General features: G+C 40.4%; 1 protein-coding gene and 1 pseudogene across 2 annotated transcripts; both read left to right on the top strand.

Moving 5' to 3' along the window:
- Window positions 1–16,353: 16,353 nt before the first annotated feature.
- LOC125459846 (prolyl 3-hydroxylase OGFOD1-like) lies at window positions 16,354–34,324 on the top strand (annotated as a pseudogene).
- Window positions 34,325–40,712: 6,388 nt separating this feature from the next.
- On the top strand, window positions 40,713–66,856 carry LOC125459962 (natural cytotoxicity triggering receptor 3 ligand 1-like). Of its 2 annotated transcripts, none has more exons than XM_048546960.2 (5): window positions 40,713–40,884; window positions 41,163–41,465; window positions 50,647–50,943; window positions 54,237–54,350; window positions 64,284–66,856. In XM_048546960.2, the coding sequence occupies exons 1-5, from the start codon at window positions 40,830–40,832 to the stop codon at window positions 64,484–64,486; spliced, it is 972 nt and encodes a 323-aa protein (XP_048402917.1). In that variant the 5' UTR covers window positions 40,713–40,829; the 3' UTR covers window positions 64,487–66,856. The 2 variants fall into 2 exon arrangements, with proteins under 2 accessions (XP_048402917.1, XP_048402916.1); XM_048546959.2 differs by having other exon boundaries at window positions 41,160–41,465.
- Window positions 66,857–72,089: the final 5,233 nt, after the last annotated feature.

The raw sequence follows: 72,089 nt of genomic DNA, 5'->3' as shown, positions 1-72,089 counted from the left end.
TCATGGGCCTCCTGCAGTGCCACAATGATGCCACCCGAAGGTTGCAGGAACAGCAACTCATATTCTGCCTGGGAACCCTGCAGCCTAATGGTATCAATGTGGACTTCACCAGTTTCAAAATCTCCCCTTCCCCTACTGCATCCCTAAACCAGCCCAGTTCGTCCCCTGTCCCCAGTGCACCACACAACCAGCCCAGCTCTTCCCCCCGCCCCCCCGCATCCCAAAACCAGTCCAACCTGTCTCTGCCTCCCTAACCGGTTCTTCCTCTCACCCATCCCTTCCTCCCACCCCAAGCCGCACCCCCATCTACCTACTAACCTCATCCCACCTCCTTGACCTGTCCGTCTTCCCTGGACTGACCTATCCCCTCCCTACCTCTCCACCTATCTTCTTTACTCTCCATCTTTGGTCCACCTCCCCGCTCTCTCCCTATTTATTCCAGTTCCCTCTCCCCATCCCCCTCTCTGATGAAGGGTCTAGGCCCGAAACGTCAGCTTTTGTGCTCCTGAGATGCTGCTTGGCCTGCTGTGTTCATCCAGCCTCACATTTTATTATCAGGGGTCAAGTGACTTTGTTTTAATGTTTAAAGTACTTAATACAGTATTGATAGTGGTTTATTGGTGACGTGCTGGTTTGAGATGACACGTTAGCCGTATTTTTTTGTGACCGTATTTGCAACTGAGCTAACAACGTTAGGCATCTTTTGAGTTTTGGATATTAATAGGAATATCTGAATTTTGCATGTGCGCAGTAACATGATGAAGTGCTCAAGTTGCTGTTCGTGATTTCATTTCCCTACAGGGTACGCTGTTGAAGTTCCCTGATCGGCAATCAATGAGCTTCTGAACTGACAAATTTGTACTTAATATCGCTGTAAAAACTGTTGACAAGGTTACACTTTGCTGACTAAGATCTGATCTCCCACTCTCAAATTACTGAATAGCTTCAGTGTCAGTGGAAAACTAATTTTTTATATTTGTGGATTGCTAAATTTATTAACTTTTAAAACGTTTTATGTTTAAAGCAAGTTATCTTTGCAGTTTACAGTTACATCTCATGTATATTTTCCAATAATTTATTTTGCTTTCAGCAAAGTTTTGATCAAGGGTAAAAATTTGACTGCATTTTTCTTGCTAATTTCCTGTGGTTGAGAATATTACAGTCTGGTTACCATTCTCAACAATATCACTGCTAGATTTTGGATTTGGCACCAGATTCAGATTAATGTTGAGAAAGTGGAAAGCCATACCTAATAAATTAGTTTATAATTGTATGCAGCTTCCTATGAGGTCAGTAGTGAGTGCTGTTGCTTCACTGATAGCAATGAAATCCACAGCTTGTGTTCGGTGAAGTTTAAAGCTGACTGCATCAGTTGTGATGGAGCATGGAGTTCGACTACTGTCCCAAGCAACATTTATCCCTTAATCACTCCACTAAAAATAAATGAACTGGTCATTTATGCCTGAAGTTTGTTTGAGAGCTTGTGTGGGAAACGTTATCTGTGTCTATCTAATTGGATAGATGACAATTCAAGATGTAACTGGTGAACATTCAGAAATGTGTGGGCTAATCAAGGGCAATCAGCTTGAATTTGTTAAATGAATGTCATGTTTTGCAAACTTCATGGGATTTAGGTTGGCAGAGATAGCTGGATGGAGAAAGGAATGTGTTAAGATCTGTTTCTGGATTTTTCAAGAGACAAATGATATGTTGTCTTACGAAATGGCTTGCCAGAACACATCAAGTATTTAATGAGGAAATGTAATGGAGCCTCAAAATCTAGCAACATGGACAAAAAGGTCAGCGGGTAGACAAGATGCCAGAAGTTAGAGAAAATGGATGTTTCTGGCAGGCCAGTGGCGTCGTCACACCTTAAGGGCTGGAAACAAAGTTTAAGGCATCAAGTCTAGGGTTGGTTTTATATACATGTATGATGGATTTCTGTATTAAATGTAGAAACACTGAGAAGCAAGCTCAGATATGCTATTGTCACTAAGATTGCAGTGTGGATCTGGCATCAGGTGCATGATTGCCTTTGGAGAGAAGTGGTGTGAAGTTTTCCAGAGGTCGCAGCCTCAGCAGGGTTGGGTTAAACAGTTGGGTGCAACTCCTGTGCCGAACCTATGCCATAAAATGCACAAGAAGCCTATTATGCTTTTTGAACATATTTTAAATTTGAGTATGTTTTGATTTAAAGGAAAGTGTAAATGAACTGACTGCCCCAATTTGTGCATTCCAACGCTAATGGCTAGAAAGAAAGCTCATCATATCTAACCTAGAAAATTCCAGTCAAACCAGGTCATAAATGAGAGAATACCATTGAAATAGTGTATAGATATTTCTTCTTCGTAGCCTTTAAGGGGCTAATCGATTAATTTATGTTTTACTTTTACAAGTGCTTAATGTTAATAAAATATTACATTTCTGTTATAGTTTGTTAACAAAACTGCTCCTTGCCAAGGTATTTAGTGGAATCTTTGTTCCAGTGGACACACAGCCATTTGCACATTGCGTGATACCAAATGCTATCCAGAGACACGGATTACTGGAGGGGCTTCAGGATGAGCTTCTACAGGTGAACTTCTGTGAAAAGTCGAACGATCTCTATCAATTCAAACAGGTAATAAAGAGATTGTGTGAAGCAAATGTTTGGTAGGAGAAAGGTAGCAAAATGGGCAGGAAATTTTGATAATCTGCACAACAGTCAAACTGAGCCATGGAGTTAATGGTTCCATTATTTGCTGACTTATTGAATGAAAGGACTTCAAGGTGCTCTGACTGTACAGGAGTAATGAAAGCTAAGAGATTTTCTGTATGGCAGAAGGATCAGATACTATGGTATAATGAAGGACTCAAGTGGAGTGAACGTATTGAACAAATAAAGTAATATGAAGGAAAGAACTGATAAATTTGCATTTACACCATGCCTCGTCACAACCTCTGATGATTTTGAAGCCTTTTACAGCCATTACAACTTTTGAAGTGCTGTCACCGTTCAAGCATGACTGAGGCCCCCAGCAAAGTAGCTGGAAATCCTGAGTTGACGAGAAAGGATATTCTTGGAATGATGTAGATGAGGTTATCCCAGTAGGGTGCAAACCCTGGAGTAATGTTACATGTGCTAATCTTTGTTCAGTAGACATGCTGGAGTAACATAGAGGGAGGTGATTGGATGTTTTTAAAAAAAGCCTTTCCAGAATCATATACAACAAACATATTACCTGTTCAATCTATCCATCTTCCACTGCAGTTGTCATATATAATATCTTAAGGCAGATCGTATACTGTGGGAGTTTTCAAATATTTGCAAGTGTGTAACATAGTTGCAGAAACTGGGCAGAAAAATCCATTGAGATGTCTGAAATGGCTGTCTGTAAACATTGGTGATTTTGTGATTTCCCTACAGAGTTGACAGAGTGAGACTTCGGTTGCGACCATTCACAACTAATTAAGTTTCAGGTGCAGGTACTAAGGGAGAGGTGTAAAAAGTAAATTTTCAGGTGGAAATAATATGATGTTTTAGACATAAATAATATGTTCCATTCCTCTGACAGTCTGATGACCCCTGGAAGAAGGAAGAATATCACATCTCAGCATTAAGGTCAGTCACTGGGAAAACATCGTTTCTAGGACACAAAGTGAACTAGATAATTGGACTGAAATGCAGTGTGTTTTCAGGCAAGATTTTCTCGTGACGGCACTGATTTTAAGTTGAATTGTCCTGCATATTCTTTGTGCATGTTGAGGGAGCTAGTGTGGAAGCGAAGTTGACACCATTGAGAGCAGGCTGTTGCTGCACAACTGCGTGAAATGGAATAATGAATAAGCTAGTTGAAAGAGTTGATGGCAGAAAGTAAACTATACCTTGATAAAAATTTAAGAAGTAAATTAATCTCAGTTATGTTACTGTACAGAAGCCTAGGTATTGTTGCTTTGATTTAGTTTTGGTTTCCGCAAGCGGGTGTTTCTTCAGAGCAAATGCTTGGAATCATTTCCAAATATATGATGATTTCTGCCTTTTCCCAAAAATGTTTTCTCCTTTGGTCTTATGTACCAGGCATTTTCTCTGGCTCAGACTGATCAATATAATCCTTAATTGTCATATTTGTTTATTTAAACCTTATGCCCATACTATGAGTAACTGTTCTTGCCCCATACACTATTTTGACCTCTACAATAAGAGATGATGCCATGTGGAGCTAGAGGAACACAGCAGGCCAGGTAGCATCAGAGGAGCAGAAAAGGGTCGGCACCCTTCTTCAGACGATATGTTCAATTTCTCTGCATGTCCACTGCACGTTCAAATTTTTGGAAGGCTCTTTGCTTCTTCCTCAAAGGAAGGCTGAACAATCACCATCCAGCACCAATAGCCTTCACTCGGCTGAAGTCAGTCTCACTTCAAACTATTTCTCTTTTAACGTGCCTCACTACTCCAAGCCAAAGGTGTTAGCTATTGGTACCTGCATAGATCCCAATTATGGATATCACTTTGGCATATACAGAACATTCCTTGCTCCAGTCCTACTCAGAGCCCCCTCTCACTCGTCTTTCTTAGTACATCAATTACATCAGTGCTGCTTCCTGCTGTCACCTGGAGTTGGAAAACTTAATCAAATTTGCTTCCAATTTTCATCCTCTTCAATTTGTCCATCTGTGACTCTTTCCGTCCCTTCCTTGACTTCTCTAATTCCATTTCTCAGAATAGGGGAGGTGATGGCCTCATGGTATTGTCACTGGAATGTTAATCCAGAGACCCAGGGAATGTTCTGGGGACTCAGGTTTGAATCCCACCATGGCAAATGATGGAATTTGAATTCAACAATAATCTGGAATTTCTATTCTAATGATGACCATGACACCATTGCAGGTTGTTAGGAAAAAAACATCTGGGTCACTAATGTCCTGTAGGGAAGGAAGCTGCCATCCTTACTTGGTCTGGCCAACATGTGACTCCAGACGCACAGCAATGTGTAGTTGACTCTTACCTGCCCTCTGGGAAATTAGGGATGGGTAATAAATGCTAGCCAAACCAGTGAAGCCCAAATCCTATGAATGAATAAATTAAAAAAGGATAGGCTGTTCACTAATATCCACTACAAACCTAACGATTCCCACAATTAACTTGACTACACTTCCGTCTTACATTGCTTTCCCTAAGAACCACATTCCATTCTCCCAGTTTCTCTATCTCTTGTATCTGTACTGCTGAAGCTGCATTCTACAAGGATGCATCTGATGCATCCTCCTTTCTCTGCAACTCAGGATTTCCAGCTACTTTGTTGGGGGCCTCAGTCATTCTTGAACCATTTCCCCCAATTTTTCTGTCATTCCTTGCCCTCCCTCCTCAAACAATGATAACAGTCCCCTTTGTTCTCACTTTCTACCACGCCAGCTTTTCCATTCAAATGGTCACCTTCCTCCAGCAGGTTGCTATCACCAAACACGTCTTACCCTCCCCTTCCTTGCCAGGATTCTACAGGGGCCACAACCTCTCTGACACCTGGTCCAATCTTTCTTCATACCTGACACTCCCTTATACCAGTGATAATGGGAACTGCAGATGCTGGAGAATCCAAGATAATAAAATGTGAGGCTGGATGAACACAGCAGGCCCAGCAGCATCTCAGGAGCACAAAAGGGTCTAGGCCCAAAACGTCAGCTTTTGTGCTCCTGAGATGCTGCTGGGCCTGCTGTGTTCATCCAGCCTCACATTCTATTATCTCTACTCCCTTATACCACCCTGTTGCATTTGCAGAAGATGTAACGTGACTTTTACCACCTTACTGTCCAACGTTCCAAACGTATCATTTCGGTGAAGCAGCATAAAGACTTGTCATTCTTTTAATTTAACTACTCTGTCCTCTGCTCACAATGTGGCCTTCCCTATATTGGGAATACTGAACATAAATTGTGTAACCATTTTGTAGAACACCTTTACTCTGTCTGTAAGAATGAGTGCAACATTGCAGTTACCTGCCATTCCAATGCACAATCTTTCTGGCATGCTAACATATCCGACCTAAGCTAGCTGCAATATTCTAGCGAAGCCCTTCTCAAATTGTAAGGATGAGTCTTAGCTTCTATTGGGTACTTTACAGCCTTTTGTTGTTACTTGAATGGGAATAGCTGATCAGGACAGTCTGAGTGTTTTCTGTCTTGTTGTTCACTAGACCCAGAACGGGGCTGTATTTGATGTTATGCCAGAGGACGATCAGCATGAACCAGTTTGGGCTGAAGGGCCTGTTTCTATGCTATGTTACTCTTACTCTGTGTACTACTTCAGTCATGCAATACAACTCAACTATATTGGCATGGAATACACTGGAGCAAGACCTGATCTCCGATCACAAGAAACGAATGCTGTCAAGTAGGCTGAGCTAATGTTAATTTTTGTTGGAATTTGCACAGGAATGCTCAGATTTCCTGTTAAGACTTACCTGGAAGCATTTTTCATCCACCAGCTGTGGGTGTTGACCCTCATTATTTATGTTTTGCACAAAATGTTCTTTCTCATATGAAACAGGATACAAACAAAAGTTTAAGTCACATTAGCCCTCTGAGACTGACTGCTTTCTCATTGGAGGGAGGTAACTGGTGGTGATTTAACCTGCGGTTTACCATGCTTCAGTTGACAGAAAATTGAGGAGGAGGATTCTTGGCAACCTCAACTTCTGTGGGAACTTGAGCCCGTGCTGATTGTGTTGTGTCACTCTGTTAAACTGCAATTGTAAAGCTTAAGCTGTGCTGAAATTTAAACCCATGCTGTTGCAGATGTGTTGCTCCATCTCGATGATGAATTAGAAGAGTGGAGGATAGTGTTCATCCTGTGTCTTGTTCCTAAATGGGGAGCATGGGACAGTGGAAATTTGGACCTTTGTGGTGCAGATGCTAAGTAGGATTAATAATTATATGCTCCAACTTTAACCCTGACCCAGTAATGCCTACATCCCAGAAATGTTTACCTGACTGCCATCATAATTCTGGCTTTAAGTTTTATGTTGAACTTAACGGCAGTTGTTGAGATTTGCAAGTTTGTGGATGTCCTGGGACTGAATGCTGGGCGTAACCATTGTGTTACCACAATGCACCTGTGAAAATGCAAGTAATATGAATTAATACTCTTGGTAGTATTTGGGGTCTTTTTGGACAGTGAGGTTACATTAGGATAAATGTATCTCATGAGACTTGGGTAAGCTTCTAATGGAATTCAGAATTCGAGGCTCAGATATTCTCATAACCAGAGAGTTGCTGGAAGCAGAATGGATTGAGATGTGCATTGGGAACTTGCAGAATCCCAGACACAGCAGAATCCATGAGAATTATCTCGTAAATTGAGGATTCTGATTGGCATTTTCCTACCCCTAGAAATCTCTGAAAGAGTCAGACCATCAAAGAATTTGGTGGGCTCCAAATCAGTTATAATAATTACCTGCGAAAAGTTTGAGGATTAAAGACCGACTCTAACTCCCAGGTAAGTGTTAAATTTATTCCCTAACTCAATATTCAACCACCTCCCCTCCACCACCCCAATCCTTGCCAACATCACTTCCTTAAATCACCCTGACAAATATCCCTGGCCTGAAAACCCAGAACCTGACCCTCGATAGACTTGAAGCCCCAGAGCTGACATCCTTTGCCACCGGCCTGACTCTCCCACAATCTATTGGCTGGGTTGCATCTTCAGGAGCTCATCTGAATGTCTTGGACCTGATACCCACCCCTGACTGTTAGCCTGATACTCCCTGACCCAATAGCCGCCACCTCCACCCCCCCCCGGTGGTCAGAACACCCCAGGACTTGACATCTGGCATCTACCTATGTTAACTGACCCTCCAACTCTCTTCAGATGTCATCATTTAGTCCCCCACTTCTGGATCAACCACCACCCCACCCCCCCCCGGCTTGATCCATCCTCCTGCCACTGGCCCTCACTGTCCTCTTTCTTCCCCCCCAACCATTGGTCCTGCCACCACAATTACTAACACCAACCTAACCTTAGCATTCCATCACCTGCCTGGCACCTTACCCATTAACCGACTGCCATCTTGACTCCACACTTGCCTTACATTCTCACCCTTTTACAGCAGTTGTCAAAGTGGCTGAACATTAAATGAGGAGTACTAGACACTAATTGTTTGCAAACAGGGCATGGCTTTTACCAAGGCTCACTTTGCTGATAGATTCATTGATTTCTGGTCAGGCTGGAAGCTCCATCCGGGAATTTCCAGCTTGGAAACCATCTAAACATATCTTAATCAGGTCAAATACAACCAGGGGTGCAAATAAATTTTCTGACCCTGGTGGAAAATCTGGGTCAATAATGAGTATTGTTGTAGAAAGAATTAAATTGAGAAAATGCAAAATGTTTGTTTTAGGAAAATGGGAGAAATCACATGGAAGGTGTCTAGAATGCCACTGTCTATGTACAAGGGATTATGTCAGAAACCTCTTTTTTTTGTATCACTAACTGGGGGAAGATTTCAAAGACTAATCCCTCCTCATTTGAAGGTGGGGAGGTTGAAAAGCTAGTTTAGAATTCTAACCAATTACCTGAAATTCAACTTGAATCTCAATTCTGCATTGTGGTTGAAACTTTCCAGCCTCTGATCTAGATATAGATAATGCTTAGATTGATTTGGCTTTATTTCACTTGCAGACTCAAATTTAAGGTTAGAGCAGAATTGGAGGTAGTGGCGGACAGAAGCTTGTGTCTCATGACTGTAATGTGAGATGGACACAAAATTGTATCACAAGTTATAAATAGCAATTAAATAAATTTACCCTACTTTTATGACTTGGAATTTTAGCCTTATAATCACGCAACTCAATTAGTTGTCTTTTACAGATCATTTATCAGCCTCAACAGATTGTCAAATCTCTAACTCCTTCATGGAGCACATTAATTTTCTTGGCGGTTTCTCTGTCTGTCTATCATGTATGAATGTAACAATATTTAAGATAATCTCATGATGACAATTTGTGGTCATACTGTGCATAATAATTTTGAGACTATTTAGTTCTTGTTTACAGGTACATTGATGAGATGTTTCTGCAAAGTATTTTGGTTTTGGTCTGCTCTTGAGTGCCTGTAATGTTGTGAATGTGGGTTTCCCAGTCTTTCTTTGTGAGAAGAATGGGGTAGATGAATGCCAGGGAGTTCATGAGGCAGTCAGTGTGTAGATAGAGGCATGGTCTTTGCATGCAGTAATTGCATACAGCTGACTACATAAATTCTGGGTCCAGAGACAGCCAGAATAAAGTTATACCAGATGTTGCACCAATTAATGTGCCAAACTGGCTATGGTTAATTATCCCCTTGGGTGCTTTTACTTGTTCAAAACATGTTGCAGTTCTCATCTTGGGAAGTGTGCCCTTCTCACTGTTGGCTTCTTATTGCCCCACGTAAACACATTAAACTGGGTTGGGTGTCCAAAACCTGGCTCAGTGGAACTCATGCACCCTGTAAATAAAGGTTTAAGGTCTGGTTGAATCTATGCCCTTATGGATAGAACGAAGTAAACATTGCAGTGTAGAAAATCCTATTCAGCCCATAGTACATGAATAAACTGGCCATCCATTCATTCAAATCCTACTTTCCACCGCATGGTCCATAGCCATACAGGTTACAGTGCTCCTTGTGCTGACCAAATTTCCTTGTAAATGAACTGAGGTTTTCCACCCTAACTACTGCAACTGGGCACCAAATTCCAGACACTTATTATCAAGTTATCACTTATTTACGATTGTGCACGCTCGTCCTTCTAATAGTCACTTTAGATCTGTGTTTCTTTGCTCAGGGAATCAGGTCTTTCTTCTCCATGTTAGCAAAACCCCTCATTACCTTGTACACCTGAATTAATTAGGCCTCAGCTTCCTCTGTTTAACGGAAAATAAGTCTTGCTTATCCAATATGTTCTCATAAATGTAAACCTTGGCAACATTTTTGTAAATTTTCTCTGTGCTGTCAACAGGGCAATTACATTCTTCCTGTAAGAACTGTCCAAGAATCTCCACCCTGTGGAATGACCAATGTCTTAAATAGCTCCAGCATTATAGATTAGATTAGATTCCCTACAGTGTGGAAACAGGCCCTTCGGCCCAAAAAGTCCACATCGCCCTTTGAAGCATCCCACCCAGACCCATCCCCCTATAACCCACACACCCCTGAACACTACGGGCAACTTAGCTTGGCCAATCTACCTAACCTGCACATCTTTGGACTGTGGCAGGAAACCGGAGCACCTGGAGGATACCCGCATAGACACGGGGAGAATGTGCACACTCCATACAGACAGTCGCCTGAGGCTGGAAACCTGGGTCCCTGGCACTGTGAGGCTGCAGTGCCAACCACTGAGCCACCGTGCTGCCCCCCCCCTCCCGTTTCTGCTTTTGTATTCAGTATCAGTATTTTGTATTCCTATCTCTGCTTTTATATTCAGCACCTTGTGCAGTAAAGGAAAGCATTTCTTGTGGTTTCCTCACCACCTTATTTACCTGTCCTGCCACTTCTGGGTATCTGTTGGCATGCACTCTAAGGTCTTTCACTACGTCTGCCCCTGTCAACACTGTCCCATTTATTTCCTTGCTTTGTTTTCCTATCCCCAGCTGAGTAAACTCAGAATTCTTTGGAATGAATTCTATTTGCCATATTTCCAACCATCCAACTAAACTGTTAATATCATCGTGTGATCGACAGTCATCCTCTTCACTGCCTGGCAATTGTCATGTTCTATGAAGTTTTTTTCAATTGTGCCTGTCATCTTTAAATCCATCATTAAAATATGCCACAAACAACACATCTAAACCCCATGAAACACCATTGGAAATCACTTTCCTTTCCCAATACATCTGTTAATTGTTGTTTTCTGCCACTGGAGTCAACTTTGAATCCAATTCACCACATTCCCCAGTATCCTGTGGAGTTGAATTTTTCTGACCAGTCTGCCATTTAGAACCTTGTCAAATACCGTACCAAGATTCACGTTGACAGCATTCGCTGCACTAACCTCATCCTTCCTCTTTGTTATGTCTTGAAAAAGTTAATTAAATTAGTAAGCCCAACATTCACTTTACAAAACCATGCTTAACAAAACCTAAATAATATGTGCTTTCCTGAATAACAGTTAATCCTACCTCATAATGTGTATTCTAATAATTCTCCCTTCATAGAAGTCAGACGAACTGATCTATCATTATCTGCTCATCCCTGAGTAATAATCGGGTGATGTTCATAGACCTCCAGTTCTCTGGTATCTTCCCTATATCTAGCAAGCTTTAGTAAATGAACTTCCAAGCATCTGTTATTGCCTCCCTCTTTCCTCTAACAGCTTAGATTACTTTCCATCCTGGTAATTTGCCTACCGAGCTGGAATTTCTGCATTACCCTTCTCCTTTGTGAAGACAAAAACCCTGTCTACAACTTCTGCATCCACACAAAAGTTGCCACGTGCATTTCAGATAAGTCCAACTTTTTCCTTCACCATCCTCTTCGCTAAAGATGCCAATGGAGCACCTTTGGATTTTCCTTAAGTTTACAGGCTAATTTTTTTTTCTCTTCTTTCTTTGCTTTCCTAATTTCCTTTCTCACTTTCTCCCATTCTTTCTATGTCATGCAAGTTTCCTAAACTATTTCTGTTTTCCAGATTGAAGTAAGCTCTACTTTTCTGCTTTATCTTACTGTGCATGCTTCCAGATATCCATGGATATGGAGATTTGGCGCTGCCACCCTTTTTTTCTTGTGGGGGGACATGTCGACTGTGTGGCTGGAGATTCTCACTTACGAATGTTGCCCACTGATTAACCACCTATTTTCCTTCAAGTAGCTGTAACATATCCGCTTTTTTGAGATCATTTCTCAGCTTTATAAAGTTTGCCCGTCTCCAGTTTAGAAATTTTACACCTCATCTAGTTTGTCCCTTTTTGTGATGACGCAAAATCAACTTATTATGATCACTACCTCCAAAATTGTCATCCACTACAACTTCAATCACCTGTCCAACTTTATTTCCTAAGACTATATCTGGAAATAAAACCTATTCATTGGGATATTTTTCGGTGGCTAGAAAAGTTACTTTGAATATAGTTCGAGACTTGAGCACTCTGTGCCATCACATTGTTTGATTCTCAATTGTTGTTCGGGTCATTGATGTCCCTAGCTATGTTATCATATTGATTTTGCACTCAACAGCTTGCCTAAAACATATTTCTTTAACTCTCTCCCACTATTTGGGAGTTCATAATGCATACCTAACACTGCGGCTGCTCCTATTTTTTGTTTTTGACCTTAACCCTTATGGCCTCGTTTCATGTTTCAATTAGTGTATCGTCCCTCATCATAACTGATTTATTCTTGAATCGATAATGTCCTACCTCCATTTTTTAAGCCCTTTCACTGTCCTAGCTAAATACTCACTTTGCAGGGATGTTGAGCTGCCGTTATTGCCCCCTTTAAGCAAAGAGTTCATTGTTATCAGTGATATATTGCTGCCATATATGCTGTCAGCTCATTGGTTTGATTCAGTATATTCTTGTATTTACATGCTGTCTTAACCTGTTTCCTGTGCATTTCAGAGTACTCGCTAAGCTTCTTCCTCCCATTCCCTGCTCTTGAGTTTGCCCCCCAATGTCCTATGACTATTCTAAATGGTATTAGGGACTTGAGACTACTGTCTTGCTTTTCAAACTCCTACCTAGCTCCCTGAAGTCATCTTTCAGAACTTCATTCCCATTCCCACCCAAATTTATTGGTACCAATTTGTATTACCCTACCGTAGAAGAATGCCCTCCAGCCACTTTACCTACTTACTGCCCAGGTAAAGTATGATACAATGTACTGTACCAGAGTCATGTCAAGTGCCACAGAAATGTCTGTCTGCTCTGCAGGGTATGGAATCCCCATGTCTATTCTGCTCCACTATTCTTCCTCGACATGTACCTTCTTGCCTAGTACAACTTAGCCACATGCGGTGCCACCAATTTGGCTCTGGTTGCATGCTCATGAGTTGCCAAAACCCTCACCAGTATCCATAATGGTATGCTGATTATCAAGCAAAATAGACATGGGGCACTCCTCCATTGTCTGCTGGATTCTTAGACCACCTGGTGGTCACCCATTCCTAAGCTGTTTGACACTTCTAAACTGTGGTGTTATCACTTCCTAAACATGCTATCCATGTTGTCATCTGCCTTCTTTGTGTGCCATAGTGATTTGAACCATTGCTCAAGTTCCAAAATTTGGTGGTGAAGCTTGTGCAGCCTGCAACTGTGTTCATTTGAAACAGATGATGAGCCTGCGACTTTGCAAATATTGCTGGATGTACACTCGACCTGACTGATATGACTTACCATCTCTCAAATTTAAAGCCATTTATTTTGATGAAAGTAGTAGAAAATTTAGAATCCCTCACTGATCGTTTTCTTCTCCCATACTGAATTAAGAACCATTTACAGAGAGTGTAAACAGAGGAATATGAAAGAATACCTCTTCTCTTCACTGAACTCCCACTTAACTCACCAACTCTGAACACCCCAAGTAACAGTAAGTGCAGACAATGCAGCACTGTGGGAATGCCTCCATTTATACTTACTCAAAACAACTAACTCAAGCTTAAATAGAAATCTCAGAAATGGTACAGTGTATGCTTAGTATTCTTCATCTGACTATGACCTTTTTGGGGCTTGAGTAGCAATATCTACCACCATTTGACATTATAAGTGTAATTTGTAGCTTTTGCACTGGTTTGGTTTCAGTGTCACATAGCAAGGTGAAATAAGTATTCCCATTGTTTTATTTCTTATGGAGGAGTGCTTGCTATTTGCAAAACCATTCATTGTTGTCATGAGAATCTATTAGGCAGCATACATTTTTTTCTTAGAGCAATGTGTAGAATTTTTCATTGTTTTAAAATTTGATGCTCGGTGCTATGCTGCATACCTTCCCTAATCAGGTGTCTGAAGTTCTGTTGGGAGTCAAAGTATCGCCTCTCTGTCAGAAGGCTGGTTTCATGGGCAGTCATTGGAGAGGCCAGGTCATTATATCAAATCTCTTTCTAATCGATATCCACATATTGCAAGTAATGGAAGTGCAGATTTGACCATCCTGGTCACAACCAGCATACTTAAATTTTTGGGGAATGGGAGCTAAATGCTGCTGCACAATATATTATTGTTTGAATTCTAAAACTCAGTTTAAATTCGGTGCAAGGCAATTGAGACAAGATGCAAAACCCATGTATCACAGTATTTAAAATTCAGCCATCACCCACATCCTTTGGTGGAAAGAGTTCCAGAATTCTTCTATCTTTCGAATGAAAATTTGTTTCCTGATTTCCCTCCTAAATAGACTCACTTTTATATTTTAAGATTATAACTCCATATTCTTGATTTCCTTCACTGGAGGAAATAGTTTTTCAACACAAACCCACTTAACCTTTCAAGCATTTCAACCAGATCCCCCTTCAGTTTACCATGCTCTGGAGAATACAAGTCATCTTTATGCAACCTGGCCTCAAAATACATTCCTATAAACCCAGTGATCTTCTGGTAAATTACAATACATATCCAATTTTTGAGCTTGAGAAGTAACCTGATTCTGAGCCAGCAAGATGACCCAGATTTGTCGTAGCAGATCTTGTTGGATTTTGCATTTTAATTTAGAATTTGAAGATTCACTGTATAACCTCCCCCGCCCCGCCCCATCCCACACCGTGCCTGTGAACACAAATAGGGTTATAAGCTAAAATTTTGGGTTTGCGAGCTTTGAGGAAGCAGTGACTGCCATGGAGCTCTGACATAGTGAACAGCCGTGAGGAAAGTGCAAATCCGTGCATTTTTTCAAACTGTTTCCATGTTCTCAATTACTCACGGCTCTTGCAGGAGTAAAAATTGTAGGTGTTACAAATGTTTTAATTGCGTGAATTCTCCTCATAACCCCCTCTAATCAATACTTGGTGCTCCTATTGGCCAAACTCCAATGTTACAGGTACTCAGTGATTCACCACTTCTTACAGATCTTCTTCCCCACTGCTGTCTGAGGTATGTCACTACGATTCCTACAGATCTTGCGCCTCACCCCCAAATAACATAACGTTCTCACAGTTTGCACGGAGGTGACACAATAATTTTCTGGCAAGCACCTCAATAATTTATTTTGGCCTTCTTTACTAACTAGCAAATTTGAATCTCTATGCTAGCGATCATTCCACATTTGACCCCTTTAACCACGACCATCTCACGATTACCCTACTTGGGCCTCTTGCCTCTGGCAACTGGGTACAACCTAGTGGAGCGCCCGACTTCTTTTACAAGAAGCCTTTGCATCATTTTATTAATAATGGGCTATGACCTAATTATTCAACAATTAAAACGTTTTTCCTGTGTTCTCGTATTTAGTTATTGCGAAAAGTTCTGGAACTTCTCAGGAATAGACTGAGTTGTGATGCAGAAAGAACACCAATCACAAGTTCTACTCATATAGTATGTTAGAATCATAGAATCCTTACAGTGTAGAAGTAGACCATTCAGCCCATCGTGTCAACCCGACTCATTCGAAGAGCATCCCTCCCAAATCTACCCACCTACCCTTTCTCTGCAACCCTGCATTTCCCACGGCTAATTCACCTAATCTACACATCCCTGGATACTGTGAGTGATTTAGCATAGCTAATCCACCTAATCTGCTTATCTTTGGACTGTGAAAGGAAACTGGAGCACCCAGGGTGAATGTACTAACTCCAAACAGTCACCCAAGGGTGGAATTGCACCTGGGCCCCTGGTGCTGTGAGACAGCAATAATAGCTATTGAGCCACCATGCTGCTCCTATGTTTTACTTAGCTAAATGGCCAAGATGCTTGTCTCGAACATTACAATACATAGTTGAGACACATAACCACATATTCAAAAGTATTAGGTTTTAAGAAATGTCAGAAATCCAGAGGGACAGGCAAAAAGTTGAAGATTTCCAATGTTTGGGGTAAATTCTTTAGTGTAGTTGAGGAATTTAATGCCATTATGGAACAAAGCAGGATGCTGACGCATTGGGCTGACCTCATGATTGCACTGACACCAGTAAAATAAACATGTTTGCTTCTTTTTATTATTTTTCAGGAAGGAAATTCTGAAAGACTGGATCAACCCAATTTACGTTGATGTTTCAACTCTGGCCGATATCCAGGAGGAATTAGAGATACTTGCGAAGAATTTTTCTTAAGGTGTAAGTTTAGTCTGGGATTGATTTGGTAGAAAGGCGCGAACCCTTGTAAAAATGTTTGTGCAGCCCGTTCAGGAAAATGGACATGTTTTAGTGATATTTGCAATAAGGTGAATTGTATTCTTAGTTCCGATGTTGGTTTACGATGTCCAATTTTATTCGTAAGTGATTTTTTTTAAAAAAGACAATGTTTGTCATATATTGTTGACATACATTAATTTTAAAAGAATATACTCTTGTGGGGAAAATGAGGCTGTTAGTTTTTGACCAAAAGTTGACACTGGAATTGAAGAAATATAGACACTGAAAGTTGGTCTGGCATTTGGAAACTGGGTCCAGTCAAGAAGGCAGCAATAAACATAAAACCGAAAGGAGAAAAGTCCTGACCCAGGATTGTAGGATGGAAAGCATTCTTCTATTCGGACCAAGCAGGAAGATCCACTGAAGTAGAATTGGGGTCATTTGTTGGTATTATTATTTGAAGCTGCATTGTATGATTTAAAGTAAGCAAACTTTCTTTTAACTTTACTGTACTGCACAGGACAGCTAAGGTGCTTGAAGAAATTTTTGCCTCAGATTAATTTGGTCCGTCTTCAGATAAATTGAAGGAATACGCGTAAAGTGGATTCTATTGTTACAATTTTTAGTCCTGCACTATAGAACTAGTTATCGGACAGTATGTGCCAATTCCTTGAAAAATGCTGTGCTCAAATCACTAAGATCGGATAAAAGCCATTTTGCAGTATCAAATTAATAAAAAGTTCAAAGAAAAGCTGCCATTCTTTAAATTGCTGCTTTGGACTCTCAATTGTTGAATGCGCTGGTTATGATCTTTCCTGTTTTTCTTCTTCTGTAAATCCGTTTATTTAGAAAGAACTTGCATTTATGTGCACCTTTCATCCTCAAAGAATGACCCAAAATATCTCCAGGTGGTCAACTATATTCAGTTGTTTCTAGAAATATAAGATGTGCACAGTTGTCTCAGTTTTATGGCCAATAAGCAGCTCTGTCCTGGTGGTGCCGCAGCCTCCATCACAGGAAGGTAATGAGGTAGGTTCTGAATCCTTAACTGGAGTGTGGTTTGAACCCCATGTTGTTGGCACCATTGGAATCCACTCTGGGTGTCCAGCCACCTGACTCAACCGGCTGTCGAAGAATGTTAGTTGCTGTATCAAAACATATCTTTACATGCATGTTGAATCCTTGACCAATGGATAATGGTTCTTTGAGACTCCAATTACTTTGCATCACATGCCTGACCAGGAATGCCATCACTGTCTTACTGCTTGCAATTGGTATATGTTGCAAGGATTAACAAGTTGATATTCAACCATTGGCTCCATTATGAACTCATTTTCAGTGGCCATTGAGTCCTGGAGTGAATCTTGAGCCAGAAACTTCTGGCTCAGAGGCAGGGACTCTATCTCTGCACCCTAACACCAACTTGATGTGCAATTCCATGGAGTAAATGATTTATTTTCTTCTAGCAATGTATAATACAAAGGGACTGCCTTGACTGTATTGGCACCCTGTAACAGCTACATTTTCCTCCTGTTATGTAGAAAGAAAAGCATTGGTGGAGCAGATGCTAGAGGAAAGTTTTGTAATCTTCCATTTTACTGACAAATCCTGCAGGTCTAAACCTGGATTGGGAGACAACAGCACTTCCTCCTTTAGAAAACAAAGCATTATTGTTTGCACTTCTGTCAAGAATGCAAAACCATTAAACTTTTGTATAATTTCAATGTCAAACCATTTCTTTTCACATAAATGAGAAGGGATTTAAGGGTCTTGATACCTGGTTTGTCAGATTGTATAATGGGCGTACTTTTGATCCTTTTATTCCTTGTAACAGTATGACTGAGGAGTTCTGTATAGTTGTTGACTATTTGTTGACTATTGAAGACTATTAGTATGGTGTTGTTGTAACACAGTACCTCGCTTTGAATTATTTTGTAGCTTTAACAGATCTGATGGGAAGAAAACTGAAGCTTTTGTTTACACAGCTGGGTTGCCAGCTATCTTTTTGAAGAAAACTCCGATTACTGTGTTCTTGTTCATATCATGATTGAGGAACCTGTTTTTTTAATCTTGCCATTTGGTCTGTCATGATAATGTGGTATTCTGGCTTATTTGATAAACAGATTAATTGCATTTATAGCCATGAAAATTCAACTTCCATTTTTGATCTTAAACTGGCATCTCGCTCCCTTTGGAATCATAAAATCATTCAGTGCAGAATAGGCCCTTTGCCCCATCGAGCCTGCACTGACAAGTGATCTTCAACCTTATCCCATTTACTAGCACATGGCACGTAGCCTTGAATGTTCTGACATGCTAAGTACTCATGCAGGTACTTTTTAAAGGATGTGAGGCCATTTGCCTCTGCCACTCCCCCAAACTGCATTCCAGACCATCATCACCCACTGGGTAAAAGTGTTCTTCCTCACATCTGCCCCAAACATGTGGCCCCTCGTCGTGAGCCTGCTTCTGGAGATGGTCTTTTCCCTTGTTTTCTCCCTCTTGATTCAGCGTCCTCCTTTGCCATTGTCTGACATGCTCATGGTCTGACAGGTAACTTATGCCCATTTGCATTACATTTCAGCTAAAGGCTTAACCTCAGCTTGCATCTCTGCCCTAGAGAGCATGAAATGCCCTTCTAATGTTGAGTAATTTAACGGGATCTTTCAATATTTAGATGTTATGAGGAGCCTGACTGATACTGAAGTTTATTACACACCTCAGAATAATGACTGATTCCTCTTTTGCCACTAAAATAAGTGACAAATTTCATTTTGAAATACTGCTATCTGGTTCTATTATTTCCAAAATATATGATTCATAATGTGGTATTACCCCCTTTGTTTCACAGATGTTATGATCAAGCAAAGGAAGAGGGCCTCCCTGATATGCTTGCCAAGTGTATGAGCTCTTTTGTTCTGCGGTATGATCATGCTTCTGGCCAATTTTAGTGGCTTAAAACTGCATTTTCTTGCAGCCTCTAATAATGATGCAGCTGAGCAGGAGAGTGAAACAGAGGAGCATAATGGCCATGAACACACATGTTCTAGCTTTGAGAAAAGAAACAAATGTGATTCAACAGATGGGAAAAGATAGGGAAAAAAGGGAGAGAAAATATTAAACTAAAGAAAATTGAGGTTCTACGTGAGAGTTCCAAAAGTAAGTTTCACTGAAAACCATTCTGGACTCTAGTACATTAATAATTGATATTAGAGGATAAGAATTAATATATTTTTAAATGAGCTCAGTGTAATCATGTTAAATTAAATTTCTGCTTTTAGATACCTAAATGCACAAATTGAAGACTGAGTGTATCACTGGATGGTTTAATATAAATTAGATAAGGTGCTCCAGTGACCTAAATTCCATGCCCTGGTGTAGTACTGAATGATAAAGATCAATCCTTAGATATGATTTTCAGGTGTTTACAAAGCTAATGAGGCTGTTGTGGACATTGAGGAAAATATTAACCTGAACTGCCTTTCAGGAAGCAGACAAAATTGGGCCCAACAAGCATTTTCTATTTGTGCCCAGTATTAGACACCACTGATGACTTATATATCCAACACCAGTCCTGGAATTATTCCTAACAAAGTTAGGGTTGTGGGTGTATTCACACTCAATGTTGCCTCACCTCCTGATTCTCAAAAGTAATTACAGATGAACAGCAAATGTTGGCCTTGCCAATGTTGCTCACAGCCTATGAAATAATTTTTTAAAAGCCTTTGCATAAGCTAGTTTAATACGGACCCCCAGAGTTTTAGACTTCAACGTGTGAGTAGATGAGGTCATGGTGCATTCAAATACTTCTTTGGAGCTGGTCTTAGACTGAAGTGTGAATTAATGTAACACTCAGATTATGTACCACTTGGTTTGAGCTCAATTTGCAGATGAAGTGAATGGTCTACTCGCCTTCGCCTGCTCTTAGGAGGAAAACAGAAGGCATCAAAAGAGGAGCTGGAAGGAAACATAATAGTGTCAGAGGTGTGCTGATGCTGGTGAAATCAATCTTGGCGTTCAGCTGCTGGAAATATCTTCTAAACTTAATAGCTCAGCAGCATGTCAGGAATCTGTCTCTGTGATACAGTCATGTGCTTCGGCAAAATCTAGAAACTGTACCCATACTTCCAGATGTTTGGGGGAAGGAGGAGATGGAGGGGAGGAGTTGGGGTGACTAGTGAAGCTACATGTACAAAATGTGATAATATGTTGTAAGTAAAAGTAACAGGTCACATTAATGTAGAATTTTTCACTGTGTTAGAAGCAATGATTTAAAACTTATGAAGGAATTTTGTTAGTCTGTCCTTCTCAGATCCTGGTGTTCCAGTTTGCCGAGGGGAATTGCGATTATTGGAGAAATGGATGCTACACAGTTATCCATGATAACAACGTGGAAAATTCAGAGTTTGTTCTCTATTTGCCATTGTACTGTGGATGTGAAGGTAGGAGATGATGGTTTCACTCTACCAAAATCCAGTACTAACCAGTTGTTGAGTTGTGAAGAAATGTCCTGTCAACATGAGACCAAAAAACTAAATTGGCCAAAGAGATAAATCAAAATACAGGTACAGAGTGAACAACAGTCAATTCCACATTTATTGAGGTATTGCTGATCCATGTGGATTTAATACATTAGTGGACCCATTCTGATGAGTTGCATTTTCTCTTGCTGTAACCTGCACATTTACCTTGTATTCTGTGAAACTGATTATTTGTTATTGTGTGAAAATTTGTCAGCTGCATCTGTACATATTCCATTTCTAATTTAACACAGTGAACCTGTGTTGAATCAAAAGCCCTCATCAATCTACTCCATACTGAAGATTTGTTAAATGATACCCACGATTTGATAGATGTGAGACTATAGAAGACTTTGGCTCAGTTTGGAAAAGTTCAGTAGAGGTAACAGTGAACAGTACTCTGTCCAGCAGTATACTTTACGTAATTGCACTTTTTCTGTTTCACTGTCAAAGCACCAAACATTTTATGAAAACTGATGTAACATAAATTCAGGATCGATATCAGGAGAACTTCTTTTACGCAGAGTAATCAATGTATGTCATAGGGAATTGGAGATGGAAACTATTATGAAGTTGTGTAGAATACTCATGAATTGGAAGGCAGTAAGTTAGAATTTGTTTGTCCAAATGATAGTGGGGAAATAAAATATTGTGCTTTGTCTGTGTTTGGAAGTTTGCAAATGTTGTCTGGACAGCCCTAAATTGAAACAAGGGGATCAAAAGGCCTCACAGTTGGCAGGCTTGAGCCTAAACTTCAGCTTCCCTGCTCCTCTGATGCTGCATGTTCATCCAGCTCTACACCTTGTTATCTCTTATAGCAGACATGTTTTGCTGTTTTGGCAACAAGCTGGATTCAGCCAATTAATTGAACCCAAAAACTCAGTGATTGAAAATAGATTGAATTTAAAACTGATGGTTTTGACAACCTGAAGCCAACCATCAAGAAACTGATGTGTCATTTGAGGGTTTATAAGAAGGGATCTTTGAAAATGGGGGTGAGAGCCAGCTGCCATCTTGAGCGAAAGCAAATCCAGCCCGTTAGAGTTACGCGAAGGCCACTCAGCTCCTGATCTCGTTACAGCCTTGGTTCAAATGTGGAAAAAAGAGCTGAATTCCAGATGTGAAGTGAGAGCGAAAGCTCTTGATATCAAGGCTGCGTTTGACCGAGTGTGGTCTCAAGGACCCCTGGCAAAACTGGAATCAATGGGTATCAGGGGGCAAGCTCCAGTCGTTGGAGTCATACCTGACACACAGGAAGCTGGTCATGGTTGTGAGAGGTCAATCATCTTAGCTCCAGGACATCTCTGCAGGAGCTCCACAGGGTTGTGTCCTAGGACCGGCCATCTTCAACTGCTTCATCAAATACCTTCCCTCCATAATTAAATCAGAAGTGGAGATGTTCGCCAATGATTGCATAATGTTCAGCATCATTTGTGACTCTTCAGATACTGAAGCAACCCACGTTCATATGCAATAAGATCTGGATTATATCTAGGTTTGGGCTGACAAGTGGCAAGTGACATTCAGCCACACAAATGCCAGATATGACCATCACCAATGAGAGACAATCTAACCACCGCCCCTTGACATTCAATGGTGTTGCCATCACTAAATCCCCCAGTACCAACACTCTGGGGGTCACCATTGACCAGAAACTCAACTGGACTCACCGCATTAACAGAATGGCAGCAAGAGCAGGCCAGAAACTGGGAATACTGCAGTGAGTAACTCACCTCCTGACTCCCCAAAGTCTGTCCACCCTCTACAAGGCACAAGTCAGGAGTGTGATGGAATAGACTCCACTTGCCTGGATGAGTGCAGCCCCAACAACACTCAAGCTTAATGCCATCCAGGACAAAGCAGCCTGCTTGATTGGCACCACATCCATAAACATTCACCCACTCCACCATCGATGCTCAGTAGCAGCATTGTGTACTATCTACAAGATGCACTGCAAAAGCGTACAGTGTGTTAGGTTTTATTGTTAGAGGGATTGTGTTTCGGAGCCATGAGGTCGTGTTGTAGATGTACAAAACTCTGGTGCAGTTGCACTTGGAGTATTTTGTACAGTTCTGGTCGTCACATTATAGGAAGGATGTGGAAGCATTGGAAAGGGTGTAGAGGAGATTTACCAGTATGTTGCCTGGTATGGAGGGAAGGTCGAATGAGGAAAGGCTGAGGGACTTGAGGCTGTTTTCGTTAGAGAGAAGGAGGTTAAGAGGTGACTTAATAGAGACAAACAAGATGATCAGAGGTTTCGATAGGGTGGACAGTGAGAGCCTTTTTCCTCTGAGGTGATGGTTAGGACGAGGAGACATAGCTTTAAATTGAGGGGTGATAGATGTAGGACAAATGTCAGAGGTAGGTTCTTTACTCAAGTGGAATGCCCTGCCTGCAACAGTAGTACACCTGCCCACTTGAAGGGCATTTAAATGGTCATTGGATAAACGTATGGATGATAATGGAATAATGCAAGTTAAATGGGCTTCAGATTGGTTTCTCAGGTCGGCGCAACATCGAGGGCCGAAGGGCCTGTACTGCACTATAATGTTCTAGGTTCTGTGTTCTATGCAAAGATCCTCAGACAGCATCTTCCAAACCCACAACCACTTTGATCTAGAAGGACAAGGGCAGCAGATATATGGGAACACCACCACTTCCATGTTCCGCTCCAAGTCACTCACCATCCTGACTTGGAAATATATCGCCGTTCCTTCACTGTCACTGCATCAAAACCCCGGAATACCCTCCCTAACAGTATTCCGGGTCAACTCTCAGCAGGAGGACTGCAGCGGTTCAAGAAGGCAGCTCACCACCACTTTCTTAAGGGCAACTAGGAATGGGCAACAAATGCTAGCCCACCAGCGATACCCACATCCCACAAATGAATAACAAAAAGATCAGAGAAATAAACCTAGATGTCACACAAAATCATTAAGCTTCCTTTAAAAAGCACGATCAAAGACACCATGGCACTTCTAGCTAAGAGTCCTTACAGAAGAAATCGCAGAGAAAACATCCCTGACAGCAGGATCAGCAGAAGAAATAGTGGAAAGACAGTGGAGAAGGCCAAGTATTCCAGAAGGCACATTGTGTGATCTTCCAGAGACTAAGTTTTATTTTTTTTATTATTACTTGGATTATATAATTGGCCTTGTGCTTAAAGGAACAGCATACCTGTAGAATTTACTTCAGTGAGGGAATAGTTAGGAATTAGGGAGAAATTGTTTGGTTTGTTAGTAGTTCTGTTGTTCACTGTTATGGTTAAATAAATAATTTGTTACTTGTTTATAAAGTGAGTATCAGAGATTCCTTTCATTTAACTATTCTTTTAATACATTACAGGGGGCAAGACCAGCTTCTCTAGGTGTTTCTGGTTTAATTATTAGAAAGGAACCTCAACTCCTGCTGTAACAGATTGGAGATGGTGTTTCAGGTTAATTTATAGAGGGATTCAACCTCTTGCCCCACTTTGTAACAAAGCCCTAGAGCTGTTTATAAAAGACATGAATGTTGAATCATGAGTAATTTAGTATCACTGGAAAGATGAATGAAAATGGGTGAAGTGGCCTTCATTACTTAAGAATTGGTAGAAAAACAACAGATTCTAAGATTTCATAGAAACATGCTGAAAATCTGAAATGAAAAAAGAAGTAACTCATCCCAAATTGATTGGTCTGTGGAGTGAAAGACTTCTAACAGGTTGATGATGTGGTGGATAAGTTGCCACAAGTTTGGCTAGTAATAAGAAATTTCACAATCTTATACTGAAACACTTACTTTATTTCATGTAGTGACCAAAGTCAGACCCCTGAAATAACCAGATGAAGCTTCACAACCCAATCTTGGCTATCACCCAGTTAATGGTGGAATTTAGCTAAAATTTCAACCACCAGCTTCTGTCTCCAGCATTCAATCCTAATGTAGTGTTCTCTGGAGTTTAGTGACTGTTGAATTCTGGTAGCATTTTCTGTTCTTCAAGTTTATGGTGTGACATCATTGATTGTCTTTCAAATTCTTTCACCCACAATATTCATGACACCTCTGGAGCTAACAAGTCTGGAGCTTGCCTCCTTATCAGAAGGAACTTCCCTGTTCTTTGTCACATTTGGCATTGACTGTTTGAAACCACAACTTTATTGCAATTAATTCCTTGAATTTTTGTACATGGCAGTCTCCCAGTTAAAGTGGTGATAGAGTAAGATGCACCAGCCAAAGGTCCCCTGCTCGCCAGCTACTTTTTCTTTCTTTTATTCCCCTCTCGCTGAAGTTTTTCTTCTACACTCCCTCCCAACTTCAAATTTCTTAAATTACTCTACCTGGAGGCGATGGAAAATGGAGTCCAAGACCAGCCAGGCACAGGAAACATCTCGGGGCCCACATCGGAGCAAAACGTGCGTGGGCCGAGTGCCGGCCCGAGCAGCAGCAGAGTGATCACTAGTCGAGTCACTGTAGTGAGTCGCACTTAGAACAGCAGAGTGAGCGTGGGCCAAGTCCTGGAAGTGAATCGTGGTCGGAGCCCGGAGCATTAGCAGAGTGAGCGTGGGCCGAGCCCGGGAAGCAGGTTGCAGCCGGAGTGGGAGCAGACCGAGTAGGAGCTGAGCCCCAGAAGTGAGTCGCAGCTGGAATGGCAGCAGAATGAGTGCAAGCTGAGCTGGGAGCTGAGTCGCAGCCAGAGCTGGAGCAGAGCTGGCCCAGACCAGCGTGGGAAATGATTCATGCACAACAGGCTAATGAGCGAATGCAGTGTGGCCTTGTGTTCTGAAGCCCGGCGGGCATGGATTCAGTGAGAAAGCGCCATAACTTTAAAAATATTTTTTATTTTCGTTTTGGACTTTTTAAACTCTAGCGTGGGAATACAGACTTTTTTTTACCATTTCAATGCTGTAACAACACTTTAAATATCTGTACCTGGGTACTCTGTACCTAATGTGCCGAGAGGCAACATTGCAAACTTTTTGCTGCACTCATTCGAACGCAGCTGCCAACGATGGCTATTCTATTCTTCAAGGCTGCCGATTATTGTCATCTGGTTACCTCCCTATATGATAGCTAGTGGCTCAGCACAAAAAGAGTCAAATCTGTATTAACTAACCAAGAACTTTATTAGTCTCGTAAAAACAGACGTATAATTCACACCGTTTGGTTCAGAAAAGGTTAACAACAGGCAGACAATTCTTACAAGACTAAAATCCCTGCCTACACCCGCTAGGCTTCTCTGATGTTCCCTGTACAGCCACAGAAAATAAAGGCTAATACCCAAGAATTGGAGCTCATGAACGTGTGAGCAAGTGTAGGTTAGATGGGCTTCAGATTGGTATGACAGGTCAGCACAACATCGAAACCCAAAGGGCCTGTACTGTGCTGTAATGGTCTATGTTCGATGTTCTATATTCACGCTGGCCAGGCAATTCCACAAATCCTCCATATTATCTCCAGGCTTTCAAGTGCGGAGTTGTCAACTTTGCGAAAGTTGTTCTCCTGAGGTTTTGCTGTTGGGATGCCAGATATCCTTTTTTTATTCTTTTTTTCATATCTTCCTGAACTGTGGTATCTTATTCTCCATTCGTTCTGGCTCATCTGCCAAGTCTGGGTCTTTTCATGATAGGCTCGTCAAGGCCACCATGCGGATTACTTTGTTTCTCTTCCACTAAAGGTTTACATCTTAAGTTATTCCTCTAAGCTAACGTGGTTCGAACTTTTCCGGTCAGCACAGGGTGGGGCCCGGGTGACTTGAGTTCACAAGTTGCTGTTTTTGTTCTGTGTGAGCAGCTCCTGGCCAACATTATCAAGCAGTTGTTAAAATGGTTTTGTTTGTGTAATTGACTGCTCCTTTCCCCAGGCATGGCGAATTGCTTTCAAATCCATTTGTCCTTGTTGCTGATCAGGTTATAATCCATGAACAATTATTAAAGTTCTAAAGTTTACATTATCACAATGACCTTTCATCTGTTAAGGGAAAACTTCGAAATGTAATAGACTTTAAACAATAAAAGTGGAAAGATTAAAGAAAAAGCCAAAAGGGTAGATCTGTGATAACTAAGTGTGTAGCTGGATGAACACAGCAGGCCAAGCAGCGTCTCAGGAGCACAAAAGCTGACGTTTCGGACCTAGACCCTTTATCAGAGGGTAGATCTGTGTTAATGTGAAAGACGGGAGAGATAAAATGATAGAGTTGATGGTGCAAGACCATTCAGCTAAATTTAACTAGTATGGTGAGAAGTGCAGGAACGTGTGAGCAACTGTAGCCTCATCAGGGAGACCTGAGTAGAATAGAGTAAAAATAGGATAAATACAAAAAAAATTTGTAGCAGAGCATTAATTGTCAACTGATGAACCTTTATTTTACAAAATGACAAGGGTGTGAGTAAAACAAAAACATGCCAAATAAAATAAAACAAAATGGGAGTGTAATTGGTAGAGATTATCTTTCAACCTATGTTTCTCCCATTTTTAGGAGCAGCATGCTTCCGGGCTGCTTTGCAGCTGTGTGTGTTGTCAGCTGCAGACCACAAGGCCTGTCATCTGGGTGTCGTGCTGAACTGACCTGGCCAAGCAAGGAAGCTTTTTAATCCTCTTGTGACACAGCATTTGGGGCTTCCTGCTGACTTTTGCTGACCATTCACAGGGCAGCAATGATAAACTCTTATGTAATCCTGGTGCAGGTGCCTGGCCTCTGCTGATCCTCCCATTTGCTGTTGTTTTATATTAAGTTGTCACAGTAATGTCTGCTGTCATGCCTTTAAATTGACAGTGCTTTTTATACTCTGTTATCTTCCGCTCAGTGCCGATTGCTGTCCACTAAACCACTCCATTCAATTTGGACCAAGTTCAGGGAATTTGAGACTGATGCAGTATGGACCCAGATATAGTTATAATGTCAACATCCCAATTCCAAATAAAAATTCTTGCAGTGTGCATACTTGTTGAAAATTTCGGCCATTTTCTCATTTCCTATGATAACGTCTCCTAACCCAGCATCCAAAGGACCAACATTTGCTTTTACTGGCCTTTTTGATTATTTGCAAAAGTTCTTGCTTTCTACGATAATGTTCCTGGCTAGTTCACTGTCAATCTGTTTTGCATTGTTTTATCAACAGTTTGCTCATTCTTTACTGCTTTCTAAAACATTGCCAATCCTCAGCCTTGCAGTATCATATTCATCTTTTAGTCTGATACTGACCTTAACCTCCCTAGTGAGTTGCCAATGATTATGACTTGGTATGTTTTTGTTCTTAAGTGGAATATATGTTTATTGAAGACTCTGAATTGTTTCTTTGAAACTAGTCATTTACTGTCATATCTTTTCATCTATTTACTCAGCCAACTTCTCGCTCTCCTTTTTACAAAACTGACTTTGTTTAAATTTTAAGATTTTTGTATGGGACTGGAGAATGTCACTCTCAAACTTCACATGAGATTAAAAATTAAACTGTCTGATTGTACAACATTTTTTCTTATATAACTTTATTTCTAGTTATTTCCACACTGTATCGTTCCAGGAAACTATATAATATGAGGTTTAAATTGATTTGCATTGTCTTCGGTGGATGGTTGTCTGGCTTAGTTGTGCTGCAGTTGGTGGTGAAGAATAGCCAATTGAAAGAATGGGTGAAAAGTTCTCAGAGCCTGGTGTGGTTTCTTGAAACCATCATCCTTTAATAACCATAAGATGCCTTTGTTTGAAAACCCAGTGGCCAACCAGATATCGTGTTGCAGTTTTTATTTAAGATGTTTCCAACAAAATGGATAAAAGAAACTTGGTGGGCATGATATACGGAGATTTTCAGAGTGGCTAGGGAGGTAATACACTCACCTGGATTAAAGACTGACCAACAGACAGAAAACAGAACCAGAATTAAATCATTCTTGCAATGGCATGCTGTGACGAGTAGATACAGCAAGGATCGGTACTTAAATCAGCTCTTCTCAACATGTATTATTGATTTGGAGATTAGGACCAAATGTACTATTTCCTCATTTGGGGAGGATAATAAACCGAGTGGGAATGTGTGTTGTGAAGATGTAAAACAGCTTGAGGAGGACTTGGTTAGGTTTAATGAATGGGCAAGATCATGGGAGGTGAACATAATGTGCAAAGATGTGAGGTTATCCACTTTGGTTGGAGAGACAGAGTTACAGAGTGTCAATTAAGCGATAAAACATTTGGAAGGTAGACGTACAATGGAATCGAGATATCCTGTCCATAAGTCACTGAAGGTTAACTTGGAGCTGCAGCAAACTATTAGGACGGCTAACGGAATGTTATCGAAGCTTGCAAAGACAGTTTGTGTACGGGAGCAATGCAATCTTGCTTCAATTCTGTACGAACTTGGAGTATTGTTTGCTGTTTTGGTTTTCATATGCGAGAAGGCATATTATTGCCACAGAGGGAGTGTAATTGAAGGTCAATAGATTTGTTCACAGGAAAGGACTGCTTTAAGAAGAAAGATTGGGCAAAATGGGCCTGTATTCTGCAGTGTTTTACAGAACAAGAGGTGATCTCATTGAAGCCTACCAAACAGTTAAATGAATGGACAAGGTAGATGCAAGTAATACAGCTTCTTTGAGGAGTTTAGAACCAATGATCAAAATTTTAGAAGAATGCTTCTTTGGTCCAAGATGTGGACCCAGAGTGTTGTGAATCTTTGGAATTCTTTACCACAGATGGCTGTGGAAGCTGCCTTTCAGTATGTTTAATGTAGAGTTCCTTCGATTTCTGATTTACCCATAGGTATGGAATGGTAAAAGGTACTGAAGTATTTGATTACCCATGATTGTATTGAATGGTGTACAGTCTGCATGTGTTCTACGCCTCTTCCTATGTTCCTCAGAGGAAAGCAGAAGGCATGAAAAAGGGAGCTAATTCAGAAGATATCCATGCATCTTTTTCTTTGTTTCAGGCAAGAATGAAGAAGTTGTTGCTGTTACTTCATTTATCACTAAGGGAGAAGATGTGGAGGTATGCTGTATGTCGATTGAATTTCAAATCAGTGAAGAAAAGTGACAGTTTGTAAATGACCTCCGGATACCCTGTAGCCCTTGGCAATCAATGAAGTGATTTTTAATGGAATTAAGTATTATGATACAGGAAAACTAGGCAAACTATTTTGTGTACAGCAGTGTGCAAAAATGGCAGTGACTACAGCCAGATTTAGCAATTTTGATTGAGGGATAAATTTTTGCCAGAACTCCATGGAGAACTCTGTTTTTCAAATATTGCAATGAAGTCTTTTATATGTCCCTGAGAAGGTAATCTCAAAACAGCTCCTCTAATTTGCAGTAGTCCTTCAGTATTGCACCAATATTTGCCTGCAGTACCTCTACATCTCACGTGGGAGATGATGGTGAAGTGGTGAGATTGAAGAAGTTATAAGATACCCTAATACAAGGCAAATACTAGCCTGTGTGACTGAATGCCTAGAACGGATTATTTTGTTATCTTTCTCTGTACTTGTGTTAAAACAAAGAATAATACAGCACAGGAACAGGCCCATTGGCCATCCAAGCCTGTGCTGACACATTTTGCCCTTCCACACTGCGTTCTTCAAGGACCGCAACTGCCCCCTCCCGCTGAGGTCGAGAACACCCTTGACCGTGTTTCCCGCAACACATCCCTCACACCCCGCCCCTGCAATAACCGCCCCAAAAGAATCCCCCTTGCCCTCACATACCACCCCACCAGCCTCCGGATACAACACATCATCCTCCGACACTTCCGCCATCTACAATCCAACCCCACCACCCAAGACATTTTTCCATCCCCACCCTTGTTTGCCTTCCGGAGAGACCACTCTCTCCATGACTCCCTTGTCTGCTCCACACTCCCCTCCAACCCCATGACACCCGGCACCTTCCCCTGCAACCGCAGGAAGTGCTACACTTGCCCCCACACCTCCTCTCTCACCCCCATCCCAGGCCCCAAGATGACTTTCCATATTAAGCAGATGTTCACCTGCACATCTGCCAATGTAGTATACTGTATCCACTGTACCAGGTGTGGCCTCCTCTACATTGGGGAAACCAAGCAGAGGCCTGGGGACTGCTTTACAGAACACCTCTGCTCAGTTCGCAATAAACAACTGCACCTCCCAGTCGCGAACCATTTTAACTCCCCCTCCCATTCCTTAGACAACATGTCCATCATGGGCCTCCTGCAGTGCCACGATGATGCCACCCGCAGGTTGCAGGAACAGCAACTCAACTTGGGAACCCTGCAGCCCAATGGTATCAATGTGGACTTCACATGCTTCAAAATCTCCTCCTCCCCCTCTGCATCCCAAAACCAGCCGAGGTCGTCCCCGCCTCCCTAACCTGTTCTTCCCCTCACCTATCCCCTACTCCCACCTCAAGCCACACCTCCTTTCCCACCTACCAACCTCATCCCGCCTCCTTGACCTGTCAGTCTTTCTCTCCCCCCCCCCCCCCCCCCCCCCCGGACTGACCTATCCCTTCCCCACCTCCCCGCCTATACTCTCCTCTCCACCTATCTTCTCCTCTCTATCCATCTTTGGTCTGCCTCCCCCGCTCTCCCTATTTATTTCAGAACCCTCTCCCAATCCCCCTCTCTGATGAAGGGTCTGGGCCCAAAATGTCAGCTTTTGTGCTCCTGAGATGCTGCTTGGCCTGCTGTGTTCATCCAGCTCCACACCTTGTTATCATACTAAAACTGTCCTCAGTTACAGGATTTGTATTCCTTTTCTATTCATGTATTTGACCAAAAGCTTCTTGAATGCTCCTCTGCTATGATATCTGCTTCCACCACCACCTCTGGCAGCATGTTCCAGACATTCAGCATCCTTTGCATGGAAAAACTTGCCTCCCACATCTCTTTTAAATTCACCCCCATCCCATACCCTAAATCTGTGTCCCCCAGTAATTGCCCCCTGAACCTTGGGTGGGGAAAAAAGCCCCAATCTTTGCACACTATCCATGCCATTCATAATATTATTAACTTCTATCAGGTCACTCCTCAATGTTCTGCGTTCCCGTGAAAACAAACCTAGTCTAGCCAACCTATCTCCATTGCTAAAACCTCCCATACCAGGCAACATTCTGGTAAACCTTTTCTGTACCCTCTGCAAAGCATCCACATCCTCCTGGTAGTGCAGTAAACAGAACTGTTGGCAATATTTCAAGTGTGGCCTAACCAATGTTCTGTAAAGCTCAGACACGATTTGTCTATCCTTATACTCAATGCTCCATCCTAATGAAGGCATGTCAGAGGCATTTTTTTCCTGCATTTATCTACCTGTGCTGCTACTTTCAGTAATCTGTGAACCCGCACACCTAGATCCCTCTGCATACCAATACGCCTAAGAGTTTTACCATTGATTGTATAATTTCCACCTGTACTTGACCTTCCAAAATGCACCACCTCACATTTGTCTGGAGTAAACTCCGTATGCCATATTTCTGCCCATGCCTCCAACTGATCTGTATCCTGCTGTCTCCTCTGACAATTCTCCTAACCAGCTGCAACTCCACCAATCTTTGTATTGTCTGCAAACTTACCAATTGGACCAACCACATTTTCTTCCAAATCGTTTATGTAGACCATGAACTGATCCCTGTGTAACACCACTCATCACAACCCTCCATCATGAAAAACACCCTTCCATGACTGCCCTCTGTTTCCTCTGACTAAGCCAATTCTGTATATAGCTTGCCAGTTCACCCCAATACTACGTGACTTCGCCTTTTGTACCAGTCTGCCATGGGGCCTTGTCATAGGCTTTACTTATGTCCCTGTTGACAACTTAAAACACTTTTCCCTCATCAAGCATCTTCATCACCTCCTTAAAAAATTCGATCGTGTTATTGAGGCATGACATCCCCTCCACGATACCATGCTGCCTATCACTAATATTAGACTGTAATTGATACAAAGCTAATAAGTTTAGATAGAGTGGTTGCCCAGGTAACAACAGCCAGGAATAGCAAAAAGCAGACCTCTGTGCAGCCAAGTCATTCTACACTTATGGAGATTAAAACTGTCAGTTTTTCCATTTGATTTGGGAACTGCAACTCAGCTAATGAATACATAACACGAACCAGTGGTGTGTTGTATCTGTGCTCTCAAGTGGAGGATGTGGGCTTACATTTAGGGCCTTACAACATCAGTGGTAGAATAACCATTTGGGTTGGAAGAGTGGTTGCCCTTAGATACACCAAACTGGTCCCCAAAGTAGATTAGATTAGATTAGTTTAGATTCCCTACAGTGTGGGGACAGGCCCTTCGGCCGAACACGCCCACACAGCCCCTTGGAGCATTCCACCCAGGCTCAAACACCTATAACCCACACACCCCTGAACACTACGGGCAATTTAGCATGGCCGATCCATCTAGCCTGCACATCTTTGGACTTTGGGAGGAAACCGGAGCACCCGGAGGAAACTCACACAGACGTGGAGAGAATGTGCAAACTCCACAGAGACAGTTACCCGAGGCTGGAATTGAACCTGGGTCCCTGGTGCTGTGAGGCTGCAGTGCTAACCACTGAGCCAGTATGCCACCCCTGTAAGTTGCAAGGGTCTAAATGTCATCATCAGTACATTGGATTTCTATAACAAAAATAGAAATTGCTGGAAGAGCTCAGCAGGTCTGGCAGCATCTATGAAGAAAAAGTCAGAGTTAACGTTTCGGGTGTGGTGACTGATGAAGGGTCGCTGGACCCGAAATGTTAACTCTGATTTTTTTTTCTTCACAGATGCTGCCAGACCTGATGAGCTTTTCCAGCAAATTTTGTTTTTGTTCCTGATTTACGGCATTGGCAGTTCTTTCAGTTTTCATTGGATTGCTGGTTTTAGTTAAATGGCTGAGAATAGACCCATGCCACCGATGGAGATAGAAAGTGAAGGATTAATACTCCAGTCAGGTGAAGCTGCAAAATGTGAAATGCCCAGGACAGTCTCAGCGCCCATACCAGCAAGGTACTAACTCTGGGCAAAATGTAAAATGCTGGAAGTTGTCACATGCCTTGCATGTTGACCAGAGATAAAGTATAAGAAGGGAGTTGTAGAGAAAAGGAAAAGAAGAAATTGAGAGGTAACTCAATAAAAATCGTATTAACGGTCTCTATTGCATTTCAGTTACTTACCCTTTGCCAAGAAGACAACTCGTTGGCCTTGATCTACCGAGATAAAGAAACACTCAAGTTTGTGAAATACATTAACCAGTGAAGCATCAGTCAGTGTAAAATGTCACATGAGACAAAGGGATTCTGGGACTTTTCATTTGTGTATTATGAATGATGACACAACTGCATTTTCTACCTAATCCTTTGAATCTAATATGTGATAAAAGCATCAAAATGATAAATGATGTGCCCGTACTGTTAGAGTTTTTTGTGGTATGTGCACCAGTACCTTCTAATATCTGTTCTGTGATGGTGGCAGTTAGATCACTTTTGCAGTTCTCATGGGCTGGCGGGGGCTTTGTTCATTTGTTAAAAGACTTAGTTGGCTTTGCAGAAGTTGTTTGAGTCTCAGTTGCCTTATCAATCTGTTATATTTGTAACTAAAATATTCTGAGAAAAGTTGTAATTTTCTAAATTAAAAACATTTTTGTAGAAATCATGACTTAGACCTTAAATTTCCCTTATCTCTCTGCTAATGGGTAGTCTTCATGATCATCCATCTTCAGTTTGCCAGCTGCAAGCTTCTTGTGGTGGTAAATTTCTCTAAATTTCAAACACTTTGTCGATTGAATGTGGCAGTAGGGTAAGTTGCTTGGTTTGTCATGTAGATTTTAGCGTGTGCGCTGCATGTGTAATTATGGAATAATCTCACGATTTATTTTGTTACATCCTCTGGTGTTTCCTTCAGTTAACATTATTTTCTCTGAATTTCTTCCATTCGCCTTGGGTGAGACAGGGGAAGTGATTTATTACTAATCCTGAGCCAATTTTGCTTGCAAACAAATTGCTGAAAGGTATGTGAGTAGCAAAACAAGATTGCTTCTTTGCTTTATTCTGCATTCTATTGTGCCAGTTGGTTAACACAGTTAGCTGAATGGCTGGTTTGTGATGATGAGTGACTGCAACATTACAGGTTCAATTCTTTTACTGGCTGAGTTTATCATGAGGTCTTGACTTCTCAACCTCTCCCTCACTTGAGATGTGGTGATCCTCAGGTTAAACCCATCATCCGTCATCTCTCTAATGAGAGAGCGGTTCTATGTTACTCTAGGACTATGACAGCTTTACTTTTTCACATCAAATATTAGTTATTCATTAAAGTTAAATTGGTCTCATTGTGGGGAACAGGAAAGACAATTGGCCTGTCTAATAAAAATCTTACAAAGATGAGTGACAATTCTGAGGTCTGGAATTCAAATATTTTCTTTGCATCTAACTAGGCTGAAGAAATAAAGATAATTGCCTATTCCAGGATTCTTGATGCTGCTGCATGATGCACAAAATAGTAAAGGTTCTACTCCTTTCTTGCTTTTGTCCTCCGTTGCAATGATGAATTCTCAGATTAGCTGTCCATACACACTGAAAACCAGGTTGATACATAGCATATGATTTAGCCAATAGTTTTCTGAGTAAGTTTGTATAGAATGAGCGTGAACACTAGACAGAGATCAAACTGAGGTGGGAGGACCGCATTGTTTCTCATTAGTCCCATTGACCACAAATGTGTGAGAATTTTTTGCCCAATTTTTGTTAAAGCCAGTTGTAGATATTAATCTATTTGTTTCAGAATACAGATCCATGACCTAGCTTTCTTTTGCCTTTTTGTTCTTTATTAAACAAGATTTATTCAATAATGATGCAAAATTTACTAATGGTTTGAGATGTGATAGTAAATATATAAATATCCTTCAAAATAATGTAACAAAACCACCAATTAAAGAGAACGCTGATTTCACCGTGTCAGTCAACTTTAGTTTTAAAAAAAATCACTTTGGCCAAAAATTATACTACTTAAGAGATGGAAGCATCCACGTAACAACAGATGGAATAAGCAGTTCAAGAGGAATATTAATATTTATTGCAAGCGTGTAGATATTTGTTGGAGTCATATGTGGCATTGGTTTGATCACACGTGAAGTATTGGGTTACCCAATGAAGGAAATACTCATCTCAAAGGCTCGCCGGATTGAATCCTGAGATGAATGTTAATTCCAAGAGCCAAGATCATTTAAATTTGTCCTATATTCTCAAGTTTAAAAAATGTGGCAGTGCTTTCATAGAAATTTATGAAATTCATGGTTATGTCAACACAAATTAAGAGTAGGGGTAAGGCACGTGACCCTCCAGCCTGCTCTGCCATTGAATAAAATCATGATTGATCTGATTGCTCTAAATTCTTACTGACCTTCACTTCCCTCAACTCTGCTTTCACTTGCCTTTTGAGGACAAGAATTTTGAAGATTCGTGACTCTGAGAAAATATTCTCCTTATCATTGTTTTAAATGGGGATGAGCCCCTATTTTGAAAGTGACCCCAAGTTCCACAAAGATGACAACCTTTCCACATACACCGTATCAAACCTGCCAGGATCTTGTGTGATTCAATCATGTTGCCTGTTACTCCTCTAAACTCATAGTCAGGGAAGGGGGCAGGCAGCCGTGAACTGAAATGAGAAATGTTTTTCTCACAAGGTTGTGTGTGGGTGTGTAGTAGGACTAGAACAGGGAATGTTCCACGTATCCCACAAAGAGATAGGCATAGCTGGGGCCCATGCAGGTACCCATGACCACACCTCTGATCTGAAGAAAATGAAACGAATTAAGAGGAAAGGACAAGCTTGGCCAGGCGAAGGAGACTGATGGTGGATGGGGTCAGATCAGGCCTTTGTTCCACAAAGATGTGGAGAGCCCTGAGACCATCCTGGTGGGGGACAGATGTGTAAAGGAATTACACATCCATGGTAAAAATGAGGCAACTGGAGCCCACAAACTGATAATTCTGAAACTAGTGTAAAGCATTGGAGGAGTTGTGGATGTGAGTGGGCAAATCATGATGTGAGCACTGCAGGGCTTCTCCAGAGTAGTCTCAATGCAGGAAGATATAGTTCCAGGCAGCTAGTTGGTTACTCAGTCATGTTTCTTTCAAAAGGATTGCTCAATACCTTTAACAGCATTGCATTCTAGAACCAAGAGATGGTCATCAGTAGATTTCCCTCTTTACCCAGTAGTCATCCTTTGGTTTGGACTGTTGGCTTAAATGCTGAAACTGCTCCTATCTGGTATGAAAGAATGTTATCAATCACCTTCACCTGGCATTGAGTATCAGTCACCACTCTTGCACAGCAATTGAAGCCAAAATAGGAGATGTTAAAGATTTTGCCTATGTTGTTCTGAAGGATCTTGATGTATGACGTTTGTGGCCATAGCCACTGACAGTACTTTCTATGCCTGCTCTGAGTCTTCTGGACTGCTGACAGGAGACACCTGATTGTTGAGAGCACTTCCTTGAAAAAAACTGAAGATGTTGTACACACTCCTCCTCAGTGACATTGTTAAGAATAGTATTTCCTGAAGATGAGATGGACTTCTCCCCTCCCCTCCTTCATCTGCCTCTTCAAGCAACTTGCCCTCCCCTGTTCCAGTTCAGCTGACTGTCCTGTTACATCAAGAGGACATTGCCTGAACAAAACTCTTGAAGCCTTCACCACGTGCCATATCCATTTCAGTGGACTCACCAACTTTAAGTAACAGTATAAACTACAAAACACTTCTATTAGCTCAGCCACAATTAGAAGAATCAGTCAGCCATTAGTGTGAAAATAGCTGATTGTTTTGAATACAGTACATTCAACAGTCAGCAATACTGAATGTTGTAGCCATTTTCTTTTGAATGAAATATTAAACCAGAGCTCCATCTGCCTTTTTGAGATCCTGACACCATGTTCAAATATTTCTGGGCACAGATATCCCCATATCTTGGTCAAAATTTAACCTTCAGCTATACAACACCACCAAAAAACAAATCATTGTGTTGTTTATTTCCATGGTTGAAATATATTTCAAAAGTAGTTGCTTTTAAGGTACTTTGTAATGTTTTCAGGATGCTAAACATTGCATACTTTTTGATGTTTTGTTTTACATAACATGCCTTGGTTAATATGCTGAAACCCATTTAAATTAATAAGCAATTGGTTAGTTTGACTGAAGGATCATTGTGCCTCTGGATGTCTTTAGGATAAGATGGACCACTCACTTTTCTATGTATCTACCTTATGAACAGCATTCCTTATGCTTAGAGTACCACTTCACGCTGTAATCTATCAAGCGAATGTTAGTGTGATCAGCAGTTCCATGAGTGAAAAGGTTTTGGTTCGTGCTTTGAGCTAAGAGTTTACGATTGCACAATTTAATTTCGCAAATGATTCTTATAGTTAATGACATGATACAATGTTTACCCCCATTAACTCGTGATTTGAAGAAAGTACTTAAAGGTTACATTCTTGATCCTATTTTACACCAACATTGCTTCTTTCTGTGTAATTTTGACGGAAACCCCACCTCTACTGCTATGGCTCTAACTTAGGACTGTGCTGAAATACTGTGACGTATGAGATATGTTGGGCAATTTGTTTTGTTTTGTTTTCATTGTTGTTTCCTGAACCAATGTTTTGATTATGTCGGGCTGTTGAACAGACTTTTTTCTTTCCCCTAATTAAGTTGTTCTAAACCTTTTTTTAAATATTTGTCTCCTCTATTTCCTTGTTTTTTTTGGCGGAGGAGGATTTGAATATTGTGTTGTTTAGTTATCAGCATTGCTTATTGTGATGGACCCTACTCGTGGGAACTTGCCTCCATGTTGAAGACAATTCTAACTGCTACAAGTTGCTCAGTCAGCATTTTGCCTTCATTGGTCAATGTCTATTAGCCCGTCAGAATTCTCTTGAATATAAGACCATAAGACAGAGGAGTGGAAGTAAGGCCATGCGGCCCATCGAGTCCACTCCGCCATTTCATCATGGCTGATGGGCATTTCAACTCCACTTCCCTGCACTCTCCCCGTAGCCCTTGATTCCTTGTGAGAGCAAGAATTTATCAATCTCTGTATCTTCGGTGTTACGCACATTTTATCGCGCTGGAACAGATCAGTTGCCCACAAATTAATACTCGCTCACATGACTACATTTCATTATCACCGGATCCTTCCATTTGCTTCTCCCTCATACTTAAGGTAAAAGTCCGTAAGTGTATTATTTACATAGATTTAAGTGGTAAGAACTACCCACTTTGGTAAGATCCATTCCACTAGGCTTCGTCATGCAATCTTCACCCGCCCCACTAAAAAAAGCCTAATTTTCCCTTTTGCGATATTTCTTTAACGGATATATAACGTAAGGAAGAAACTTGGTGAAGAAATGTTTTTGAACCTCAGCCGGCGCCTTTGGCAGTATTCGGGAAATAATTCTTCAATAGCTGGAGCTCTTCAGGGCAATCTAGGAGACCTGAGAACTTTCAAATATTCCCATTTCGCTTCTGCTCGCGTGAACGCTGACCATGGACTGCCTTGGCTAAAAAAGACTGTGCTATTGGAAGGCTAAATACTAGGGGACATAGGATTAGTATTTCAACATTCTGTCCTAAAGTACACCCAGCGGGGTCTGATAATCTCAACACCTCACTCAAAGTTGTACAAAAACTAAAATGAGAAATGCAATTGTTGGATACCGGAGATGAGTCGAGATCGCAGGGGATGCTGGTAAGGATCTGGAAAGAAAAGGTCAATTTTATGTTTCGCCGCTTTGGTTTTATTGGGATTAGTTGAAAATTTGCAGACGTTTCATCGTACGAAATCCTGTAATTGTTAAATCTAGTTCATTTTATTATGGTTCTCGGTCATTTAATCTTTGAGAGATTTCTCTTCCGGTTCCGTTTTGGCGACACTGATTCCTCACGCTTCTGCTTGTTGACGGCGCTCCTCTTATTTCAAGGAATTTCTGTCCTTGGGTCAAACAACTTTTGTGAAGGCTGATGAATGATTAAAATCAATAAGGTTAAGGCTGTTGCAGAAGACTTTGCCACTTGTGGGACGATTTAGTCTCGAGGGTGTAAATATGAGACCCTGAATGCTAACTCCGACAGGTAACTCAGGAAAAACTTCTCTATCTGGAGAGTGGAGTACTTAATTTGCGACCCTGGTGGAGTTGAGGCGAATAGAATGGACGCATTTTGGAGGGAAACGTATTAAATGTATGAAGGAAATACAGGAGCATTTTATATGAATAGGTTTGGAAGGCTGGTACGAAGCATAAACGAATGGGCTGGTTCGCCCTAATGACCTGTTTCTGGTGCTCTGTATTATACAAGGCACTGAAACAGTGAATGTAAAAGATGGTGACTGTTAAATCTGAGTAAAAACGTCCCTGAACAACTACTATTGTGGGAATTACTTCTGTTTCAATCAGCAAATCAAACTATTTTCTCCTTTTTGGCTTGCGGCAGGTTGGTGAGACAAGTAAACGGGCGTGTGATGAGGGGGTTGCTTGAATGTTTGGCGAGGTCCACGTTTAATCCCTATAAATTTGAGATGGCTGCAGGCCAGTTGCCAGAGGGTGAGGTGGCGTTCGCAATTAAAGTTAGTGGGTATTGAGGAACCGCCCGGTTGGGTGGGGATGGGGATCCTTTAGTGCGTGAAACTTTTGTGAAGCATTAACTTTTCCTGCTCCTAAGATGCTGCTTGGCCTGCTGTGTTCTTCCAGCTCTACAGCTTGTTAACTTTGAAAGTCTGGAGGTAGCAACACTCTTGAGCACAGGAAACTGGCTGGATATTACAGTTCGCTCCCTCAACTTTGTCACAACACTCCACAGACACACATTGCCGTCTCATATGGATATGACATTTGATTTCTGCTTCAGATAAGAAGTTTTGAACGCTTGGTACGAAAAACGAAACCATCGTTATTTCTGTTTCAAATACACATCGTGGTTTGTAGATCTTGCCTACCAAAACAGTACTGAAACCGCAAGACTGCAAGCGTGATACTGAACGATTGCACTTCACATGAGTTTGAGAGTGGAAAAAAAACAAGTGACCACCCTCGCCCTGCCGTCCCGCTCAAACCAGTTGGAGGTCAGGTACTCAGCTGGGCCTCTGCTCCAAATACCATTATGTCCCGAGCAATGGAACTTCGCCCCGTGCTCATCCTGATCCTTTCTTGTACCGGTACGTGTCTTCAATTCAACGATTGCTACATAAATGATTTCGCATGTACAACTTACAACATTTTCTTTGTATGGCCATGACTTGTAACAACTTCAGCCGTAAACAGTAAATACATGTTCTTTCTGGAGTTTCTAGTCTTTCGAAAAAAAAATTTGCAAGCAGTCATAAGCGCCGTTGCCGCTCCCCTAGTTGTTTGCTTGTTTGTTGTTACAAGTTTTCCATTCACCGCCGTCCTCCTGCAAATAAATGTTTGATGTTTTTGTTTGTTTTCTCAGCAGCGGCCGCTCAAGTGCTTCAATTTCTGAAACCGCCCAGCGCGGTCGTCGGACAGACAGTGACTCTTTACTGCTCGTTCCCGCTCTTCCGAAATCCAGAAAAAATCACGGTGCACTGGTGGAAAGACGGCGACCGCGAATTTTTGAGCTCGAAACAGGATTCCAGGAGAGAGTTCCAGATTGAGAGCAAAGCCAGCGCCATTCTGCGCATTCACAATGTGCGTTTTGGAGACGCCGGCGTCTACTATTGCAGAGTGCAGGGTGAACATACTGGAAATGGGACTGGCAAACGGCTGGATGTAAGCGGTAAGTAATCGCTCCCAGCAACGTGGAATAAACGGCAGTGAGAGGGACGGGAAAGTTGAAACGAGAGGACGGCTGGGAAGGATAATGCAAATAATAGGCATTTCCTCTCCTGTAGCGTAGATTCAGAGTCCAAATGTGCGTAGGTGAGGTGGCTTGGCAATGGTAAATACAGGATTACTGGGTTCGGTTGCGATGCTCCTGAGAGGGTCGGTGCAGACTCAATGGGTCAAAGGCATTTTTCCCACACTGTAGGGATTCTATAGTTCAAAACAGATTGCACACCCGGTGTGCAACAAGCTTTTGTATCCGGGAAAATGGAGCAACTTGGGTGCAGCTTTAACCAATATTACTCACTGGGCGCGGGAAGTATGCGCTCTTGTTGCTGGAAATTCAGGGCCGAAAATTGAATATTCGGCAATTCAGTGGGCTAGAACAAGGGGAGAGTATCGACAGCACGCTTCTGTTTTAGTTGCTATTTCGAAATCTTTTGCTGCAGGGAGTCAAATAACATTTTTCAAAATACATGTTTCGCAGTCTGCTCTGATGTTACATTTTGCATCGTTATCGTGAACTGAGTTTCTCATTATCGTTCACCTTCCACCCAGTGAAATCTCTAACTTATTCTCGACCTTCCTCTACGCGGTAATGAAATCTGAGAGTTTCGGACGCAGTTTGACCATTTAATTGCTAACCGTTTGTCGGCGAATTCCCGAAATGAAAACTGCGGACTTGCCAACACCAAAGCTAGATGACTGCGGGTCGGATTTTTTTTGGGGGGGGAAAAAAACTTTTACCGACTAACGTTCAATCATTTTTGTAAGGAAAGCTGCACCATCTTATCTACATTGGAGGTTTAGATAAATCAGCCCGTGTCGAGTTACAGTGCCTTGCATCCTCATCCTTCTCCAGTCGAAAGAGATGGAATCTCGCCCACGAGAAACGTGAAATAGTGAAAAAAAATTACGGCTCTTGTCCAGGATTTATTGAAGAAGTTCTGAGGCTATTATTTAAGCCGATTTTTTTTTAAACGGTATGAATAACATGAGCACGGGAAGGTGAAGAATGTTTGAGCTTGTAGAATAACGCGGGGAGCTTTCCTAATCCTGACCGTAGAAGCAAGTTGAGGTTTTGTTTCTTTTATGGTAGGGTCTCTGGACCGAAATAACTTATTATAAAACGAGTTACTCCAGCTAGTCTGCAACATTATTCTCCCGAATGCAGTATAATCGCACTCGGAAATATGAAGGAGTTTCAAAGTAATTGCAGTCAGATTGTGTATTCCGCTAGCCTGAGTCACAGCTTGACTCTTCAACAGGACGGACCGACGATATTGCTTTTATCTACGGCACTTCTGTCTTCACTACATTTGCTTTTAAACCGACATTTCTAACTTGGCGCAGCGTCCGACATAGTCTATTTTACACGGAGGATAATAATTCATTTACTGTTCGTACGCCAAAATATGATAGCGATTCAGCGTGCGCAATTCGCGTCTCTGCCAAATTATAGTATTGTTGAGATTATCTGTTTAACACCACCGCACCAATTCAGAATCTCTTCTAGCGGCCCTAACTGATATATGCGAATTATTGAAGAAACAGCAGCTAATTCGCATTACCAGTTAAGGGCCGCTGGAAGTGATTCTGAATTGGTGCGGTTGTATTAGACGGATAATCTCAACGATAATAAAATGTGGCAGAGACGCGAATTGCGCACCCTGAATCGCTATGACATATTGGCTGTACAGAGAGTAACTGAATTGTTTGCCTCTTGTGTAAAATGAACCATGTTGGATCATGCGCCAAGTTAGAAATCACGGTAAAACTGACAAGAGAAAGATTTGAAAAGGACGTAGGGACAACTTTTACACGCAAAGGGTAGTGCATGTGTGGAATTAACTTCTGGGGAAGTGGTGAAAGCTGGTACAATTACAACATTTTAAATGGCACCTTGATGGATATATGAATAGAACAAGTTTAGAGGGATATAAGCCAAATGCTGGCAAATAGGACTGGATTAGTTTCGGGTATCTGGTCAGCATGGGACATAAGGGTCTGTTTCCGCACTGTACATCTCTATGACTCTCTGACGGCCCAAACCCTAATATTGTGACAATCACAATAGGAAACACTGAAGTTCCAAGACTGAACATCACAAAACTGCCTCCCCAATAAGAGCACCATTTGAGCCGTGCTGAAGCTGCGGCTATTATTTCGAGAGTAATGGTTAAGAGCGGGCGAGTCGCCCCACATAAAAATAGTACGAAAGGAGTCTGTTCTGAAGGAGGGTCACTGGACTGGAAACGTTAGCTGTACTTTGCCTCCACAGATGCCTGCCAGAGTTTCACCAACAATATCTGCTTTTGTTTCAGATGTTCATCCGCTGTCCTTTGTTTTATTTATTTGAAAGGCTGGTTCACCATGCCTCAGCCTAAGTGAAACGCAGATTGGTCTCAAATCTAGATAACAACAATCCGAACCCCTGAAAAGTGAGAGGCCATAACTTTTAGAACAGAATATCTAGTATCTAAATGGTAAAAATGTTTAACGATTCAATTTCGTGTCAAATGCATGTTGCTCCCGAATCGTCAACGATTCAGAGGATTCAAGCCCAGCTACTCGCTTTACATTAGCGTTTCAAAGCTTGACCTAACTCCAGAGGAACAGTTCAAACGAGTAGATAACAATTGGGTAAGAAAACGCAAGGTCTGATTTTGAGACCTTGTAACTTTTAAACGTCGTTCGAATCAGCGGTGAGACTGGCTATTTGCGGTCGTCGCGGGGCCCTATAATTTATTATCTAAGCTAACAACCAGGCTTTTCTAAAAAAGTAAAATCTCGCTTGCATATAAACTGTGATGTTGGTGTGGCTTAGAATGCAGCCAGGTCAGTGGCTAGAGGCTAACCTGCCCGAAATCTAATCTTCATTATAAAAATGGGATGTGGTGAGTTTAATCCAATCGCCGACTTCATTTTTGGGTTTTATCAGCAGTTTGAAATGTGGAGAACTGGCACAGACTCCGCCGTTAACCTTGTTATTAGTCGCTAGTCCATGGCTGCAAGTTATGATAGAATAGAAAAATGTTTTATGTTGCTGAATGTGAAATATTTATTGCATAGATTTACCATAGATAGAACAGGGAAATAGGCCGTTCGGCTCACGGCTAGACGTTGTTAAAAACAAGGATGTTAAGAAGTAGAAGCTAGTGGTTGACCCTAATATTCAACAATACCCTGACTGATATACACCAAAGGCACCTGCGCACTGAATATTACTAATCATTTCATTCCTGGACCCAAAATACATTTATTTCCTTGGTACCCCGAGATTATTGATGTCAATCTTGACCACATTCAACATCCACTGCTCCTAGGATTCCAAAATGGTCGACCTTTGTTGATCGACCTCAGACAGGAGGAACACTTTCTATCCTGGGCACCCTGTTCAAAATATTTTTCAAGTTCCAGTTAAATCAACTCTCAGTCTCCCCAATTCTAGGCAGTAACTGATGAGTCGACTCAACCTCGTCGAAGGACAATTCCCTTCTGCGGAATAACTACCAAGGGAATATCTTCCCTTTACACATTGCCTTTCACTTGCTCTCAATCTATCCTAATATGTGACGTCAAACCTTGTGAATACTAACTTTGTTTCATAACTTTATTGAATACATTTTGGAAACCTCAGAACAAAAAAAAACTAACAACCGGAACAATCTTTGTAACTACATCCTCAAAAAGCTCCTAACAGAAACTGTTTCATTTCATGTCAACTCTGCTTAATCATATGATTTTCCAAGCGCTGTGTTACCCTGCCTCTAACAATAGCATCGAGCATTTTACCTATGAATACTCGATTATTTGGCCCACAGTTCTGGTTTTAGCCCTTGCCCCTATGTTAAATAATAAGTTTATGTCAGCTACCTGTTGATTCTTATGAATTATATTTAACCTAAGGAATTCTGGAAATAAAAATAATGCACCAATGATCCCTGCTGCTACCACTTTTAAAACTTTATGATACAGATTTTCAGGAACGGAGGACTAATGACCACTTAAAACCATTAGATTTTCTACTGATATGGATTTCTTTTAGTTTCCTAATTTTTACAGGGCATTTGGTTGCCCCTTTTTGCAGCCTTTTGTCTTCTGCTGTATTGTATCAGTTCAGTGCTTCTGTCATTTCCTCATTATACTTTTGCTTGTTTCTGCTTCTAATAGGCCTACATTTACTTTTTTACTGATTCCTCTCTGGAAGTCTTATGGTACAATGACAGTTTTGTTGCCTCTGAGCCAGATTCTTCTGGTTCAAATTGCAATCCATGCTTTAATGGCAAGCAAGGTGTATCCATAAGATGACTAAATGTATGAGCATCAACTTATAAATTCATCCAACACACACCAATGAGGGAAGTAATAGCAACAGCTACCTGTTCAACTGCCTGATCACACATCCAGGTGAAGGTGAGAAACCTACAGCCTCTGCCAAAGTTTCATGCATGTTGCCACAGCAACTTAGTCTCCTTGGGGGATGGTTAGTTCAGTCAGCTGTTGATCGTACTGATGTCAATAGCTTTTGTCAGTCCAAATTGTGCTGAGAGTGTTATCATGATCACTCTTCTTGCCAAAGGTATCAGACCTGTTTTCAGGCAGAAAATGCAAGAAGAAACTTTTTGTATTGACTCTATTGAAGCATTTTCAACCTTTTGTTTAAAAGAAAGGATATCTTGCTAGTATACTCTCATTCTTTAGCCTAATCAATTTCTTGGATCAACTTATGTCCTCATAACATCTTACCAACATTCATTTTAATCCTGGCCCAGCATTTACTGCCCATCCCTCACTGGCCTTGAGAAGACGCTGGTGAACCATTCTTGAACGACGGCAATCCATTTGGCTTGGTACACCCAAAATGCCACTTGGGGAGAGTTCTATGATTTTGTCACAGCAAAACTGAAGGAATGGAAATGTATTTCTAAGTCTGGATGGTGAATGGCTTGGAGCAGAATTTGCAGGTGGTCTTGTTCCCATGTATCTGCTGCCATTATCCTTTCAGATGGCAGTTGTCAAATGTTTAGAATGTGCTATCTGAGGAACCTTGCTGAGATGTTGCAGTGCATCTGATAGATGGTCCACATTACACCCATGAACATTGGTCATGGAGCAGTTGAATATTTGTAGATGTGGTGCCAAATAAGAGAATTGCTTGGTTTTGAAGTGTCAAGATTCCTGAGAGTTGTTCGTGCTGAAGTTATTCAGGATGAAGGAAGGTATTCAACCACACTGTGCTCTTCCTTTGTGTTACATATGACTCCAACTATTGGAGATTTTTCCACCTATTTCCTTTGACTCGCATTTTGTTAGAGTTCCATGATGCCATGCTAAGTCTAATATGGAACAAAATCAGAGTTAACATTTCAGATCAAGTGACACTTCCTCTCAATGTTCTGTTCATTTTCTGAGGAAGGGTCACTCAACCCAAAACTTTAACTCTGATTACTCTCCACAGTTGCTGCCAGAACTGCTGAGATGTTCCAGCAATTTCTGTTTTTGTTTCTGATATACAGCGATCACTTTTTTTTACTGAGTCTAATATGTCCTTCTTATGAACAGCAGTCACTCTCACTTCAACTTTGGAAGTGAGCATTTTTGTGTATGTTTGAAATAAGGCTACAATGCTAGTGCTCAAGAACAAAGTTGCTGGAAAAGCTCAGCAGGTCTGGCAGTATCTGTGAAGGTAAAAATCAGTTAACATTTTGGGTGAAACTCCCTCGGACTGATGCTGGCTGGGAAAATGTCAGTTTGTATGCAGCAAAGAGGGGAAGGGAGATGGGGTAGGGAGTAAACAATAGGATAGAGTTTAAAGAGTTGGACAGACAAAGAGTTGATAATGAGTTCAATAATTTTAAGGAAGAAAAACAAAGTTGCTGGAAATGTTCAGCAGGTCTGGCAGCAACTATGGAGGAGAAAACATGGTTAACTTTTCGGATCTGATGACCCTTCCTCAGAACTGATGGTGGCTGGGGAAACATCAGCTTATATGCAAAAGATAGGGAGGAGGGTGGGGTAGGGAGTAAATGATAGGATAGAGCCCAAAGAGAGAGAAAGACAGTTGGACAGACAAAGGAGTTGCTCACGATCAGGCTGGGAGGGTGAATAGTTGTTAATGGCGACTGTTAGCAAAGTGGTGCATTGAAGTGGCAGGCGACAGGTAGTTCAGGGTCTTTTTTTTGCAAGCAGAATGTAGATGTTTTGCAAAGTGGTCGCCAAGTCTATGCTTCATTTCCCCAGTGTAGAGGAGACCACATTGTGAGCAGTGAATGCAGTGGACTAAATTCTTGGAAGTGCAGGTGAAGTGTTGCTTCACCCAGAAGGTATGTTTGGGCCTTGGATACTGGGGAGGGAGGAGGTAAATGTGCAGGTGTTGCACCTTTGCCATTTACAGGGGAAGGTGCTGTAGGGCTGTGGGGAGGTGTTGGAGGTGAAGGAAGTATGGACTAGGGTTTCCTGGCAGGAGTGGTCCCTGCGGAAGGTGGGCAAGGGAGGGAAGGGGAACATGTGTCTGGTGATGGCATCTTGGTGGAGCTGGCAGAAGTGGTGTCTGATGTTCTTCTGGATGTGGATTCTGGTGGCATGGTAGGTGAGAATAAGGGGAATCCCATCGCTGTTGCGGGAGGGAAGAGAATGGAGTGAGGGCAGAACTGTGGGAGATGGGTCGAATTCAATTGAGGACCTTGTTGACAACAGAGCAGAGGAATCCTTGGCTGAGGAAGAATTTGGACAATTTGGAGGCTCCCTTGTCAAAGTTGGCCTCATCTGAACATATGCAATGGAGACAGGCTTAATTTTAAGACCTAAGCTCTTCCATGCCCCAGCACCCTACCCCACACATCAGACCTTGTTAACACATAGCCTGCCCTTATACACTACCTGTTAGTAGTCACTGTTAGTCCCCATTAACAACTATTCATTCTCCCAGCCATCATTATCAACTCTTCATCTGTCCAACTGCTCTTCCCTAACTTGAGACTGTATCCTATTATTTACTCTTTACCCAATTTCCCCCTCCACCTCTTCTGCGCACATAAACTGACATTTTCCCAGCCAGTATCAGTTCTCGGGAAGGGTCATCGGACAAAACGCCAACCCTGTTTTTTCCTTCACCACCCAGCTACCGGACATGCTGAGATTTTCCAACAAATTTGTTTTTGTTCCTGATTTACAGCGTCCGCAGTTCTTTTGGATTTTTTTTTTGTTATGCTAGTGCTCAAGCTGTACTGAAACAGCCACTGCATTTGCAGTACCATAACATTTACTATAGCTTCCCAATTAATATCATTCCTCCAACCAGTGAAGTTCAGCTTAAGATTAGTTTTAGATTTAACTTTCAAACTAAAGATAAAATTTCTTACATTATGATTACTTTTTTTGAAGGTTTCTATTTTTGCAAATTTGCTATTTAACTGTCTCATTTTGTAATATTGCATTAAATGAATCGCCTATTGTCCAGTTGATTCATTTAGGTTAATGGAATAGGATGGAAATCTTTCAATTCAGGCACCCAGTGCTAACAGCAAACAGTCCCACATTAGATCAGGCATAAATAAATGCAGTGCCCTTTTAAAAAATGCAAATTACATGTTTAAATTTAAGGTCCATCTTTTCATCCTGCTTTTAAAGCTATTTATCTCTAGTTTAGTTAGCAGGTCAGAGTCTACTAATACTGCAAAGAATAACACCTCCAAATTCTCTAAAGTGATGGAATTCTCCCCAATTGCCTGGACAAAGCAGCCTATGTGATTGGCAACACATCCATAAGCATTCAGTCACTCCATCACAATGCTCACACTGTATTATCTCCAAGATGTCCTGCATAAATTTGCCAAAGACCTTCAGACAGCATCTTCCAATTCTATTTGCACTACTATCTAGAAAGATAAGGGCAGCAGGTAAACTGGAACAGTACTACCTGCAAGTTCCCCTCGAAGCCACACACCATCTAGACTTGGAGACATATCACCGTTCCTTCACTGCTACTGGGGAGAAATCTTGAAATTATCACCCAAAGGGCACTTTCAGCCCCATTACAGCTCATAGACTGCAGCAGTTCAAGAAGGCAGCTCACCATCACCTTCTCAAGAACAACTGAGAACAACCAGAACATGTGGCCAAATTCACATTACACAAATGACCAAAAAGAAATGCAAATATGCACATGTTCTAGTTTCCCTAAACAAATTGTTCCTGTGTTGTACTTGTCATATTGATTCTTCTGTTGGGATCTTTTATGTAGTAATATGTGCCAAATGAGTAATGATTATTTTTATTGAAACCTTTTCCAGGGGAAATTACCAGAATTATTTTTTCTTGATTCCAGAATACTGAGAAATGTAAAATTAAATCATACAATGGCTACAGAATAATACTTTGCCATTCAGCCTTTATGTCAGTGCCAGGTCTCGGCAGTAGGACGACTCAATATCCTCCCCATTCAGCCTTGCAGTATTTTGTCTTATAAAATTTAGTGTGCTCCATGCAAGTAGCTGACATAGTGATTATCATTGTCCTTTTTCTGTTGGGCAGAGCTAGAGCTAAGCTATTCTGTCAATTAGCACGAACAATGAATTTTACAAAATATTTGCAAGAAAATCAATTGCGTTCTGAGTGGATATTCTCAGTAAACATTTTCACAGGCATCGTTGGATAGCAATTTGAAACATGGCTCATTTAATTTTCCCTATTTAGCCTCAGAGATATTTGTAATCAACTTGTTCAGGGATGTTATGACCTATCTCTGGAGCACGTCAGACTTGAACCTAAGCCAATTATAATCATGCAAAATGGCACTAATTAATCCAATGCCGACCCAGCGATTGAACCAACAAATAATGTATTCACCCAGTAAATTCTTGAATAATCCACATTTTTGTATGTAGTCTTATTACACTACAATATGTTGCAAATACCCCAAGTTTCTATTTAATGTTATGTCAGAATTTTCTCAACAGCCAAGCTCAAAAATTAATACAAAGTAATTCACAATCGTATCAAATAAAAGGATTCTATGAACCAGTTAATAAGTAAAAAACAACTACATTGATGTTAAACATTACCCAAAGAAATATACTGTATATGCAGTCTAACTTGGAAATTAAGAAACCTTTTTTTATTTTTTTCTGTAGCTTCTCCACATCCTCTGAAGATTATTCCAAAGTTTTCTGCGGATGGCTTTCTAACATGTATATGTAAAACATCTGCATTCTATCCTGATAATTACACGATTGCTTGGCGTAAAAATGGTCAAAATGTTGGAACGGGAATAAAGACATCCAGAGCGAAGAACACTGAGGGACTTTATGAAGTTACCAGTTATTTGGTAGAAACACAGCCAGTTCATACTGGAACTGTTTATGTCTGTGAGGTATCTCACACTACCCTCAAGGATCCAACTAGGACCAATTACACAGTTGATATTCCAGGTAAGAACAATGTTTATTTAGTTGTGAAATCAAGCATGCTGTGGCTTTACTGCATTTGGTTTGAAGCATTTTCACCATAAATGCCTGAGAGGCTGTAAATGTAGGGCAGGTGATTTTGAAAAATTTGGTAAAATTGATCAAGCCTGATGGCCTGGTGTATCAACTGCAACTACCATCCTCAGTGATACAATTTTTCACCAATTTTAAAGATTAATTTTACTCAATATATTTCTGTTTTAAATCGTCACAAGTAAACTTCAAAGTAAATCAAACAACAGCTTATTGATTACAAAAATGCATTTGGGGAGAGTATCCTCAGATTGTTTCAAGATGCACCTTGACAGTTCAAAAATTTCCTTGTCTATTTATGGGACAATCTTTGGACATTTCAATTGTATAATGTACCGTTATTTACACTTGCAGCTTCATGTATACGTGGCCGCACAGAAAATAAATCCATGACTCTTTTATTCTTTTATTTTTCTCCTTCTCACATCCAGAATGTCCCATCCCCTCCTTTACTGCGATCTTGTCAACGTTCCATACAACTGTTGTTTTTTTCAAAATAACAAATCTAGTCCATCAAAAAGATCAACAAGTTCGTCCCTCCAACCTAAACCAGAGAACAAGATGCACATTAACTTGCCTAAACAGCTCCCTACCCCATCCCCAAAACCACCTGTGGGGATTCAGAAATTTCTCAATGTCTACATATTCAAAGACTGGGCTTCCACAGCCCTCTGTGATTGAGAATTCCATGGAGCGTCAACCTCTTGAGTTGAAAATAAGTTTATCTTCACCTCAGACCTAAGTGTCATCCCCCTTATTTTTAAATTGTCTCCTGATTCTAGACTCTCGCCAGGGGAAGCATCTTACCTGCATCTACACTGTCTATTCCTTTTAAGTGTTTTATAGTTTTCAAACGAGATCACTTTTCCCTTGAGTGAAACAAGTTTGCCCAATCTGTGTTTATAATACAATTCAGCCATCCTGGAGCAAGTCTGGTGACACTTTGTTATTTTCCCACAATGGAAATATTATCTTTCCTGAGATAACGAGGCCAAAACTGCACACAGTAGTCCAAGTGTGGCATTTTTATCTTTCAATCATTCAGGGAATGAGGATTCACTGGCTGTGCCAGCATTTATTTTCATCTGTAATCTAAACTAAATTCTTTCATAATTAAAGCAAAGATTCACCAGTACACAAATCCTCTTGCAATAAAGGCTAATGTTCTTTCTGCCTTCCTACAAGCTTATTGTACCTGCATGTTAGCCATCAGTAATTTATTGACAAGGACAGCTAGTCACCTTTGAGCATATACATTTTCCAACCTCTCACTATTTAAGAAATACTCTGCACACCTGTGCTTCCCTCCATAGTGGTAACCTGATTTTTTTCCCCACATTTTATTCCATCTGGCACGTTGTTGCGCAATCACAGCCCGACCAAATCCTCCTGAAAATGTTTCATATCTTCCTCTTAACACACATTCCTACTTAGCTTTGTATTATCTGCAAATTTGAAAATATTACATTCACTCCAGATAGCCAAATCATTTTCTGTATTGTGAACAGCTGGGCCCAGTAGTAACCCACTAGTCTCAGTCTGTCAACCTGAGAATAACCCACTTCCTCCTATATCGGCTAACACAGAACATAATCTCAAACCCTTGTCAGTACATTATTTTCTGCACCATATGCTTTAATTTTTCAAACTAAATGTCTGTGGGGGACCTTAGCAATAGCCTTCTGAAAATCTTAATGTAGTACAAACATTGACTCCCCTTTACCAATTCTGCTACCAGCATCCTCAAAAAAAATCAGTAAATTTGTCCATGCAGAATGCAACCAAACAAAGAATTTTTATTTACGTGTTCATTTTTCATGCATTTTCTAATCGTAGCATTTTCCTGACTACTGATGTAAGGCCGATAGGTCTGCAGTTCCAGTTCCTGTGATCAAAAGTCAACAAGAAGTTAGCACAATGAGCTGAAGCCTCACCATGCTTTTTAGTCACAGTATGTGAATAACACTGACAATATTTATTTCAAATTACCCATGGTATACTAGAAGGATAAGAATGAGTTGCATTAATCTAGGTGTTCGTACTAACCAGATAGGGAAAAAATGGCTTATTTCCTTTTCTGAAAGACATCGGTGAACCAGTAGGGGTTTTATGACAATCCAAAAGTTACTACATGGTACCATTTTTATGTTAAATTTAATTGATTAATTGAATGCTAATTCTTCTGCAGCTGTGGTGTAATTTAAATTCATATTTCTGTTTCAATAGCCCTGGCTTACTTTCCACTATGCTCATTGCTGCACACAAATTGGCTACATGTTTAAATGTTCTTAACTGGCTGCAAAGCACTTTCAAAATCCCAAGGTTGCAACACATAAATTCATTAAGCAGGATTGATGGAAAGAAAGATTATCAAGAATTCAAATTAATCATGTGCTTTCTATTTAAATAACAAAGAATTCAACATTGACTACTCTAGTATGTGTTAAGAAAATTTACTGTTGGATTGGCGAACGTTTGTAGTTACATTTCAAGTGACAAATCAAATTTCCAAGATCTATTCTGGCGATCTATTCTATTCTCTAGATCTTCTAGAAAAGTTATACTTGTGTTGTCTGCAAACATATTTGCAGTTTATTTGAAAGTAAGAGCAATTAAATTTGTTCACAAAACAAGTTACATATTTTTTGCTACATTTGCAAATGCATTTTTCCAGCGGTATCATTATTTTTGTTTATCGTGGAAATATTTTTGCATTTTTCATATTTGAGGATAGTTTATTCTAGCCGAACAAAAATGAATGTCCTGAAGAATGACATTTTCTTTTTGTGCAAATATATCCAAGTTAAATATGATATAGATAAGATGCAGAGAATAAAATTCATCTTTTGAAGAGTGCAGCCATTGAAACCTTCAATTCATCAATTTTTCACTTCCAAGCTTATGGATTCTGTATGTGATATATCCAATCTATTGCTATTCTGAACCAAACTGTATAGGACCTGCATTCAAATGTTCAAACCCACACCTAATGTATTTGAGGGAGAAGTTTATATGTTTGAAGTACTGTTATCGCCCACATTGAAATGTTGGATGCGAAGCCTGCCGTGATGTTATTGTGCAGGTAACTTAAGTTCACAATATCATCTGTAAAGTGCCATCAGAATAACCTGGAGGCTGAGTTAAGTCAGCATCTATTGTTCTAACACACCAGTGTTTTTCTACTAGAATTGAATACCTTTTTTCTTTTTGTGTGTTTCTTGCAGATCGCAGTATCAGTGAATCTTTTCCTTGGTGGATCTACATCTGTATAGCAATATCTTCACTGCTTCTGATTATTATTGTGGTGGTCATTTGTTGTAAATGCTGTAAACGTAAAGGTAAGTAGCCATCTAGTTACATTAAAGTTAGAACTTCTAGATTTAATACTAATGAATAATGCAAATACACAAAGACACCAAGTTGTAAAGTTTTATCTGGGGAAAGAAGGGGAGGCTAGAGAAGACAGAGAAATAAATTTTGATGTTTTAAAAATAGTTTACATTACAGAAGCGGAAGTTCTGGAGGTCTTAAAGAATATTAATGATGGATAAGACCTAAACTCATTTATGCCAGAACATTGTGAGAACTATTTGCATCATCTATAACCACGGGTGAGGTCCCTGATGACTTGAGGCTGGCTAATCTTGCAAGTTTAAGAAGGGCTGTGAGGGAAACCAGGAACTTTAGACCTGTGATTGTGGGTAAATTATTAGGAGTGATTGTTTGAAAAAAAGGATTGTAGAAAAGCAGGATAGATAGGGGAAAAAAATCAAGTATCCAAATTAGTCATGTGATTTCTTTTTAAATAATTAATAACTCAATATTTGACTACTTTAGTATGTATTAAGAAAATTTACTGTTGGATTGAAGCATGTCATAGTTACATATCAAATGACAAATCACATTTCCAAGTTCTATTCTATTCAGAGCTTCTAGTGAAGTTATACTTGCGTTCTCTGCAGACAGGTTTGCAATTTCGTTGGAAGTAGGCGCAAAGTGTTCACAAACAACTTACATATTATTCGCTACATTATTGCGAAAGCAGTTTTCCAGCGGTATCATTTTTTTTTATTGTGGAAATACTTAGAGAGGTAAAAGTTGATTAGTGACAGTCAGCATTGTTTTGTGCGAGGAAAATCATGTCTTATAATCCTGATTTTGAGATTTTAGAGGAAGCTACCAAAAAGATTGATGAGGGCAGAGCAGTAGATGTTATCTATTTAGATTTGAATAAAGCCTTCAACAAGCTTCTGTATGATAGACTAATCAGTATAGTTAAGTCACGGGATTCAGAGTGAGCTTGCCGATTTGATACATAATTGGCTTAACAGCAGGAGACAGAGGTAGTGGAGCGTTGTTTTTTGGACTGGAGGCCTGTCACCAGCAGCATTCTGCAGGGATTTGTTCTTTTGTCCTCTTTTGTTTGTCATTTGATATAAATGATTTGGATGAGATGATAGAAGGCATGGTTGCAGACAACGCAAATTGGTGGAGTAGCAGGTATGCAGATGGCTTCTTTAAGATTACAGACAGATCTTGATCAAATGGGTTAGAGGACTGAAAAATGGCAGATGCTGTTCCATCTGGATAAGGCGAGCTGTTGCATATTGGTACCACAAACAGGGGTTGGACTTATACAATTAATTGTAGGGCTGTAGAACAGAGAGATCTATGGGTTAATGTACACAATTTTTCAAAGTTTGTTTCACATCTAGACAAAGTGATTAAAAAGATGTTTTCACACACTTGCCATCATTGCTCAGCCCTTTGAGTAATAGGAGATGAGAAGTCATGTTGAGGTTGTAGAGGACATTGGTAAGGCCTCTTCTGGAAAACAGACTTGAATTTTGGAGATAATGGGAACTGCAGATGCTGGAGAATTCCAAGATAATAAAATGTGAGGCTGGATGAACACAGCAGGCCAAGCAGCATCTCAGGAGCACAAAAGCTGACGTTTCGGGCCTAGACCCTTCATCAGAGATGATGAAGATCTCTGATCATCAGAGATCTCTGAAGGGTCTAGGCCCGAAACGTCAGCTTTTGTGCTCCTGAGATGCTGCTTGGCCTGCTGTGTTCATCCAGCCTCACATTTTATAGACTTGAATTTTGGTTGCCTTGTGATAGGAAGGATATTATTAAGCTGGTGAGATTTCAGAAGTGATTTACCAGGATCTTGCTGGGTATGGAAGGTTTGAGTTACAAAGTAGGCTGGGACCTTTCTCACTGGAATGTAAGAGGGTGGGAGGTGACCGTATAGAAGTTTATAAAATAATGAGTGGTATAGATAGGGTTGATGGTAGATGTAAAAGCAGAAGTTGCTAGAAGCTCAGCAGGTCTTGGCAGCATCTGCGAAGAAAAATTCAGAGTTAATGTTTTGCGTTCAGTGACCCTTCCACAGAACTGGATTCTGAGGAAGGGTCACCAGACTCAAACGTGAACTCTGATTTTATTTTCACAGATGCTGCCAGACCTGCTGAGCTTCTAGCAACTTCTGTTTTTGTTCCTGATTTACAGCATCCACAATTCTTTCAGTTTTTAATGCTCGGCATCTTTTCCCTAAGATAGAGGCTTTCAAGATTTGAAGGGGCATTTTTAAGGTGAGATGAGAAAGATTATAAAGAAAGACATTGGGGAAAATGTTTCAGAGTTTGGTTTGCATTTGGAATAAATTTTCTGAGCAAGTCATGGATGTGGGCCCAATAACACAATTTAATAGACGTTTGGATAATTACACAAATGGGAAAGGTTTGGAGGGATACAGATCGGGAGCAAATAGGTGGGGCGACTTTAGCTTGGAATTATGTTGACATAGACTGGTTAGACCAAAAGGTCTATTCCCATGTCGTATGGCTGTCAAAACTATAATGAATCTGTTCTCTGAAGAAGGGTCCTGACCCGAAACGTCCTGCTCCTCTGATGCTGCCTGGCCTGCTGTGTTCCTCCAATTCCATACTGTGTTGTCTCTGACTTCAGTATCTACAGTTCTTGCTATCTCTGATAAATCTGCAATAGCTCATTTTTGGATGCATTGTTAACATTTTATACAAATCTACTTTTGAGTTCATTCGTGTAAGGTGTGTAGGTGAACCGAAAACTTTTGTTGTAAGCATCAAGAACATCCAGATTTGGTGAGTATATTTAAAGGCACAGTAATGTTTTGCTTCTCTCCACATGGATAGAATACAATTCAAAGGATTAGATTTTAAGATGCCTCTGTGGCAAGATTATCTGTGGAGGTGCTTTGAAAATGGTATACACCCAAGACTTTTTACACTGCGACTGGAATGCATTGTCATCTTTAAAGATAGTAGATTTGGAGGACCTGGCAAACTGCAACCCTTCAGTTCATAACACAAGAACGAGGGGCAGACATAGGTTATCAGGCTCATTGAGTCTGCTCTGCCATTCAGTAAAATCATTGCTGATATCTGGCTTCAATGCTATATTTCTGGCAGCTTGCCTTATTGCTTGATGCCCTGAGAGATCAAAATCTATCTACCTAAGCCTTAGATATTTTAAGGTGTAGCATCCTCAGCCATTTGGGAAGCAAGTTTCCAAGATTCACAACCCATACCAAGCAAAGACTATGGGAGATAGTCTGTTTAAGGTTAAGGCCAACAGAAAGGTAGTGCAGAACTCTGCCATCACATGCAAATACATTTTACCTCAAAACACATTTGCAGGGATAGTAACAGTCAGTTGTGTCCTAAAGCGAGGCTGGATGCCTTCGACAACCTGCTTGCAATGCTGGTCCATGGAAAGATGATAATGTAACACAGAGGGCAGTCATCTCTTGACCATCTCGTGCAACATCACCACAATTTAGGTAGCAATCATATAGCAGAATATTATTTCCATGGAGAGAGACTGCAGAATACTTATGGTACAGAGGGATCTGAGTTTTTGTGTGTACAAATCAAAAATAGTTAATGCATGGATACAACAGATAATTGGAAAGGCAAATAGAATGTTAGCCGTTATCATAAGTGATGTGGGCTATAAAAGTGTGGAAGTCTAGATGCAGATAGCAAAGTGTGGAGCTGGAGGAACACAGCAGGCCAGGCAGCATCAGAGGAGCAGGAAAGCCGACACTTCTGGTAGAGACCCTTCAGAAGTGGGGGAGGGGCAGGAAAGCTGATGATTCGGGCCAGGACCCTGCCTGACCTGCTGTATTCCTCCAATTCCATACTGTGTTATCTCAGACTCCAGCATCGGCAGTTCTTGGTCTCTCGAAATCTAGATGCAGCTGTGCAAAGTACTGATTTTTTAAAAAAGACACATGGGGTGGTGTGTACAATTTGGTTTCGTTACTTAAGCAGGATGATGGGGAGAGAGAGATCTCAAAATGATGCCTCCAGTACTGTGTCTAGCAGCACAAGTCAGTCTTTATTCAGAGTTCTTTACCATGCAGCATGGGAGTGGAATAGTGTCCAATCTGCCCTTCCCACTCAAGTACAGCATTTTTGAATATTTTGCATTACAATGATTACATACAACATTTATCTCACTATTAGCCATGTCCCCCCAAGCTATGCATCCAATCCTGCAAACACATAATCAGCGTTTGACATCTCTGTGGACAGCTGAAGGTCTTCCCATGATCTCATGACATTCCCAGACATCTTTATTTCTCATCTTTGGAATCTTACAATGGAAGTTGCATTTATTCAGATTTCGGTATACTGATTACCACACTCCTTCTCAGGTGCTTGCCAGCTGCATCGCGTTAATTAACAATAATTTATCACTAAGGACCTTTTACATTCTGTTTTGCAAACTATTTTACTTCTGTCAATATAAAAGATACAAAAGGGTGGTAATTTCTACCAGTTATTCTGAAATGTGTACTATCACTTAAAATATACAGTTGGTTAGGTGTATAAAGTTATATAGTTACGTTGAATCTTGAAGTTCTTTAAAAAGGTAACAAATTGGGGAGATCAAACATACACAGTCTTTTTATTTTGCAGCTGTGAGTTGGTTCAAGACGCCCACACTCCTCCCGTCATTGTCTTTACTTCAAATACTTTCACATAAGTTTCCCCACCAACTAGCGCACATTCAAATTCAGTTCCTAAGGATGAAATTCAATTATTTTCACAGCTTTTTGCAAGCAGAGCTGTGAAGCTACAACTGTTTACTTTGCATTTTACAACCTCTTTTGCTCTCTGAGAGATTGATTATTTACACGATTTGTTGCTCTGTCTTCCCTGCTGATGAGATTTTTTCACTGGCTATTTTAGCTGCTTATAAGAATTCAATTAAATCCTTATCTGGATACTTTAAGGTTTACACCTTTATTTTCACACCACTCATACACCTCAGTACGTTAATATGTAATGACTATTACCCAAACACTCTAGATTATTTTAGAATCATACATTTTTGGCTTTTGTTAAACTCTAAACTTCAGACTGGTTGTGACTCAGCATCTCTCATCTTGATTTTTCAAGGATGCTTTCTTATCAAAAATGCCTGTGCGCTGAGAGCTGCCTGTCTACAGAAATTTAATTAAATTCATGAGCGTCTTGTATGGTAACAATAAAAGTAACACTATTATTGTACAAACGTACATCTCTGAGAGTGTATTTTGTGTAAGTTACAACTACCTGAATGTTTTCTTTAACCACATGGGTCCAGGTTCCCCTTCTGCTCTATACTAAATGGAGCTTTTACAGTAGTTTGCTAAAAAAAACTGCTCATTTGTGCCTCCCTTATCAGGACTACCTCACTGCTAACTTGCCCCTGTCTTATCTTACTGAGATATTTCATTGTCTTATCCCGTGACCTTGAGTAGAAGCCACAAGTCTGGCTGTGAACATCTGCTGCAAGTAACTGTCAACCCGTTTTGCCCATCTTTTGTCAGCTAAAACATCCCCAGGTGGCCATCTGGTCAACTTCAGTTTTGGGCAGTTGCAGCACAGGGTATACTTACAACGTAAGAAGTAGAGAGAAAAACATTACTCAATTTAATGCTGGTATGTAAGGGTTTTTTTTTAATGACAGCACATTGAACAGGTTGGAATCTTCTCATTGGATTTTAGAAGAATGTAATGTGATGTTATTAAATCATATAAGATTCTGAGGGTGGGTTTACAGAGTAGATCTTGAAAATGTGTTACCCCTTAGGACAATCAAGAACAAGGGTCACAGTTTAAAAGTATTGGGTTTCTCATTTAAGGTGGAGATGAAGAAGATCAGTTTTTCTGTCAGAAGGCAATCTAAACTTTGGAATTCTTTATTTTGAGAGCTGTGGCAGTTAGATCATTGAATATATTTAAGACTGAGTTAGACAGACTTCTGATCTATGAGGCAGTCAAATGTTAATGGCCAAGTTGAGTCATTGGGGTCGGGGGACAGTGAGTTGTAGTTGAGAAGTGGAATTAAAGTCTCATCAGATTATTCGTGATTTTATTGAATTCTCCAGCAGGCGTGAGAAACCAAACAGTCTATTCCTGCTCCTATTTCATATGTTCCAATGAAGGGTGGGTGTTAGCATCGCTGCCATTTGCTTGCTTGCTGCACCTGATGTCCCTTTCCCTTTATTTTTCAGACTGTTTCTTAATTCTTTTTTTCAAAGTCTTGCCAAGGATTTCTAAGTGTTTGAAATTGCTTCTTAGCTTTCTGAATGTTTGTCATCTATTGTGACACAACCCTTAATTATTCCTTTCAATCTCTCTTACATAAATTTTCCTCTCCCACCATTACTAACCTTTTGCATCTGTTTAACTCAACATTTCTTAAATAATTATACACAGGTGAATTCATAACTGAACTTCCAGTGCAACAAATAAATTGGTTCTCAATTTTTCAGAAAGCTACTTTGTTTACGTTACTTGCAATTAAACAAAATCTCTTCTCTTGTTGGTTCAATCTGTAGGCCTTCATGCACTGAATTACTCATCTTCATTGTTCACTAAGTCTGCAAGACTTGAGCACAAAACGTTACTTTTAAGAAGGTTATGTCCATTTTCAGATTGAATATCTATGTTATCTTCAACAGTTCCATGTTTTAAATATTATCTTGGATTCAATACTATTGCTATATTTAAATAGCCTCCTTTTTAAGTCTCAGCATACCGTTTAACCTCTTAGGGCATTTCCCCCCCCTCTTGTATCCACTGTTTTCTGATTTGTTTGCCTTTGTAAGATACTACAATGGTCATTTATCTACTGAATTCTCATCTGTTTAACCTAATTTCCAAATAAGCCAACATTCATACTGAAACCCGTTCCATAAATGTCATTTTGTTGAAGTACATACTCTGACCATTTCCTCCATTTGTTAACTGGTTCATTCTAACAGCTGAAACAGTGGAACTCACTACCACTGATAGTCTTTGCTTCCTCTTAAAAATTAGAAAAAATTGAAAGCCAACTTTCACGTTGACAAATTGCTACTTCCTTAAACTGGATTGTTTCTCTTTTACTGACTCCAACTTTAGTTGTATCCTGCATTGAGTCTTAGTCTGTAAATTTCTTTCACCAATTTATAATGTGGTATTTCTGCTGTCACAATATTGTTTTGTTTTGCATTCCTTCAGTTTATGAAATAAAAATTCATTGAATGAGCAGAATGGAAGTCAAATCCCATAAGTTTGTTTGACATGACAGCTGATTTATTTCAGCTGTTAATTCATTTTTCAGTCAAAATCTGTAGAATCAAAAATATCTAATATTCCAGTTACCATTGGCTCATAGCTCAAAATGTCTCAAGTTAATTATAATTAATATTTGTAATTAATGTAGTCTGATTTTTAACTTTTGCATTTAGTTTCTCTCCTGCATCTACCACAGAGGGCTATTGATACTTGATCATTAGTTATATTCAAGGCTGTGGTATACAGATTTTTAATCTCTGAGGGAATCAAAGGTTTGAGTGATGATATTAGCTGGTAAACTCCCAATGAATCTGTGTACACAGGGAGGCCAAATGTAGGTGGTCATCAAAAAGCCCCTGATCTTCATCTCCCAAATCTGTGTTGCGTATTGACAAGGCAGTCAGACTATGAGTGAAGTGTTGTTGTGGCCATGTATATTACATCAAATTGCTCACTATGGTCTGTTCACTGTCTGGCATTTCTAGAGACGATTGAATGGACAACCAAGCCAGACATCATAATACAAACTAGTCCCATGATATGATAGTAGTAGTTGTATGGAGAACTTAAAGAATATTAGCCAGCATATCTTTGATTTGTTTTTGTAGAAATCTTCATGCTTTGAGGATTCTTGAGCAGCAAAAAGGAGGCTTTTAAAGAATTGGTTCTTTTTAGATAGATGTTAGCTTTTTATTCTTTCATGGAACATGACACCACTAATACGACCAACATTTGTAGTCTGTCCGTTTTTGCTCATGATAAACTGGTAGTATGCCAGATTTTTGAACTGCTGCAGCCTATTTGATATAGGCACACCACTGCTTTTTGGAAATGAGTTCCAAGATCTTGATTATTGATAGTGAAGGGACGATGACATAATTCCAAGGTAGGACGGCATGGAGGGGAACTTGCAGGTGGTGTTCTCAACGGTATATGACCTTGTCATTTTAGATCACAAAAGTTGCAGATTTGGATGGTGCTGTGAGTTGCTGAGTGTTTCTTTCATATGGTACACATTGCTGCAACTGTTGCTTCCAGTTTATTGTGCACACGTTATCAATGTTGTGGGGAGCGAATCTTCAGTTTGGTGAATGGGCCACTGAACTAGGCTTTTTTGTTCTGGATTGTGTCACGTTTCGTGAGTGAAAATGCTGTAACACACATTCAGACAAGTGGAAAATATTCTGTCGCATACCTGAATTGGGACATGCAAACAGTGGACAGGGTTTGGAGGGTCAGGAGATGAGTTGCTTGCTGCAGACTTCCAAGCCTCTGATCTCCATTGATAGCTATAGTATTTACATGGCTGGTACAGTTCAGTTTCTTGGCAACATTAATTTGTAGGTTGTTGGTTTTGGGACATTAATGCTAATGCCTTTGTATTTCAAAGGGAGATGGTTAGGTGCTCTCTGATTAGAGATGGTCAGAAATCACACGACATCGGGCTACAGTCCAACAGGTTTACTTGAAATCAAAAGCTTTCAGAGCACTGTTGCTTCATCAGGTGAAGACGATACCTGCTAAAGAAGCAGTGCTTTGAAAGCTTGTGATTTCACATAAACCTGTTGGACTATAATCTGGCATCATGTGATTACTGAACTTGTCCACCCCAACACCGGCACCACCACATTACTGGAGATGGTTATTGCTTGCCATATGTGTAATATGACTGTTGTTGCCATTTATTCATCTGTTAAAATGTTACATCTATTAAAATGGTAATGGTCCTCTATTTTGTAAATTAAACAAATTGATATTTGGTTTGTAGGTTAATGCATGCATTCATAATGTGTACATAAAAACAAAGTGTTGTAGAAACTCAGCAAGTCTGACAGCTTCCCTAGAGAGAAAAACAGTTAAATGTTTTCATTCCCATATGATTCTTTTGAAGTTCTGAAGGAGAATCATATTAGAGCTAAAACATTAACTCTGTTTCTGTCTCCACAGATGCCAGACCTTTTGAGTTTCTTTGGGCCTTTTTATGGATGCTGGCAAATCTAAAATCTAAACAGTGTTTTGCTTTCGTTTGAAGCTTCACATTGGCTAGATTTTCTGTTTGATAATATTCCATATAAGACCATCTCTGCTCTTCTTGAAATTGTGTTTTGGGATCTTTTGTGTGCATCTTACGGAGCAGATGAAGCTTTTTTTTAACATGTCACCCAATGATGGCACACGATACATTGCAACACTTGCTTACAATGACATTTCAGTATTGATTATACACCCAGAATCTTTCTAGTTAACTGTGCCTACAACGTGTGAAGAAACAATTTGTCATGAACTCATAATTATGGGAATTAATCTTTGTCATGAAATCGAATGAATGCTGAGTATCAAATTGAAATAATCTTGCAGGAGACTAATTGATCACCGTGTTATTACTGGCTGAAAAGGCAACTCTGTTGGCAATTTGGCTGTGTGTATTCATAAAATGGTGACTGCACTTGCAAAAGTATTTCATAGGACGTGGAGTATTTTGGGGTGATGTGAAAGTTACTATATAAATGTGATTTATTTTTATAAAATGTGTCTAGTCACTAATTTGACAAAACAAACACTGTAACTTGACTGACTCTGTCCAGTTCCATTCCAGGTAATAAAGTTGTCAGCGTGACTAATGTGTTCCAGATATACTGTTCCTTACATTTCATGTTGTTTTTCTTACAGGTCCTAAAGGCAATTCTCAAACGAGACAATGTGTTCGATGCTATGAGCCAATACCAATGAATTCCATATGCAAAGAACAAGGATTAAGAAAAGACAATCATTCAACGCCAGCTGTGAACCCAAGAGCTGGACGAAATGTTAATGGAACTGCATCAAAACACAAGAAACACCGTAAGAAGGAGAGGGGCCTTGAGTGTCCTTGATGGTTAAAGAAGCAATCTGAAATGTATTTTATAATGACCATAGGTTCTCTTTGGAGAGCACCAATATTGTTATGGGCAGCATATGTGTATAAATGAGGTTATGAGATAATCCAAGGGAGTTGCAAAGTCAGAAAGTTTCTGTTTTTAACTATTTGTTAACTCACTAAACATTAATTTTCTTCTCTAAGCTAATATCTCCAAATTGATAATACCCTTATCTCTGATCAATTTTGGTAATTAGGCCAACATCTTCACTGGATGTCCACAGTTTTCTGTAATCATTGTGAGTTTGTTCTTTTTTTTGAAGGAACCCCATATTTAGGAAAGTACAACAAACAGAAATCTAATTTAATGCTTGTTCCCCAGCCATACTCATTCTGTATATCTTCAGTGTCCATTCTTCAAAAGGTTATAGAATAAATTGCCTCATTCATATCCAGGATACAGAGTGCAAATCCACCATTGATAGCCTGTAAATAAAATTTCATTCTTTATTCATTACTCCTTCTGTGGAATTCAAGCACATATTCGCCACTGCTTTCGATGATTTGGGAATTGTTTGATAATTTGAAATAGGTGATAGGCAAGCTGGCCTGCCAATTCCCTACCTCAATTTATATTTACCCAGACGGAAGAGAATACAAGTAAGAGCTTCTACAGGTTTTGATAAAGGAAAACAAAGTCAGTGAAGCATATGTTGGTCCTCTAGTAATTGAGAATTAGGAGTTAACAGTTGATATTAAGGAAATATTGATCAAAATTAACAATTATTTTGCTTCTAAATTCACTTTAGAGGATAAAGAAAGTGTTGCAGTAATAGCTGTTAATCAGAAGGTGAAGAGAAGACGGGAACTTCATGAAGTTACAATTACAAAGGAGTCAGTGATGAGAAAACTGTTAGAGCTGTAGGTTGATAAGGCTTGGATTTCATCCTGGGGTCTTAAAAGTGGAGGTTAATGAGGAAGTTGGTGTGTTTGTGATAGTTTTTTAGAATTCTCAAGATTCTGGAAAATTCATTGGACTAGAAAGTAACAAACAAAATGCCTGTACTCAAGAAGGGAGAAAGGCAGAGAAAGCTGGAACTACTGGCCAGTTAGCTTGACATCCATCATGGAAGATGATGTTACAGTACATCATCAAGGAGATTATAGCTGGGAAATTAGGAAAACACAGGATAATACATGAAAATGACGTTGGCTTTGTGAATTAATTTATTGGAGTTCTTTAAAGCAGTAATATGACTGTGGATTAAAAAAACTACCCATTGATGTACTTGGATTTCCAGAAGGAGGTTGGCCATGTGCCACAAAAAAATTCTTGGGTGAAGTAAGAATGAATTTTATAGTGATTACATCGATGGCTAATGCGGATAGAAGATGAGGAGCTGGCAGACAAAAAAATAGAGAATGCTTTCATGCATCTTTTTCTGATTGGCTGGAGTGGGGTTCTGTATTAGTTTATGCTGGCACTTGATCTTTTTACAGTTCATTTCAATGACTTAGATGAGGGAAGTGAAAATCTAATAGTTATGTTTGCATGTGACATAAAGATATTCATAAAACCATGTTGTAAAGAGGATATAAGGAACATGCAATCAGAAATTCATACTTCGAGTGAGTGGGCAAGAATCTGACAGATGGAGGAGAATGTGCAAAAATGTGAAGTTGGCAGGTAGAATTCTTTTGTAAAAAATGCGATGTTCTATTTAAATGGAGAATGACTGGAGAATTCTGACATGGGGATGGATTTAGATGCCCTAATATGAGTCATAAAGTCAGTTTGCAGGTACAGCAAGTAATTAAGACTAACAGAATGCTATCCTGAAAAACTTAACATTAAATAAGAATGTTATGCTTCAGTTACTCAGGGTATTGCTGAGACCACATTTTAACATCATGTGTAGTTTTGGTCCCTTTATTTGAGGATGTCAGAATGTTGAAAATATAAATGTATTGGACATAGTTCAATGGAGATATACTAGCTTGATATCTTGAATGGCCACATTGTCTTGTACAGTTACATTCGACAGGCAGCACTTGTTTTCACTGAAGTTTTGAAGAGTGAGGGTAACTTGATTGAAGATGATTTATTTTCCTTGAGTTCTTGTTCAGCAACTTTTGTAATCTCAGCCTTAAAAAGTAATCAAACCAGGACCACTGGAGTTTTTTTATGGCACTTCTGAAGAAGGGTCTAGGCCCGACACGTCAGCTTTCCTGCTCCTATGATGCTGCTTGGCCTGCTGTGTTCATCCAGCTCTACATCTTGTTATCTCAGATTCTCCAGCATCTGCAGTTCCTACCATCTCTGAGGCATATTAACTTGGCACAGTCAAGATGGATTAAGTTTTTTTTCTCTTTCTGTATCACAAACTTTCTCTGATGCTATGCATATTATTTTTATATTCTGGTGCATGTATCATTAGTACATTACTTACACTGCTATCTTGTACTAAATATAATTTGTTATAATCAATTAGATTTCAAATACATAACTTTGTCCAATACTGTTATTGTAATTGAACAAAATAATAAAAACATAATCGATTTTGTTTGAGGGTAAATCCATATTTGATATGTGGGGTGCTTTTAAAGAGAGGTCGATTAGAGTGCAGGACAGATGAGTCTCTGTGAAAATGAGGGATAGAACGAGCAAGATTAAGGAACCATGGATGACTGGTGAAATTGTGAGACTAGCAAAGAGGAAAAAGGAAGCAGACATAAGGTCTAGGTGACTGAAAACAGACGAAGATTTGGAAGAATATCAGGAAAATAGTACCAATCCGAAACAAGAAATTAAGAGGGCCAAAAGGGTTCATGAAATATCTTTAGCAAACAGGGTTAAGGAAAAACCCAAAACCTTTTATTTGTACATACGGAGCAAGAAGGTAACTAGAAAAAGGATTGGCCCATTCAAGGACAAAAGAGGAAATTGTGCGAGGAGTCAGAGAAAATGAATGAGATTCTTAATGAGTACTTTGCTGCAGTATTCACTGAGGAGAGGGGTACGACGGATGTTGAGGTTAGGGCTAGATGTTTGATTACTCTAGGCCAAATTGGCATGGTGGGGGTGGGGAAAGTGTTGGGTATTCTAAAAGGCACTGGAGTGAACAAGTCCCCAGGTCCGGACGAGATCTATCCCAGGTTACTAAGGGAAGCAAGAGAGGAAATAGCTGGGGCCTTGACAGATATCTTTGCAGCATCCTTGAGCATGGGTGAGGTCCTGGAGGACTGGAGAATGGCTAATGTTGTCCCCTTGTTTAAGAAGGATAGCAAAGATAATCCAGGCATTTATAGACTGGTAAGCCTGACGTCAGTGTTGGGGAAGCTGCTGGAGAAGATACTGAGTGATAAGATCCATTTACATTTAGAAGGAAATGTGCTTATTAATGATAGGCAGCATGGTTTTGTGTAGGGAAGGTCACGTCTTACCAACTTGATAGAATTCTTTGAAGAAGTGACAAAGTTGGTAGATGAGGGAAGGGCCGTAGATGTCGTATACATGGACTTCAGTAAGGTATTTGATAAGGTTCCCCATAGTAGGCTGATGGAGCAAGTGAAGTTGCTTGGTGTCCACTGTGTACTAGCTAGATGGATAGATAACTGGCAGGGCAACAGGAGACAGAGTCATATTGGAAGGAAGTTTCTCACAGTGGAGAACTATGATCAGTGGTGTTCCACAGGGATCCATGTTGGGACCACTGTTGTTTATGATATACATAAATGATCTGGAGGAAGGTATAGATGGCCTGATTAGCAAGTTTTCAGATGACACTAAGATCGGTAGAGTAGCAGATAGTGAAAGGGACTGTTGAAGAATGCAGCAGAATATAGATAGATTAGAGAGTTGGGCGGAGAAATGGCAGATGGAGTTCAATCCAGGCAAATGTGAGATGAATCATTTTGTAAGGTCCAATTCAAGAGCAAACTTTTATACAGTAAATGGAAAAGCCCTGGGGAAAATTGATGCACAGAGAGATCTGGGTGTTCAGGTCCATTGTACCCTGAAGGTGGCAATGCAGGTTGATCGAGTGGTCAAGAAGGCATACAGCATGCCTTCATTCATCAGACGGGGTATTGAGTACAAGAGTTGGCAGGTCATGTTACAGTTGCATGGGACTTTGGTTCGACCACATCTGGAATACTGCATACAGTTCTGGTGGCCACATTACCAAAAGGATGTGAATGCTTTGGAGACAGTGCAGAGGAGGTTCACCAAGGCGTTGCCCTAGTTAGGAAGAGAGGTTGTGTAGATTAGGATCATTTACATTAGAAAGACGGAGGTTGGGGTGTACCTGACTGAGGTCTAAAAAGTCAAAAGAAGTATAGACACGGTGTACAGCAAGAAGCTTTTTCCCAGAGTGGAGAGCTGAATTACCAGGGGTCATGATTTCAAGGTGAGAAGGGAAAAGTTTAAGGGAGATATGCGTGGAAAGTTCTTAATGCAGAGGGTGGTGGGTGCCTGGAATGTGTTGCCAGCGGAGGTGGTAGAGGCAGGCAAGATAGTCATTTAAGATGACAGATACATGAATGGGCAGGGAGCAGAGGGATATTTGGAAAATAGACAATAGGTTTAGATAGAGGATCTGTATTGGCGCAGACTTGGAGGGCCGAAGGGCCTGTTCCTGTGCTGTAATTTTCTTCGCTCTTTGTTCTTTGTGTGTGAACAACACTGTCCTGACCTTCCTCAGTGGTTGCAATCAGTCTCTTAAATGGGTGCATTAAATAATAAGTATTCAATGGATTTGCATTATAGCCAGCACAATGTTCGCATTTTAGCAACACTATTCCCATTTTTCAATTGTATTATAGCCAATTCGCATTGCTGGAACACCCATTATAGCCAAACACCTTGTATGTGCCCTGTTAATAACTATGCTCATGGCTTTGAGTGTCATGTCACAGGATTAGGCAGATCTCTTCTGCAAACTGGTACCAGGTGGTTTGATCTATTGGTTCTGAAAAGAACAACTTCAGCCAACATTTGAATGCACAACTTAGGTCCAATTATGCTGTTCAAAAACTTCAGAGTATTTTTGGGTACCTGAGATTGATATTAATTAACATTTACCCAATCTATGATGGGATAGGATTAAAAAGAATAAACACAAAATAGAAATAACATCAACAGTTGACAGACTGTTGAAGTGTACCTGTGAGAGAAGAAGTCACCAGAAGTTTAATAAGGTCAATCATCAACTTCCACTCAAAACAGTGACAAGGATCTTTAGGCCTAAACCTCATTTAGGTGCAAGTGGAGGGATACTAATGATACGGCTTACCAGTTACACAAGAATTGTCAATCCATTGGCTCCTGTGTCGAACAATTGCAGCACGGGAAGATGCGGTAAAAGTGATGGAAGGAGTATGGTCAGTGTTGCAGTCAATGGTAGTGCATTGCCAACAAAATGTTAGCTATTTTGGGCACAGAAGTGCAAATTCACTCTTCCTGGGCACCTGAAAGATTTAGAGTTTGTTTCTCCAAATATTCAGTGACACCCAACAGATGTTTCAAGGCTCTTTAATGGATGCCATTAACATTGTTGGAACTTGGCCAACCATGCTCACTCAATGCTGTCTCAAAATTAGAGTTGGTATTCCCTGATCAACAAAGGAACTTATTTTGCAAGTTTAAGAAATCTCAAATAACCATAGGCAGGAAGCTCACCCATTTACACCCTATCTGCAAATCATATCAGATGACTCAAATTCACATGGACAAAGTGTGTTTACACTAACACTGGCATCATTAATGTTAGAATTTGGAACCTATGAAAGTAACATCTGAGAGCTTTCAAGAAGGCATTTGAATGAGTATCTAAAGGGCAGGGTTGCAGATCTCCCTCAATGGTTTGCAGGCTGATTTGCACATAGAATTTCAAGAATAGCCTGTCACAGCCCCTTATCCAACCCACTGTGTCAGGAATATCAGAGATGGGTGAAGCGTATCCTGGCCCCACTTCTCTTTCAACAATTGAAACTCTTAAGTTGTCAATTTATGACCATTTAGGATTGTTTTTCTGCAACTTCAATTTTGAGGCTGGCAGGTGGTGTTTAAGGGAATGGGGATGCACACATTCTGTTCAGTTCTCAGGTGGGACATGGCTTGTACCTCTCTCAATGGCCTGCTTTCCACAGCAGGTATTCACTTCCCAATCAAGTTATGTCCAACATGACTGTTTCTTCCAAATCCCCAGGCTAGTCTATCAATGTCTGCATCCATCTCTCCCTACTCTTATGTATATCAGGGTGACCAACTGTCCTTTATTTTCAAGAAGTGTCCTTGATCCCACATCATTCGAGAAAGCCCTCTTCTATTCTATTTCTATGGCAGTCTGTTGGACTCTGCAATTCTCCTCTTACCTTTGTTTTTTTCCCAAGTACAGACACAATAGAAACCCTGTGCTCTAACAGTTACCAGAAAACCCCAGTCCAATGTCTGTGGTCAAGAAGGGCTTTACTTAATTTAATGAGTTCTTCGTCATGACACTACCCTCATTTATCTGGTCATGCTTTCAGCCCCAGTCCTGGCCTCTACTTCTAATTGTGTTACTCGGGCCACAGTGTTGCTAGTCATGGAGCTCCTCTCAAGTGAGGTGTGGAAGTTTCTAATTAATGTTCTTTCGAGCATCACATGTCTACAGGCAGCCAATTTCAGCAAAGGGAATGCCCTGCAGATACTTCAGGGGGCAGGTCAAGAAAGTTCCCACCATTCAAAAAAATCTGCCCTATGTCTTTCCATGAAGCAATGTATCTAACTAGGTTGGAAATCAGACAGTGAGGTAGGACTTAAGCAGAAGAGTAAACTTCCAGATTCAATCAGTGGTTCGATCTCCATAAGCTATCAACCTGACAAATCTATCATGGAACATCCAGGCTTCAGAATAAAAAAAAACATAGGATTCTGTTGCTAATCACAGTAGACTGACCCAATTTGAGAATGTGCATAGCTATTGAGATCTGCTTTGCTGCCACTCTTGAAACCACAGGTTCAGAGAGGAAAAGTCCACCACTCAGGTAAGAGAGTAATCATTATAACTTTCTGTGGAAAGAGATAGAAAAAAATAGTAATGTGTTAAGAAGTTGCATTGAAAGTAGCCTTTTATGACGTATGTTTCACAGATAAAAGCGACTTTTTTGCATAGATTATTGATCAATTAATTGCTCATTGCTCTTTATTCTTGGGTCAACATCCCAAAATAAGGAATACTGAAAGACTCTGTGGGGCTACTTACTGCAACCAAAAAACTGGTTCTGAATTCTTATAAATAAAAGCAAGTTATTGTGGATACTGGAAAACTTGAATAAAAACAAACTGCTGGCGAAAGTCAGCAGGTCCAGCTGCATCTGGGTAGAGAGAAACAGTGCTAATGCTGAGTCCTTAATGACCATTCTTTTGGAGAAGAATAGCACTGAACTGTTATGTCTGTTTCTCCCCACCGATCGCTGCCAAATCTGCAGAGTTTCTCCAGCACTTTGTTTTTATTTATGAATTCTTGTACCGTATTTCATCACTGACACATTTTTGAAATGAAGTTGATTATATTTTTAACATTTTTTGTTCAAGTATTATAACAGTATTGGACAAAGTTATGTATTTGAAATCT

The sequence above is a fragment of the Stegostoma tigrinum genome, chromosome 16 (assembly GCF_030684315.1).
Source record: "Stegostoma tigrinum isolate sSteTig4 chromosome 16, sSteTig4.hap1, whole genome shotgun sequence".
NCBI lineage: Eukaryota > Metazoa > Chordata > Chondrichthyes > Orectolobiformes > Stegostomatidae > Stegostoma > Stegostoma tigrinum.
The sequence above is the reverse complement of the archived record's forward strand: the minus strand, read 5'-3'. Positions and strand labels throughout refer to the sequence as shown.

Coding starts and splice junctions, on each gene's coding strand:
- LOC125459962 (XM_048546959.2), top strand. CDS start 40,830: ATGTCCCGAGCAATGGAACTTCGCCCCGTGCTCATCCTGATCCTTTCT. Junction 41,466..50,646: donor CAAACGGCTGGATGTAAGCG/GTAAGTAATCGC, acceptor TTTTTTCTGTAG/CTTCTCCACATCCTCTGAAG. Junction 54,351..64,283: donor TAAATGCTGTAAACGTAAAG/GTAAGTAGCCAT, acceptor TTTTTCTTACAG/GTCCTAAAGGCAATTCTCAA.